At 36.9% G+C, this 72,089-nt stretch overlaps 2 protein-coding genes across 5 annotated transcripts; one reads left to right on the forward strand and one right to left on the reverse strand.

The window, feature by feature from the left end:
- The first annotated feature begins 954 nt into the window (after window positions 1-954).
- On the forward strand, window positions 955-37,366 carry LOC132153007 (Krueppel-like factor 12). 3 transcript variants are annotated; one of them, XM_059562087.1, is made up of 6 exons: window positions 955-1,069; window positions 19,003-19,085; window positions 23,579-24,080; window positions 28,784-28,919; window positions 35,043-35,200; window positions 35,895-37,366. In XM_059562087.1, the coding sequence occupies exons 2-6, from the start codon at window positions 19,020-19,022 to the stop codon at window positions 36,074-36,076; spliced, it is 1,044 nt and encodes a 347-aa protein (XP_059418070.1). In that variant the 5' UTR covers window positions 955-1,069; window positions 19,003-19,019; the 3' UTR covers window positions 36,077-37,366. The 3 variants fall into 3 exon arrangements, with proteins under 3 accessions (XP_059418070.1, XP_059418071.1, XP_059418069.1); XM_059562088.1 differs by lacking the exon at window positions 955-1,069 and adding an exon at window positions 1,088-1,256; XM_059562086.1 differs by lacking the exon at window positions 955-1,069 and adding an exon at window positions 1,105-1,261.
- Window positions 37,367-43,784: 6,418 nt separating this feature from the next.
- Window positions 43,785-47,736, reverse strand: LOC132152471 (Krueppel-like factor 5). Of its 2 annotated transcripts, none has more exons than XM_059561230.1 (4): window positions 47,490-47,736; window positions 45,715-46,511; window positions 45,029-45,088; window positions 43,785-44,444 (listed from the first exon to the last, which is right to left on the reverse strand). In XM_059561230.1, exons 2-4 carry the CDS (start codon window positions 46,502-46,504, stop codon window positions 44,266-44,268), a joined length of 1,029 nt encoding a protein of 342 aa, XP_059417213.1. In that variant the 5' UTR covers window positions 46,505-46,511; window positions 47,490-47,736; the 3' UTR covers window positions 43,785-44,265. The 2 variants fall into 2 exon arrangements, with proteins under 2 accessions (XP_059417213.1, XP_059417212.1); XM_059561229.1 differs by having other exon boundaries at window positions 45,715-46,516.
- Window positions 47,737-72,089: the final 24,353 nt, after the last annotated feature.

The raw sequence follows: 72,089 nt of genomic DNA on the forward strand, positions 1-72,089 counted from the left end.
GCAGAGTATTCAAATCACTATGAACCCAATCAGTTCCTATGGGCATGGAATGCAAAGCCTATCAGAGATGCAAATTAGCTTTGTTTAGTATACATTAATTAGGGTTCCCAGAAGAGCAAATCTGCCTCTTGAAAACCGTAGCTGCTTCTTCAATAAACCATTATTGAGCCTTCGCAACATTGCCTTTTACATGCTTACATGAACAGAAATAAATGGATGCTGTTGAATTTCAGTACAGAGACATATAATCTGAAAGGGAGCAGTGTCTGATGACTAATAGAAATTGAGCCAATTAAAAGCTGTGTGTTGCAGGCATTTATATTTTTATATTTACATTCTCAGCAGACGGTTTCTTACTGAAACTTCTTTTAATGCAGGCACAAAATCTAAATGCTTGATTCTATTTCTTAATATGTTAAATGTCTACAGACAATAACTTTAGGTTTATAAAACCCAATTTTTATATGTTTTCAATTTGTGATAAATACAGTACTGTAGATCAAATATGAATCTAAGACTATAATACAGCATGAACGTTTTAATAATAATAATAATAATAATAATAATAACGATTATGAGGATAATAATCATAATATGTAATCATATTTGTAATATAAATTATTTTTTACTTATAAACATTAATTTAATTAACAAAAATAATTACATGCTTTCCCTTTCTAAACTTTTTTTTAAATATTTATTGTCAAATTCTAAACTTTTGTAAAGTAGGGCACTTTTTGTGAGGAAATGTACCTACTCTCTCTCTCTCTCTCTCTCTCTCTCCCTCTCACTCTCTCTCTCTCTCTCTCTCTCTCCCTCTCTCTCTCTTCCTCTCACTCTCTCTCTCTCTCTCTCTCTCTCTTTCTCTTTCTCTCTTACCCTTTAAACGGGGAGGTACTCTAGCGTTTCTCCTCTGCCTGGGCTCAGAGACATGTCGGAAACCTCCCACGAGGGGCCCCGTGTAATTCGATGCATGCATGCTGTTAAAGCTTAGAGTATATTGTCTTCTCTTGCTCATGAAGCCTCCACCCAACGGCCCACCCTACATTTAACAGATCATGTGACCGTGGTAAGTCATTTGCAAGTACAACAGTTCTCTGTAAGCTCCCATTCATTTCCTGAGAACTGCCCTGAGCAGCTGAGAGGAGCTGAGAGGGGAGGGAGTCACACACAGAGAGAGAGAGAGAGAGAGAGAGAGAGTCAGAAAGAGAGAGGACTGTATAAGGAAGACAGTTTCTGTCGCTCTGCAGCTCCTGGTAAGGTCTGTGTATATTTGATCATATTTTGCTTTTCCTCGCTGTTCTTTTTCCTTTTCTTCTTTGAATGCCTCCGTCTTGCTTGTTTGTCTCTGCTCTGTGCATCTTGTTCAGCTGTCACTGTAGTGTTACGCAAATGACAATTCTGATGCAGTCCAGCCTTCTATAACAAACGTACAATGCAGGTGGCCAAAGACATGATAAAAAAACGTGGTGTCATTTTTTTCCTATGTTGTTCTTTCAGTTTAAAATGTACATTAAGTGCTATACACAATATAAATATTCAATAAAGTGATTTTAAGTGTCTCAACAGAGTTAAATTGTTTTTCAGGTTCACAAAGTGTGTGTAGATTTTTATAGAGGTGTTTTTAGAAAAGATCATTTATTTTTAAAAACAGACAAAGTGTTTTTTCTGGGTTAAATATTGACATGCTGTGAGAGAAGTGTGTGCGAGGGAAGGGAGTCGGAGGTCTCTGAGCGGCCCCTGTTCCACTCTCGAAAAAGTTTGATCCCCCTCGTTCGGCATGCATGCATGAACGCAAGGGAGTTTGAGCGTGTATGTGTGCGTTTGCCGATGGCACGTGCATTTCCGAAGCGATGACAGGCTTCCCGATGAGTGGAGTTACTGTGGTGACAAACTGGGGTAGGAATCAGAGACTCAAGTGGTGGAGGAAGGACAGCGAGGGGGCGGGAGGCAAGTGTTTGTATGTGTGCGCCGGGGTGTTGCAGGGGTGGTGTTGTGGATGTCATCTGCTCCTCAAGGAACAGGCATTGGTATTGATGGCTGGCTGTCAGTAGTGACGGGCTCCTGGCTTGGTGTGCCGTGTCTGTGGGCTGGCCCGTGGCTGTTGTTTTCAATTACGGAAGACCTGGCCAAAACCGACAGCGAAGGCATTTGTTCGCGGAGAGAGTGATGTGGAGGTCGATGTGCATGTGTGTGTGTGTAATTGTGGGTGGAGGTAGGATCCCCTATGAGTGCGTGCGTGTGTGTGTGTGTGAGTGTATGTGTGTGTGTGGGTGTACTTTGATACAGTAACTGTGTCCTGATCTGTGTGACTCTACACAGTGCAAATGTTGGTCACTCAGCCTTAAACAGTTGACAGTGCTGCTCAAGGCAATTCTGCCAGAGAGATGATGTTATTTAATGCTCTTACTGCGGTTAAAAGACCTTAAGTTAAAGTGAGTGTATGTTTGTATTGTCCAAAACACTAGTAGTAAACAATACCATTGCAGCTGATACTGAAGTTCATTTTGGCCACAAATGCTATTTAGTGGTGCTCAGTAAGCGACCATTAACTTTCATTATTCCTCATTTTTATGGTCAGGCATTAAGTGATGCCTCAAATTGGGTGGCTTGTTCAGCAGAGTTGTACTATGTGAACAGATTTACGGTTTTCACCTGGAGGACCATAAAATGGGTGGGAAAAAAGCCCTTAGATTTACACAGAATAAAGGATCTTTGTTTTTGAGGTGGTCTCTTATGTCTTGGGCCAGTAAGTAACCACCTAGCAACCACTTAGAACAACTTATCAACTGCATAGCAACATGCTACAAGCCTCTTAGAACATCCTTAGCAACCGCAACCAAATCCCTGGCAACCACCCTGAACACCCCAGCATTGTGGAGGTGAGTTTTGCACAGACAAGCAGCACCTTACCTTGTCGTAATACAATAAAAAAAGATAAGTTTTTGTTTTAGCGTGTTTTTGATGTTCAAATCTCAGTTTATATTGTTGTTATGTAACTGTTAATGTTCAGGAAATATTTTTCAAATGTATTAATTTAGATCATTTTAGATCCAAATCTATGTTTTCATTTGAGCTATATACACTGTACGATTCAAATCTGAGAATCTTTTTTTTTTTATAAAAAAAAAGGATGCATTAAGTTGATCAAAAGTGACAGGATAGGCATTTATAATGAGACAAAAGTTTTATAATTTAAATAAATGCTGTTCTTTTGAACTTTCTATTCATCAAAGAATCTTAAAAAACAATCATACAAATTTTAAATGTTTTCAACATTGATAATAAAAAGGTATGTTTTTGAGTACCAAAACAGCATATTATAATGATTTCTGAAGGATCATGTCACACTGAAGACTGGAGCAATGGCTGCTGAAAATTCTGCTTTGCCATCACATGGATAAATTACATTTTACAATATATTAAAATATAGTGATTTTAAATTACAGTAATATTTCACAATATTGCTGTTTTCACTGAATTTATGATCAATGAAAATGCAGACTTGGTACGCATAAGAAACTTAATTAAAAAACATTGACATCTTACCAACCCCACACTTTTGAATGTTGGATACTGATATATTCAAGATCATATTGGACATACTCTGATAAAAATAAAAGCTTCAGTTTGATTTCTTGACTTTGTGAATTCTTTTCCCTATCAGAAGAGTATTGAAGGATTTTATCCGTGGCTCAGTGATTGCAATCAGCCAGATAGAGGGCTCAATAATGGGACCCAATAATCATAGGACAGCGTATCTGCCTATCACCTCTGCTTTATGGCTGTGCTGGAGGATTCCATTAAAAGAGTCTCTATAGCCACACAACTGGGCCCGCTGTCCATGTGGATCGGGAAGTAAAGTTTAGACCCCTTCTGCTCAGAGGAGCTTCACACAGGTGGGCTGGGGATAGTGAATTATTGATGGGACTTGCCAGTGACTGGACACCTTGCTGAAGGAATTATCTGGGAAATCCTCGAAAGATACTCACAGAGCTTTAGCCCAGGAAGTGGGATGGATTCCGTCCCAAACTGGCCTCATCTGTCCCAGGCTCAACCCAGGGGACTCAGGAATGCCCCTGTGGTCTACATAGCTGTCGACCCCAGGTGATCAAATGTTCAGCTTTGCCCTCAATCCCGCTTTAGTGACAAACCGCTAAAGATCACAAAACATTCAGAGCGTGGACATGTTGAGTTACTGTTGGGTCAGGGTCTGTCACCGGTCCTGTGTGGCGGCAAAGAGAGTGTATCGTTTTAATGATGCCCTTCACTGCACTGACGGATCCAGGTGTGAGTTCTGTATTGCCAGACTAAACGGAATGATTGATGTGGTGCATAGTATGAAATAGTATGAAAAATAGTTTGTCATTTCTTATTCCTTATCGACACACTCTCTTTTATATATCATGACATATAGATATGTGTTTGCGCTGAGGCTGGCTTCATGCATGTCAGTGTGTGATTCAATAGAATAATGACTCAGAAATGTTTGAAAACTCAGAAAGGAATGTCATAATTGTTTTGTAATACAAAAGGGATTTGGATAATATATTCACATACTTTCCATCTTATGCATGCTGTATAAAAGGGATGATTTTATTTTATTTAAAAAATTTTTTTTACACTTTTAGAAAAGGTACAGTCTGAGAAAATCATGAATATTTATTTTATTGGTTTATTTCTGGAGCATTTTCATATTTATTTATTTCGTTGTTTTTTTATTGAACAATTTCAGGCTTTTTTTCCCTTTAGAAAAGGGATCATTTGAGATTGTGATCATGAATGTATTTATTTATTGATCAATTCTAAGCCATTTTACATTTGATATGTTTCTAAGAAAGGTGACAAACCTGAGATCATAATCATAAAATGTATTTAACAATTTCAGGCCATTTTCCAGTTGCTCTATGTCTCTAATAAAAGGGACCATCTGAGATTAGCATACAAAAACCAAGAGTAGATGAAAGAAGGGATTGTGGGTAACAACGTGGGTCTGATGATCCCTCTCTTCCTTCTTATTTCGACATTTTGCTAAGCTGACAAAATGTTCTAGTGCATGTCCTCTGGTGTTTTCAACCCTTGACCCTGGTGTCCAGCCCTGGTTTGTTTATTGAAGCTGTTCTTGGTGAGGGGGGGAGGGATGATTGTTGAACACTCTGACACAGAAAGCAAGGCATGGAATTCTGCATCTACTTCAAGTACAAAATTGATTAATGACAACTGTCACTATTCAGTATCAGTAACTCTGGATATACCCTACACTCTTTATTTCTGTCATGTACAGTATTCAGAACAGTCTTTATGGTATGAATGTCTGTAGTGATGTATTTACATACGCTTTTAAGTAATTAGACATGGTATGGTTCTGCCTGACAATAAGAGATATCAAAGACGACCAGACCTGTGGCATACACATGTGCTGTTCTCTGCCTGTCGTCATGACAACACCTTTTGTTCACCTAGATGGCGTCCCTTAACCTGAGATGACTTTTGGAAACTTAATGAATTTTTTTTTTATAAGGATAGTCCCTCAAAGCACAACAATTAAAGATTTGCTCTGAATTATTTTCTTATAATTTTGTATTATTTTTTAATTGGTCAGTCAGGGAACTCAGAAACCATGGGTAGGATGCTCTGAGATATGCATGAACTTTGTTAGTAGTTGTAGGTCTGGCGAGCGAGGGGTTGAGAAATTATATAAACAACATATGGAGTCAATTACAATCCAAAGGCAAAGCACAGCATGCATGGCTCAGTTTTGAGAGACTCAAACCTAAGTCCATGTCATATAGTATAACTACCCTCTGGTGACTAGCTCAAACCCTTACCTGGCGCCTAATGCTTGACAACGTGGAAATGTAAACTGAAAAACAGATGCTGCATGTGAAGCAGGAATTTAAACCTAGCTGCTTATTCTATTAAGTGAGACTCTGGGTGTCATACATTTTTATTTATTTTATTTATTTATTTTGTGTGTGTGTGTGTGTGAAAATGTAGAATCTGAGATTATACTGATAATTTATTAATTTAATTAAAGAACAGATTTGGGCCATTTTTTGTTTGATATACACTCTAAACATGGTTTAATCTGAGACTATCACGATCATAAATTGGATTATTATATCATAAACAATTTTAGGCTATTTTCCATTTTATGTTTCTGAGCAAGGTGACTCCCTGAAATTATCACAATCATCAATATTATTTATTAATTTGTCTATTTATTTGTTAGTTATATATTATATTTTAATTTTATTCAATTTATTTTACATTTTTATATAAGCATCCATTTATGCTCAAACTCATACCTGACATCTAAATCTGGATACTAGCAAAAAACTTGGAAAAATAAACTGAAAAGCAGGCGCTGCATATGAAGCATGAACATAAACCCAGCTGCTTATTCTATTAAGTGAGGCTATGGGTGCCAGAATGGGTCAAATTTCAGGTTAAAAATACCCTCACAAGGACTTCCTGTATTATTAATGTTCAAGTGAGTTGAACTCTGAATTTTTGCTCTGTAGTTGTTATTTCACTCAGTGTGGCAAGAGCGAGAGCTGGTTATAGATTTGCAGAGAAAAACAGAACGTGCGAGATGAGTGTGTGCCTCGCTTCGTTTGTGTTGTGATAGTGTCTTTTCTTGTTTGGCATAAATGCCATTGCTCAATCAGAGAGTGTGTGTAGGAGGTTCTACAAGAGGATGTGAGCTGTGTAAATATGCACGTTCTGAAATTGTGAACCTGGGTTTACGCAAGGGAGATTTTTGGGTAGCTCCATTCTGTTCACATCTAACTTACTAAAATTCTGTAGGTGTTTAGTTGCAAACTAGAAGGCAAGTTTGTGTTCGTGCATTCATACCTGGTTTGGTGATCTGAAAGTGTGTGTTTATGTGTGTAGGGGGAGGGGGCTGGTGCGCAAGGCATTGAAAGGCTACAGAGAGGCGTCTTAAAGAAGCTCTTCACCAATAAGGCTGGAGGATGCAGCAGGCCCCCAGAGACATTAGGAGTGGGTTATTGTACTGATCATAATACACTCCACCACCTCCACCCACAGATCTCCAGCCCTACTCCCATCCACCTCCACAAACACACTTAATTAACAGACTCACTACATTGTATAACCTGCACTGCTATGCATACTGTAGTACGACTGCTCTTATTTCCATGTGATGTTCGGTGACCAATAGAATGACTATGAATGAAAAGGCAATGATGGCAGTTGTGTAACTGCAAGTGGCATTTAAGTGTGCCATTGAATTGCTATTATTTATAAAAAATCACAAGTGCCGATTCAAAAGCATGTGGTACAAAAAGACTAATAAAAATTCATTATTAAGATGTTGCTCAATGATACACAGAACCGTTGGGGTGAAGCGGTTATAGCTGTGCTGTATCGTGAATAAAACACAGCTGCTGACCAATCAGAATCGAGGAATGGAACTAACAGTTTTATAAAATGTTACAAAAGATTTATATTTCAAATAAATGCTGATTTTTAACTTTAGAAATGTCCACTAAATATTGAGCAGCATAACTGTTTTCAACATTGATAATGTTAAGAAATTACTTTTTAGGACCATGTGATTTAAAGACCGGAGTAATGGCTGCTGAAAATTAAGCTTTGCCATCCCATGATTAAATTACATTTTACACATTACATATTGAAATAGAAAATAATAATTTTAAAGTGTAATAATTTCTCAATATAATTTTTTTTCCGACTGTGTTTGGTCACATAAACACAGCCTTGATGAGCACATTTAAAAACTCGTACTGACCTCAAGCTTATGAACACTAATGTACATAATATGTATGTGCTTTTTATAAGCATTTGGTTGAGTGAATCACACTTTACTGTTGTAAGTATAAAGGTGAATATTTGCTCTCTGACAGTGCACAGCTCGAGTGTGAAACTGTGTTGTTGTTTGCTCATCTGTGTGTGATGTTTCGTTTGGATGGAACTTCTACCTTTCCAGCAAACAGACCTTCCCTGCGGTCCACAGCTGGTACAAATGCAGATGGCCCTTAAAAGTTAGCTTTGGACAACTGGATTTACTTGAATGCTGGGGACAGCTGTGAATGCCTTCTTAGCAGGATTAGGCTTTGAGAGGTGGGGCATTATTCTTAACTGTCGATCACATCACAAGCAATTGTGATTGGATGACAAACTGGACGTGCATTACTAATTGGAAAAGCTATGTTGTTTCATTGTTGGTTTCTTAATTTATATATGTAAATAATAGTCAGGGGCTTTTCCAAATAAGCCTGCAGTACTAAAGAACTCTTTTGTAAGACTGATAACCTTGGGCTGGGTTCATTAAATGTGGATTAATAACATGTGAATCAATGTGAAATTAGTTTTTTCAATGTGAATGTGATTTTTGTTTTTAGCTTTTTTTTTGTTTTAGTAATTGTATTACTTCAAATTAAATGTATTTCATTTTAATTGATAAAAGGGATAGTCCTTGATTATGACTGGGTGAGCTGCTTTTGAAGCCATTATAAAATACTCTACAAACACACATCTGTGACCTCATTACATCAGTATTACTGCACTGCTGTGACTATAAGTTGCTTGATAACCATTCTAATAAACATTGTGGAAGGATTATTAATGGGTTATCAATAAATTATTACAATTATTATTATTATTCTTCTTTTTTTTATGAAACCTTGCCAGCTACATGTAGTAACCCGTTAGTAGCGACAGGTGAATTAATGACTTCTTGGGTAAAATTGCTTTATTTATTTTTTAGTTTTTCATTTAATATTTATATTTTGTTTTATTTCAGCTTTATTTCAATTACCCAAAATGTTTCTTAATTGTTTTCATTTACAATACCACTACTAAACTAGAAATGTCCCCGGTTTTCATTTGGGAAATATGGTCACCTTACAGTACGCCAACTGCAGACTTGAGACGTGACACACTCTGATAGGGAGAGAAAGAAAAAGAGAGCGAGAGCTGTGAGGCATTGCTGGTCAGAGGCAGTTCATTAGCTTTCTTTTCTGAATTGGAGATGAGGTTGGATTTCCAGTTCTTGTGCAAACCGAAGGCTTTGAGGGAGAAAATATGAAGTAAAAGCAGCATATCAGCACATGCACATTCCCTATTGATCCATTGAGTCCACCTCTCTGCAGCTAATACCCTCTGCGGTGACCACTCCACCCATTCCATACCTCTCGGAGCAATTGAGGTTTTTGTGTCAGGTCTATTTTAAAGCACAGGCCACTGAGACCACAGCACTTTAACTAAAGGGGGAAGGGAAGAGGTGTGCTAGCATTGGCTGGGGTCGCACCTCCCTTTTGTGCAGCCTACCATTACAGATTAGTAGTGTGTAGGCAACAGCAGATTTCTATGTATTTAATTTTAGGGCTGGACATTATAGCTAAGTGATTAAATCTTTTGTTGTTAAATTCTATTATGAATTAAGTAGATTAAAAATAAATATTTTATTCCACACACCGTTTTACTTTTTATTTTACTGAAACCTTAACAACCAACAATTGTTGCAGAATTTTACGTCGCCAGAAAAATCACTGCAATATATTGTGAATATTTAATATATCATCCTGCCTTATTTCAACTTTGTTACTGTTAAACCAATATAACACTTTACTGAAGTGAATATACAGTGTACATATGTGTGAATACAGGGGTGATATGTTGGAAAATCATGAGAAATTTGTCAGAGGTCAGACAGATTTGGCAGAGAAACCAAAGCTCAGGAAACCAGACAGGTTTACGAGAAGCTGCAAAACCACGTGAATGAAAAAAACCCACAATGCCTTTGCTTTAGCGGTAAAGATGCCCCTTTTCCACTCAGTTAAAAGCCTGTCACTGTACATTCTGAAACTTCAAACAAAATAGCTAAGCTTTGACTAAATGTGTTACGGATGTGTTTACTGATTCTAAGCCCTTTAATTCTGCTTTCACAAACTTTGACACAGATTCTTCAGCTGAAAATGCTGATTAGGAGGAGGTGACCAGGAAGATGCACATATTGCAGCTGTGTAGATGATGTATATTTTCTCAAAAACAGTTGTATTAGTATTTTTCTTAGCATTAACATGGATTCAGCTGAACGTTATTTTTGTGGTTTTAAAAAATGATGAGTCGACTCTGTCCCCTCTTTTCTCCTTGATTGCTTTTTACACAACTCACTCCCTCTCACCCCCATAGCTCTGATCAATCAGTAAGTAAACCTGAGTGCTATCATTTATCTTGTAATATTATGTACTATGGGAAAGGACTTTTTTAGATTAGGCTAATAGTTGTGAATCATGTTTGAAAGCCTAATGGCCATTTTAATAACCAGTTTCTTTCCTTTTCTGAATTCTGAACAAACTAAATGGCAGAAATAGCCATGATTTCTCTTGTGCCAACAGTTCCAGAATTTGACAATGTCCAGCTGTTTATATGCAAGTGGTGCAGACTGGGCTGTTTCTCTTGGGCTGAGCTGTCTTATCCTCATTGGAACACTGACACAGGATCTCCCCGTGCAGAAATAGCTGAAGCCCAAGGGCAGTTTGCTAGACTACGGGTGCTTCCGTCAGCCTGTGTTTTGGAAAGTTGGCCTAGTGTTTACAAGAGCCTCAGTGCTCTATTAAAGGTCTCTTACTTCCTATCAGGTGTGTGAGGCCTAGTGATGGGGGTAACGGGGTAAAATTGATGTACAGTTCAGTCTTTTGACAGCTGGCAACCAGCATTTGACTGTGCTAATGGGCTTTTAGGGCTTCTTCTGGGTGAACTGGATAATACTCTGTGCATCTTGATTGCATTGACATGGCTCTAAAACCAGTATTTGAGAGTAGTGCGTTTCCTTGTGACCTCATTTTTTGTTTAGAAGAGTTTATCTGGTCATGTCTGAGTCAGAGTACATTTGTCACACTCAGAAACATAAAGAGAGCTACAAGACAGCAAATCTGCTATGTTGGGGGCCCAAGTGAATGACAGGCATTGTTGTGTGGCTGTTTTTAGCCAGAGGAAAATGGAAAAGTGGGCTCCCTGAGGTGAAACACTACCGTCCGGATGCACAGGGAGGAGAACACACGCTCATGTTATTTATCCACAAACTCGGCTGGTACTGAAGCAGCACATCTCTCTAGAGCTCGAATCAAAGGTCCCAAAAGCGGCCAAAGTCTTAGGGCAGACTTGCCTGCCAAGGAAAATGTGCCTTATAAAATGGAAATTCTGAAGTCATTCACAGTATGCCAGAAAATATTAACCCAGAAATACAGTCCACAATGAAGTATGGGAAGCATTGGGGTTAGAATCCATGAAATCCATCAGAAAGAGATGTGAATGTGGGTGTGATTGTATGCTATGATGTTTTCTGAAATTCATTCGCTGTTCAGTTTGTGTAAGGGAAGAAGTTTTTGTGTTGGCCATCAAGAATTAAGTTCCTCTTCAAATGCAGTACATACTCAGACAATACATGAACTTAGATGTGTGAGATGAACTTGATGTTTCACTTCTGAAAAGTTTTTAAGTGTGCAACAAAAAAGTGAAAGTGTCGGATGGTAGTGCTTTAGTATTACATTATATATTCAGCAAATTTTTATTCTATTTAATTTTATATATATATATATATATATATATATATATATATATATATATATATATATATATATATATATATATATATATATATATATATATGTATATGTATATGTGTGTGTGTGTGTGTGTGTGTTTCCATAATACAAATTGTTCCAAAACTTAATTTTATAAGTTATTGATAGTGAAACATTAAGCTTATGACACAATGACCCCTCCGTCTTGATAGGTTAAATAATTAAGAGTTACTTTGTCCAGCATGACAGTAAATGGAAAGGTGTTATTTAGCCTGCATGTTCTCTGCTGGGGATGACAGAGTGCTGACTCGTCATATTTGCTGTTTATGGGGCCTCTAAAGAGGGAAGTGAGCTTGAGCTGAGTTCTGTCTTGCAGACATTGGCTGGCAGTGGCCAGAGGAAGCCTTATTCTCATTGCATCATGTGGAGTTTCTGTGTGTAAATAAAATTTTTGACTTAAGTGGTTTCAGGATTTTTATGAGGAACATTTATTTTACTTTATTTTATAAAATGCATTAATATAAAGGTAATTGTAATTTGGTATTTTGACTTTGGTCCGTAGCTACCTGTTTTTGCAAACAACAAAAGACTGTTTGTCTAACCAAATTCGTTAAGCCTCCTTACAGACAGTCAGTGTTTTTACAATCTGTTAGTAGCACTAGTGAATCGGAAATTGCAAACTTCAACTTTAATATTTCCAAAGTGTTCGTTTTTTGCAACTCAAATGACAAGGTAATCGATTTATAAGAGCTCAGTGGGGGAGCAACTCTCAAAAGCTCTTCTCCTCAGTGTGGAATCTGATGTTATGTAAAATGCTGTTCTTTTGCTCTGGTTGAGCCATAGAGGCTCACTTGGCATGTTTGAGTTCAGTGTTCTTGTCTGGCTCTTGGCTGGGCTCCAGTGCTTAAATCTCCCTCCCCAACCACCTCCTCCTTCTCCTCTCATCCCCATCCGCATTTCCACCCTTCGGCCCATGGCAGCAGGACCAGCCTCTGTGCCACAGATGCCCACAGTTGCTCAGGGCTCTCGACATGGGAACAAAGCATTGGCAGGACCAAGGCAACCCGTCTGTTAGTGTGCTACTCCTCCAGTGCAAAAATAAAAGAAATTCAGATATGAAACGCCTCCAAGCAGTAGGAAGATAATCCTGCTCCTCTTTCTTTTCTGCTCATGTTCCAAATTTATTTTTTTCTTCTTATTCTGAAATATTTGAATATTTTATTCTAGGTTATATAATATATTGGTATAGTAGCATGTCTTTTATCGGCTGATATTACACTTTTTTGATATTGTTGAATATATATTGGCCTACTATACAGTATATTGACTATTCTGTTGTTCATGGCAGTGTTGTTGTTAACTAAAACTAAAACTATTAATAGTTTTTTGCTAATTGAAATAAAGCTGAAATAAAATTTAAATGTTAGACTTATTTTGCTTATTTTAGATAGTTACCAAGGCAAAAGTTGAAGTACTGAAATTACTGAAATAAAACTGAAAATAGAACATTATATTACTATTTAGAAATATAAAGTTAAAAAACTAATGCAAATGACAAATGAACACTTAAATTAATTTAAAACTTAAATTTAAATGAAAAAGATTAATATCAGACATAAACACAAAATCAATTATCTGTTTGTCTGTATCGGCCAGAATTTTAGATGTCAAACAAGTTTTATACACCTTAAGCCTCAACAGATTTATATAACTCTAGAAATACCTCCAAACCACTTAAATAGAGGCTCCTTCTGTGCACTGCAACACCCCTCACATCAATGCCACACCAGGCTTGGCTAGGCAGAAAGTTACACAATGAGGAATGCAACGGGCTTCAGGGGGGCAAGTTGAATGCTCTTTAAATCACTGTGTAGCAAGGTCAGCGTGGGGTCCAGGAAGGTCAGGCTTTTCCACCCAGACCTGTCACCTCATATTGATCCGGTAATCATTCGTCGGGGTTTGCTTGGTGATTACGCCCCCTGCGCAGTGTCTCTGCCGGCACCCAAGTCTATAGGGGAGTTCTGAAGCTACGGCTGGGCATGGAAGTGCCAGCCAATCCCCTCCCCTGGCTCCCCCATCCTCAGCCGGAATCAGATCCCAGGCGGGCCCCCTCCCTGTTGCCCTGTTTCCAGTTGAATTGCCCTCATTCTTCTCAGGGAGCCTCTCGGGGGGCGGCTCCAGTCGTGCATGGCAATGAGATGCCTGAGCACTCAGCCACTGCACCTCCCATGCTCATAACACTCACACCTGGGATCACCATTTCATTTCAGCATCCCGGTGAAATGGAAAGGTGATCTTAATCTCTCACTCGCTCAGCTGCTCTCTTTCCATTTCTTCAGGTCTTTAAAGCAATAGTTGCCCAAAAATGAAAATTCTGTCATTAATTACTCACCCCTGTGTCATTCTAAACCTATGTTGCTTGCTTTCTTCTGTGGAACACAAAAAACGGATATTTTGAAACATGTTTCAATGGGTTTATTGTAATACACTGATAGTATACTTGATAAGATAAATCACACCGATTTGACGTGGAACATTTGTGCTGTTTGGAGGAAAATGGACCTAGAATTAGTCATCATTACTCTTGCCTCTTGTATCACCTTGGTACTGTTAACTACAGTTGGCGATACACCATCCTCCATCACAACCTCTTGATTAAGTGTTAATCAATTGGAGCTAAAATAGACAAATTGTGCCTAAACGTTAACCTCATGGAGCTGTACTCAATTATGCTAATAATCTGTTCATTTGATGGTTAATGAAACAACTGAGACCTTGCTCATGGTATTGATTTCCCATTTGGAGCTCTCTTAAGGGACAAGGTTAGTCAGGCAAGAGGTTGGCTCATTTATCTGATCTAATGATCAATGTCTCAGAGTAATTTGCTTACACAATACACTTGAGTGTGATGACAGCTCCTTGGACACACAAAAAAATAGTCCGCTCTTGAACAGCAAATGCCCTGGTCAACTGTGAAACCTTGTCAATCCAGAAGGACAATAACCCTCTGAGCTCCAACTTGAGTTGCCATGGCAACATTATCTCAGCCTACCACTACCTGCAGCCATTGGACATCCTGATCACAATATCAATCCAGTGCACACGGATTAGCTTGGAAGCACACTTTTGTCAATGATGAACGTTGGGTTGACATCCACACAGATATTATATTTTGCTTTTAACTTTACATAAATAAGACTCCTTTCTAAGAAAAGCAAGAAAGCTTGTTAAATACAGTGCAACTGCTAATGGTTAACATCCATACAGACATAAATAGTCTCATATGCTCACCAAGGCTGCATTTATTTGATTTAAAATGCAGTAGAAAAGAGTAATATTGTGCAATATTATTACCTTTTAAAACAAAGTTTTTCTATTTTAAAAATAAATGAAATGTATTACTGTAATGGCAAAGCTGAATTTCAGGCAGTCAGCCCATGTTTTGTCACACGATGATTCAGAAATCATTGATATGCTGCTTTGATAATAATACAAAAATGTTTCTTTAGCACCAGTGTTAAAAACCGTTGTGCATTATTTTCAGGATTTTTTGATACAAAGAAAGGTCAAAAGTACAGTGCTTATTTGAAATAGAAATCTTTTGTAACATGATACATTTCTTAACCAGTTAAATGCCTTCTTGCTGAATAACAGTGTTAACTTATTTCTGTTTCAAAATTAAATTCTTCAGTAGTGTATTTAAAATGTTTTTGATATGGTCAGATGTTTAATTGTTATATATTTTTCTAAATGTTGGGAAATAGTTTGATCTGTTTACTGTTTGACACAGGGTTTTGTCATTTTGCATGTTATGTTTCTCAGTAAAACTATACCATTTTATGAACAAATGAATACTTAAATTATTAAACACGACATGACAAACATTAGTCTTTTTTTCTCATAGAACAATGACTACTAAAACAATAACTGTGTGAAAAATGAGCACTGCCTGTAAAAACATGAAAATGTTGGTTCATCCGGTGGACCGTAGTGTTCTCTCATCTTCACCAGAATGGGTTCAGCCCAAGTGCTGAGTCGAGATCTGGGCCTCATTTCCTGCCGCCCATGCCAGGAGTGAAGTGTAATAGAGATGTTTAGAGCGTATCTGCTTGCTTGCATTCCATCATGTGCTGCTGCTAAAATAATAAGTGCATGGGTTACTTCGGGACACATCCCTCTGAGCCACAATTGCATTGTTGTGATTGGCTCTTTCATGAAGTTCCCTTTTTCTAAGAGTCGTAACAACTCCGAAAGCCACACCGACCATGTTTGCAACACTCTGTCACATCTAAGAAAGTCATTTTGACAGGCAGAGATTTATGCTCACTCTTTTCTATCCTCAAGACAAGTCACGGAGTGCTTGAGCGTCTCATCTCCCCATCATGCAGTGCTCCAAGAGCCATATTAACTTGTAATCAGATTCCACTAGTTCATTAAAGCTGTCCTTGTGCATCCCTTGGATGTTGAGGGAGGTGGCCACTTTTTCATGAGTGAGAGAGTCTCGTAGAGCAGTGCCCACTGTAAAGCACAGAGCTGTAACAAGGCTGGGGTCTTTGTTCCGAGACTTTGACGCTGGAGGGGAGTTTGCACAAAGACATAGATTCTGTTAGAAAGTCTTGTCGTTTGTGTGAATATACAAGAAAAGAAATGTCAGGAGACTCTGATGATAGCAGTTTGCGTGCATGTATGTAGATGTGTTTTGTATGAGTGTGTGCACGTGTTTGCTAGCATAGCTCTATACAGACATGCAGCTGGTCGCCTAGGTGATGTTACATGTTCTTTCCTATCTCCTCTCCACCTGTAGCTGGTGTTTGGTGAGTGCATTGGCATCGTTTTCCTGTGGCTGCCATCATCCAAGTGGATGCTGCACACTGGTGGTGGTTTTAGGAGAGACCCCTACATGATTGTAAAGCTCTTTGGGTGTACAACAATACACAATAAAGCGCAATATAAATGTATCATTCATTCAATCATACAGGCCCCCTTTACACCTGGCATTAATGAGTTTCCGGTGAACGGATTATTGAAAAACCTTTCAAAGGTGGTCTAGGATGGATTTTGACGGGATTTAGGACATGCATCCTATTAATTATTCAAATATTTTAGGAATTGGCATATTAATAGCCGGTAAAGTTGTCCACGATGATGTTTTTTTTTTTTTTTTTTTTTTTGCAGCAAGACCTTTTTTTTTTTTATCATTTTAAATAGCCTATGTTATACAGTGTGTGCTGTTTAACTGATCTCTATATGCTTTATATTTTACTCTCTTTTTTTTCTGCATAACAACACCAGACAGAGGGACTTCTGAAAAATAGCCTTTTGGCTAACTTGGGCACTTTGCATTTACTTGAATATTTATTAATGTACAATGTCTCTTTTTAAATAAATAAATAAATGACTGAATCAATCAACTAACCAAGTCTTATTACTTTGGATATAACTTGTTACCTTGAATATAATTCTATGTCACTTTGAGTTGTGAAAGCAATGTTTTTACAAAGTCAAAAAACAAAAAAAAACTCACACTAACAACTGATTTTCTTAGAATTATTCATTTATTTATTTACTTATTTGGCTGGATTAGACTCATTTTATCTTTTCAAAGTGAGCGTTTTTTTCTTCATTTTTCTGAAATAAGAGTTTGCCACCGTTCAAATTTGCGTCATTATGTGATGTCTGTATACATGAAGTCCCGGCTAGTAGGCTATGTAGTATGTGAGGATGCTGCAGGTGACAAATATATAGGCTTTTCTCAGCTGGAATAATTAAACATATATTGATGGCGAATTGTAATACATAAAGGTAAAAACTACAATCATTAGTGACAACTGGAGATTCACCTATAGTCAAAAGCAAAAGACGTTTTAAGCGATCGTTAGATTTAATTACCCTTTGTAGTGCTATTTATTGTAATGCTTTTTTTTTCTCAGTTGGTCAGAACAAAAGTGGCAGACATGTTACTTACTTGTTCAAATGACATGTTCTAGTGAAAATTTGTATTTGGTCATATTTCCAAGATATAGAAAATGTAATTGTGAAATACAGTATCTACACCGGTGCGGTGACTGACAGCCAGACATAATCCACAAACATTAGATACATCCGCGCTGAGGAGTCGTGGCTATGCGCAACTCATGTAAAGGTGATAATTCCACAAATAACTGCAATTGCAGGTTTCAAACAGAGATGGCGTTTTGATGTAAAATAGATTATATAATCTCTAAATTTAAGGCAATAAAATAATTGTTTCACCTTTAGCTTTGTGAAATAAGCAAACATATCTGCGTGAAACAAACAGCACACGGGCTGAATAAGTTATAAATATTGACTCTCTGGCAGCAGGTGGCGCTTATGGAACAGCAGCGATACAGCGTTTCCTTGGATACCGCTGTAAACACAGCAGCATTGCACTTTTTAATACTACATGGAGATAAGATGAAAAGAAAATACCATTTGAACTTTTCTGATGACAATCAGTTCTCCTGACTGTCAGACCCCCACCCCCAATTCAGGATTCAGGATTTTTTTTTTCTCCAATATTTTGCGCATGGTGAAGCGAGTTTGCTCTGCCTGTAGCATCTTCATCGTCTATGGTTCTGTTAACTGTCATTTACAGTTGGTTTATTTGCCCAGTTAAAGAATTTGTTGTGTGTTATTAATAGTTCTAAATGTTCTCCAAACATTAGTCAGAAGTGTAATTAACAGTTAACAAGGATCCCCTCTCAGTTCACAACACTGTTTACCTTGTTTAGCCACTTGTATGCCACGGTATGCAGGTTTTAAAAAAATGTATACCATGTTTGTAATTCATACTGGTTTACTGTTTGAACCAGTATATCACCCAGCACTAGCTATCAGCTTGCTAACTGAAGGCAGATTAAACCACAAAAGGTATATGTTTAATATGACCATTTTAGCTTCATATATAAATATATGTGATATGTAACTTAAAAGCATCAATTAACATTTTGATTGATTTTCTTTTTTTTAAACCAGGCACAGAAACATGTTGCCTCAGCTGATGGAGTGGCTTTGGAATTCAAGGGGGATAGAATTTTCAGTGTTTATTCACATAAAATCATAATTCATTCTGTATTTATCCTGTATTCTCTCAGCATTGACATGATTAAGTGTTATGGCTTTCTTACTATGCTACATTCTGTGTCACTCAATCTTCACAGTCATTTAGATGTAAAATACCAGCCAACATACAGCCCAGATGCGTTTGTTTACCCTCGGCCATAAACCTGGACTGTTTACTAACTGCATTCCTTGATGACATCATTGCCTGTTGCATTGTAGCCTGTGCTATTGTTCGGAGCTTGCTACAGTAGGTCTGATTCAGTCGTGGAAAAGGTGAGAGGAGTCACACGCAGCAGCTTTCTCATGCCTTTCTCTTTTTATCTCTCTCTCTCTCGGCTCTCAGACGCCATCAATAACAGGATGTTAATGCTAGACGGAATGCCTGCAGTCCGAGTCAAAGCAGAACCTCTGGAATCTGAGAGAGGGGTAAGAGAACAGTTGTTTTTCATACAATTTTACACTCCCATACCACCCTCTACTTCATTCACCCCTCACACGCTCACCCCCTCACTGTGATACCCCTAATTACTCCCAGGTGCTTGTGTGTGTGTGTGTGTGTGTGTGTGTGTGTGTGTGTGTGTGTGTGTGTGTGTGGATCAGCCCTGATGTGGAGAGCCACAGCTGGAGCAGGAATGCATCCAGGGCTTATAGTCAGGGCCACTGCAGCCAGGCCAGCCATTTCGCCAGGGTTCAGCACAGATGTCATTAATTCTTCATATGCTGCTTACCTAAGTGCACTTGTACTGTATGATGTCCTGTAGGCATTATCAGAGTATGTACTGTTTATACTATATATTAGGGACCCCAAGGGGCCTGCAAGAGGGTGCTGCACTCTCATAAACAGCCCTAAAATATACATTACATAAAATACATTAGTCTTAAATATCTTTAAAAAATGCTTGCTGAAATACCTCACACTCTCAGAAAATAAGGTAAATGTAATTTTAAAATCTATTACTATGTAGCAATTAGGTACTAATATGTACCTTTAAGGTACTAATGTGCACTCTTTAGGGGTACAAAGGTGTACCTTTTCAAAAGGCAATGCCCCAGTGACGGCTTTTGTACCAATTTTTTCAGATCATGTAGGACAACTGCAGATCATTTCAGAAATAATTTTATGAGAAAAAAATGGCAGAAATATATGTTATGTATTGTATACTTTGGACTGTCAATTAAAATTATACTTTATAATTAATTATTTAAAATTTTGTAACAGATTTACTGACTTTGACATTATTAATTTTTAATTCTATAATTTTGGCATATAAGAAGTTTAAGTTTGGGGTCAGTAATTTTTTTTTATTGTAATTTTTAGGTATTCATAATGGTGAGCGTGAGTTCACCAAGTACAACATGTTCCTGGATCAACATCCTTGTTGATCCTGGAACAACATTCCAATCAACCAGTCAGAATTCAGATATAACTTTTCAGGAAATATCTGTTTTAGGCTTCAAATCAGGGTTAGGTGCTTCTACACTCTTGTTAATCAGCTATAATTTCCCACTGATGTTAGGAATAAATTATGGGTAGGGTTAGGTTTAGGGGTAGGGATTGGGTTAAATCTATATCTTTAATAATAATGTTGATCCAGGATCAACAAAAGATATTGATCCAGGAACATGTCGTACTTGGCAAAATAATGGCGACCATTTAAAATATATTTATAATTTAATTACAATTACTTAATTTGATTTATTTATTATTTACCTTTATTCATCAAGGATGCATTCAATTGATCAAAAGTGACAGTAAATAATTTTTTTTACAAAGTAATGGCTGATGAAAATTCAGCTTTCCCATCACAGGAATAAGTTACATTTCAAAATATATTCAAATAGAAAAGCGTTATTTAGAATTATAATAATATTTCACAATATTGCAGTTTTACTGTATTTTATCAAATAAATGGAGCCTTTGTGTGCATAAGAGACTTCTTTAAAAAAAAACATAAAAATTGACCAAACTTATGAACAGTAGTGCATCTTAAAAATAAATAAATAAAAAATGTATAGATTTAGTTTTTATTTGTTAGTGTTAAAAGCTAGGGCTGTCAATATAATAAAAATAATCACGATTAATCTAAACAACATTTATATTTTAGAAAACGGGATTGTCAGACCATGGTCCTTGGCATCAAAAAGTAAAAAAAAAAAACACCCCTGAACTATATAACTAACCTGTCAGCGTTATCATTAAGCTTTTAACTCAGCAATGCATGGCTTGGCATGTAAAGTTGGTTCTGTGTCGAGTACATGAATATATTGGTCAAACCCAATTGATAAGTAATAGAGTAATTCAGTCATTCATTGTGATGCACCATTCAATGAACTGCTCCAAATTATTTGATCAATTAAAAAAACCACAAACGCGGATATGGATAGATGCACTATTTCCTTGGAGAGAGAACCTGTGAATAGTTGCGTCTGAGAGCCAACAACATACCCTTGTTGTGTTCTACTTCTCAAGCCAGAAAAGCAACACCTTGCTTCCTTGCTGCAAAAGGCTGGTAGACATATTTATCCATATGTGTCAAAATCCTGCCAAGCGCCAGGAAGTGTCCAACCTACACGATGACTCTTTGAAGTGCATCTCATCGCTCAAACATGGTGGTTGTTCTGGTGGGCACTTGCCAAGACCTTGCTGAGAATTGTTTGCACCAGTTAATATGCCCTCACCAGCTAGACCGATATCTCACGTAGGATCCCTGAATAAAGTGAAAGTCATCAGTAAAGAGTCAAGGTGGAAAGTACAGAGGAGAGAGCTATTAAGGTTTGAAAACCTTCTTACAGAAAGTGTCATTCAAACAAGAACAGGAATCTGCTTGCAAAACAACTATCACCTCATAGCCTTTGATTTACACTTTATCCCGTATGAAAGAAGGTCATGTGTGCTACAGTAAACCATAGTTCACAGTTTCACTTTGATACAGTTTACAGTTTCATCTGATTTTCTTTCCTTTACACATTTCATCATGAAACACTGTATGTGTTCAGCCTAATGGATCAGCCAGCGATACCGTCTGATTAATTATGAGCACCTCACGAGTGCAGTTCTTGATTATCTGCATTTTTATCTTCAAGTGCTTCGAACCTGCCTTAGAGCAATATAAAAACAGTGACTCAAAATTCAGAGCTCTACAAGGCCAAACTAACTACAGTGAAAAGAGATGAGATCTATTTGAGAAGGAGGTTTGTCAGAGGGGATGCAAAGACCTGAGGCTACAGTAGCCGCAGGCACAGATCCGCCACAATGTCCTATATACACACACAAACAAACAAAAAATATTATGCCGTGTAAAGCCTCTTAAGCATACCCTGAAGGGTACATCACAGAATTCAATAGAACTAGAGCGAGAGTTCACTACAGACACTCTAAAGAGTGATTTATTAAAAAAAAAAAAATCGGCAGGAATCATGGAGATTGCATTACTGCTCCAAGGTGTTTTTCTAAAGGAACTGACCAGAAACATGTTGTCCCTTTTGCTAGGAACACAAAGGATCTCTTAGGTACTACTGAGGCAGGTTTTTCAATTAGATAGCGAGTCTGACGATGCTGATTGGTCATTAGCGACACCTCCCTTCCTCTTTCATACAACCCTCATTAGTAGGTTGCTGATTGCATGCTATGCTAATAGAAATTCACTCACTGGGTTTGATTACCACCCTGTCTGTGCAGCTGTGCAGTATTTTTCAAGACTGAAATACAAAAATTCCCTTAAAATCTGACCGTGGTCTGCATTTATAACAGAAAAAAAATTACATTGTACAAATTACATGCTCTACATTTCCTATGAAATAAAGAATAGAAGTAGAAAAATCAGCATTCCACCTAAGGGTTATTATTTGATTTGCGACTGAATCAACAGATATATTACATTTTCTCAAAATGTTCATGTCTGTTATGATTTTTAATTGTTAACCCGTGTTTTCTGTATTTGTTTAATAACATCTTGCCATTTTGTTTGTTTTAGAATATTTGTATTAATTTATTAATTTATTTAAAATTCTTTTGATTGTTAAAATGCTTAAAATGCAGTGAAGTTAGGGCAAAGGGTTAATTGGGTTTGGTGTAAAAATGATTGTTGAAGAAGCATGTTTTTCAAATGCAAAATGTAAATATTTTAACTGGCCCACAATAGAGAAATGATTTGATGAATGGGTTAAATGTCACACTTTGCAGAAAGGGGTCTCTGTTCTAAAAATACTGCTCCTTTCCCTGCCCAATCAAATCAGTATTGTAAGCCTGACCTTGAGGTCATGTTGTCCTGACCTGTGAGCTGTGGCAATGCACTCTGAACCCTGAATGACCCAACCTGGGTTTTTATGGGTCATGTCAGCATATTTAATTGCTTGACATTTGTTTATTTTTGGATTCAAATGCAGTTATATTGTACAGCATACTGCTGATTCACAAGTCGGTAAGTGACTCCACGTGTCCAGAGTAAAAATAGTATGAGCTCGGTGTGGATTTGTTACAGGCCCACTCAGTCTGCATAAAGAAAATGGAGTCTATAAACAAAGTCGAGATGTAATTCTGCAGCGAACCGTTTATCACATCTGCCGTTGCAATTCGAGAACTCTTCCCCTCAGTTTAATGAGCTGCTCTGTCATGATTAGCCGCCTGCTCAGGAGCGATTATTTCACCGTATGCGCTTGCTGCAGAGAAGAATGCTAGCACTTTATTTACGCTGTGTCCTTGTGCAGACACCCATGTGAAGTTGACAGAGATGTTTCCACAATGATGTTCTTTTAGATGTGAAAGCTACATTTTGTCCATGTTCCAGACTAAGACAACAGTTGCGAAGACGTGATGATATATTTGCGAACAAATGACTAGTTTGAATCTTTTTTTTTTTTTTTTTTGAGTTTCCGTCAGAAATTTCATTAACAAAATATTATGTGTTTGTTTCTTACAGTCACCCAAAGTGCACGGCTATCCTGATATGGAGGCTGTGCCACTCCTGCTCAGCAAAGTGAAGGCCGAACCTCCAGAAGACCTGCTCTCGTCCGAGCAGTTTCAGACCCAGACAGAGCCCGTGGACCTGTCCATCAACAAGACACGGACATCATCTCCTTCATCCAACAGCTCACCCATTACCTCAGCCTTCTCTCCATCTTCCTCTTCATCATTGTCATCCTCACCTTCCGTCATCACCTCAGTCTCCTCGGGAATGCCCTCCATTTTGACACCCGGGCCCTTGGTGGGCTCTGCTCATGGAGTTAGAGGCCAGCAATTTTTGCACATCATCCACCCCGTCCCCCCTTCCAGCCCTAGTAAACTTCCCAGCCAGGTGCACCGTATCCCTGTGGTGGTGCAGTCACTGCCCCTCATGTACACCACAGCCGTACGTTCCCCTTCAACCCTCAACTCCACCATCATGTTACCTCTGCTGGACGAGGCCAAGTACCATGGCAAAGGTGAGGACCACTTTCTGGATTGTTCAATAATTCCTGTTGGTTCATTTATACTTGCTGTGCACTGCATTTTTTTATGACTCAGTATTTTTATCTAGTTTCCCAGTACAAATACCTAAACATTCTTAAAACAATATATATTTACTTGAGAAGCAAAATGAACATGAAGTCAAAGATGACAGATGAACTCTGACATTAAGTCAAAAAAAAAAAAACAATTCATTGAGTTTATGTTTACATTAAGTGAAATAAAATACACTTACTCAAAGGGAAACCTAGATTGTTCTTACCCCATTGATATACATATGTTTTCTTATTTAAAGCAAAAACTCTTTATTGATACATTTTCTGAAAATGCATCTTTATTTAAAAATGTTAAGATATTTATATTGAAAAACAAGACAAAGGGTGCTTATTTTTTGCAGTATAAAAAGGTCGGAGATTTGCAAGTTGACAGTTTGAGAATGACTTGATCACCAGGGTGCCCCTGAGTGAAGCACTTAGCATCAGCCTGCCCCAAGGGGAATGTTGAAATCTTATGAAATTGTGATCACAGGGGAAAATAAAGAAACTGGAATTGGGAAAAACGAAAGCTGATTAAAAACATCTGTTTCCTTCACATTTGTTTTAGGGAAAGACTAGCTTCAGACAACTGCATCTCTCACAGAAAAACACCATAGTACTCATAATGATATGCAGATATGGGGTTGTTTGTCTTCAGCTGCATGTGTACTTCCTGCTGTTAGGGAGTATGTGCTGCATGGGTGACAGGCCTTACACACTGTCTGCTTTTGAAGTGGTGGGCATAAAAAGTGCTCATAATTTAAAGACAAATTAAATTAACTAGCGAGAATGTGAAAAGTTATTGTCATTTTCCAAAGGGCTAAACGTGCCCAAAGTTGACAAAACAACCATATATGAGTTTTATACGTTTATACTGAAAAAAAAAAAAATATTGTAAAAAAAATTGTCTGGTGGGCAAGAAATGAAACTTGCCATTGCCAACCTAAAATTACTGTAAAGCCCATATTTGTACACATAAGATCAATATATGTTGCTTTTCTAACAAACAGAACATTGTTTACTGAGATTGCAGAGTTTCTGCAAAGATAGGGTCTGCAGACAGGTCTCGGCCCCTCGCCGCATGCCCTAATCAGAAGCACGTATCTTGCATGGTGCCTTCCCAAACTCTGGAGACCTCACCGATGGTACTTTGGGTCTGCTGTTTAGGGTTGGTCTTCCTGAAGGGCGAGTTTTAATACTCTGGCGCTAAGCCATGATGCTCTGGGTGCTGCTGTCAAATGGTGTTCGGCCCGAGCGGAGGGCACAAGGCAGCTGTTTGTTGCTCAACCTCTTGTTTATCTGGGAAGGGTGTCTGTCCCAAATGGTTGGACAGGGCTGGGCATCCTGCTAGAAGAAGGATTTAAATACTGGGTGTCTTGCTCAGCTTCAAGGGAAGAAAGAGAGGAAAAACAAGGTTTGCATAATGGGGTGGGGCGGATATTGAAAATGTGTGGCACTGCGAGCAGTCAGGCACATAGCAACATGGACTCCACCCAGAGTTCTCTGGAGCAGCACAGAGGAAATGGGGTCAGACCTGGGAGGGGTCAACATGGTAGCAGACGATGATATGCTTACATGATAGTTAGTCAGTCACTATCATGTAAGCATATCATCGTCTGCTACCATGTAACATTATGTCTGCCACCAGTAACATTACAACTATTTAGAGACATGAGTATGAACCTTATGTTCTGAAGTGTACCGATCGGCAATGCTTACAAGTAAACGTTCATGAATAAATGTTTTCGTCATGGCCAGTGACAGCTGGAAACACAATGGACAGCGCACACTTTCACTTGCACACGCATACTCATGTACAGGTTGCCAGGGGGAGGGGGGAGGGGGTGTGCCCTTCTCCACAGCTCTGTCTCCGGCTGAGTTACCATGGAAACAGGCTGTGGCTGGAAACAACAGAAGAAAGAAATCATGGGGTTTGCTTCACCACCTTCATGAACTCTGCTTTTGTCATTGCCTTTATATGGATATTTTTTAAGTAATATCCGGGCAAGCAATGTACTGTAGGTAAAGTGAATGGATTATGGTGGAAACAGTCCACAGAGACAGAGCATATTATTCACAGTAGCTGTCTACAGCATCCATACTATAGAGTATATTCAAAATGAATGTGCTCTTTTAAACAGATTTAGTTTAACATATTTTATTTAAAGTTTATAGCACATTAAAAAGTGCTGCACAGTTCAGTAAAGAAAGTCATTCAAATAGATATAAAAAATATAATGTAAAACACTAAAATTATACAATTTTAATAATAATATGCAAATTATAAGTTAGAAAAAGCATTTATTGCACTAAAAATAATCAGGGGGATTAACAGAATACAAGTATGATTTTAAATCTGTTTCAACATAGCTTCTGCTATAACTGATTTATGTCTAGCCTGAGTAGACAGAATGGAGGAGGAGAGAGAAGAGCTCCGGGCTCTTGTAATGTGTCCAATTAATCTTTCATTGAAATCCTCCATCAGTTTTGCTGAGCGTTTGTGGCACTCTAAAGTGGATGTTTAAACTACCCTTGGAAAGGCATAGAATAAGTTTTGTGCTGAATTTGATAATGACTAACAGTAAAAAGCAATAGGTATGAAGTTAGGACAGTGCATGTGACATTTAACTTTTTCGTGACTAGTGGTTTCTCCTCAAAAATGGTGTGCTGGTCTGTTCTTATAGCATTGCTATAATACATATAACAAATATACATTTATACATACACTGCCTTTCAAATGTTTGGGGTTGGTACGTTTTTTTTATGATTTTTTTTTTCAATGCTCACCATTGCTAAATTTCTTTATTATTATTAAAACAGTAATAACATTCATTTTATGAAATGTTATTACAATTTAATATATATATATATATATATATATATATATATATATATATATATATATATATATATATATATATATATATATTTTTTTTTTAAAGATATTTTAAAATGTCATTTGTTCTTTGATGGGGAAAAAAAAGCAGAATTTTCATAAGCAGTATTATTCCAGTCTTCGATATCACATGATACTTCAGAGATTATATTGTATATATGAACATGAATTATATCAGCGTGTAGTCTGGTTTGCTGAGGTCCATTGTTTGTAGGAGCAGCTCACAAAAACTTGCTCTGATGGTATGAAATTTGTGGAATTTTGGTATGAGTCATGATTTACTGTGTATTTTTTCTTATGTCGTTTTTTTCAGTAATCAATCGCACTATAAAACCACTGACAATCGACAGAGACCTAATTGTAAGTTTTACTCAAAAATGCACCTGAGACCTGACATCGTAGGTGTTCTTATCATTCATACAGAAATTCATAAATTGGCAGCATATCTATGTCCAACACCCGAGAAACAAAGGGCAAGTGGCAGCATAGCTCTGTTGCCTTTAGACGCTCTCTGGGCATCTGATCGCCTGTGCTGGTGTCATACCCGCAGGACACACTGCCCAAGGCTGATTGGGAGACAGCACGGACACCTCTGATCCGGGATCAGGTCCGACAGACTGCTGAGAGAGCAGCGAATTAGAAGCACAGCCCTGCAGCCTGAGCTAACCCACATACAGTAATATTAACAAAGCATGGTGCTCTCGTTCTGTGGGGAATGAGTTCAAGTAATCAGAGATGGGTGTTTTGGGACGGCCAGTCTTAAGCACTGACATATACCGGTGTGTCTAAACCTGTATTTGATGACAAACTCACAAACAAGCAGACACCTGAAATGTATCATGCTGTATAAAAATAACTGCTGTATTAATATTACATTGTTACCATGTGCAACATTATAAAGCAACAAGATTTTTTCATTTACATTTCTGGCCTTTTGGGTGAAATATCATTGGTCCAAAATGCCTCTCCGCAACTCTAAGCACATTAAAACATCAAATGGCTGGGATTCAGTCTCTTCACACCACTGCTGTTACCAGTGTGTTAACTTAAACGAAAACTATTACAAATCATTTACGCTAACTTAAAGAAAACAGAACTATGATGAAAAATAAATATTAGATGAAAAATATGTAAAACTTACAAAATAAAATAAAATTGATAATTAATAGTATTTACTGCCTTAATAGTATATGCTAAATCACTGTAGCTAGAAATCCTTATGTATTGTGTCTGGTTAATTCCAATAAGTTTTAATATTATAATATTAATATTGTATTTGTTGAATATTAAATTTGTTCCATTTAGGTCCTGTAGTCATTTATTTAATAAACCGCAGTGTCATTTTCACCATCTTAAAATAGTGTACTGTGTTTATCAGAATTCGGTGTTGAAAATTACATTTTATTATTATTAATTTTGGGGCATATGAAAAGTAACAGATATAAATAATCAAGGCATGATAAAGTTTCTAAGACAATTAATGTGGCCTTAATATAAACAGAAAAGGACTGAAATCTGTTCCTTTGAATGAAAATCAACACTTCAAAAAAAAAAAAAAAAAGAAAAAAAAAAGAAATCAACAAGGTGCCAAAAGTTGAAGAAACAGCCTGAAATGTTGTGCTAATTTGTGCTCAGTGTCATGCAGCATATTGTAAGCTTCTGAATAGGCCTGAGAATAGCCTCGGGCGCTACTCGTATTACAGACATATAACTAACCTCCTCCTCTGTTGTCCTCCCCCTGCGGCAGCACAAACAGACCACAATGGCCTGTCGCCAAGACAAATCAAAAGTGACAGTGATGATGACGACCTGCCAAACGTAACCTTGGACAGTGTTAATGAAACAGGATCCACGGCGCTGTCTATAGCACGAGCAGTCCAGGAGTGAGTATTCTCTAAAGACACACTTTCGCAAACACACCAGGAAGTCAAGCTTCAACATATGCACACTGACTGTCTTCAACTAACAGTGTATTGTACATAGTGCTAAAGATGTAGATTCATTTTGTATGTTTGGAGATTCTGCTTTGTAGTTTGATTGAAAACTCCTTTTTGAATCCAAAGCCCACCTTTGTCCAAGATAATATTCAAAGGCTTTCCTATTTATGCTGATATGCACCTTCTGTTTTCATAAAAATAAACTCAAATATATGAATTAATTTTAATGTTGTGCAATTTGCAAACAGCATTCAAAAGTTGTGTAGCTGTAGAACTACAGCTCTTGACCTGTGGTTACAATCATAGTTTCTTATTAGTATCACATATGGACTTAAATGGATCATACACTTTTAAACAAGTTAAGCAAGCTAACGTAGTGCAATCTATATCTTTCATTCCATATATATATACAAATTTCATTCTATTACTTTTTCCCCTGGTTTCACAGACAAGGTTTAAGCCTAGTCCTAGACTAAAATGTAAGTCTGAGAGGTTTTAACTAAAAGAAACTTGCACTCACTGATCTTAAAATAAATCAGTGCATTTGTTTTGTCTCAAGATGCACACCAGTAATGTTTTTTTCTAAGCACATTTATAAAAATTGCTTAAATGTCTTAATTGAACTATGATCTAATCCTGGCTAAGTCTAAGCCCAGTCTGTGAAACCGGGCCTTAGTTTGTTAAGAGAATTAAAGTGCCATTTTTGAAAAGTGCACAGATGCATGTGGGAACTTTGGAGTGAGATAAGAAAACCTGCAAAATTCTGCAAATTAAAGGAGAAGAAGAATAGGGAAGTAGTCCTCAGATGCTGTGTTTATTTACAGCAATGATCTGACATTCATTTGATCTCAAACTGATTAAGTTATCACTCCACCACCTGCTTGACATAATAAATGACAGTTCTAACCAACGTGGTTCAAACAATGAATGTGCGAAAACATTCCTGTGGTTTCTGGAAACAGTCGTGACTAGCTAGTTCCTTTCTCCAACAATGCATCGTTACGTTGATGTTCAAAAAACAAATTACACACTGACCTTCTTCTGTGGAACACATTGAAAGATATTTTGAAAAATGTATATACTGTTTTGTCCGTGAAATGAAAGTCAATAGGTTCCAATCAGAGTTTTTTGGACCCCATTGACTATCATTGTATGGAAAAAAAACAGTTGAAACACTCTTCAGAGTATCTTCTGATGTTTTCCACAGAATAAAAGAAGTCATGCAGGTTTGGATTGACAAGGATGTGTATAAATGATCACAGAATGATAACATTTCAGTGAACTATCCCTTCAATGGATTAAAGAGTTGAAAATAAATACCTATCACAACACTTTTGCAAACAGTGAAGCGATTCTTTGAAGGCCATTCTTTGTTAAACCAGCTCTTTAGTTACATTAGCTGTCACCTCCCATTCTTAGCGGCACAACTCCTTGTGTCTTCACTCAGATGAGGTATAGTCATCCCATTAAAGACAGTGACATGATCAAAACCAGAAGCCTCTCGAGCCCTTTAGGCTGTAAAAAGCAGCCTAGGACTTCTCCCAAAGAGTTTTCCATGAGCCGGCCCCCCTACCAGCACCCTGCCGTCCGAGCCTGTTATTTAGGCAAATGGTTTGGAAAGTATTCCAGGATTCCTCCATATATCAAAGCTTCACACTGACACCGTGTAAATGTTTCCCTTTGCTCCGAGTGTGCTGTGGACGAACACTACTAGGACTTTTCCCCCCAGTGCAGCAGAATACCAAAACACAGTTTAACCAAATTTACAGGAATGGTGTTACTGGGAGAGCTGCTGCTTTTGGCTGTTTACAGAGAGAGAGAGAGAAAGGAGAAAGAGGGCATGTGTGCAGCTGTGTTCATTCTAGCATGCGAAATAAGATAATATTGTGGGCAGCGTCACCACAAGAATAACATTGATAGCACGGCAGACTCAATGGACGAGAACAAATGAGCATTTATCACATCAAAGAAGTGTTTGATGAAGAATATCGTCATTTAATTGGGTCAGTGTTTTTGCACAATAATCGAACCAGAAAATTACAAAGGCAAGGCAATAAAATGCAGTCTACAATGAGACTGGAGCATCTAACAGTAGGAATGTTCCTTTGTCTTGTGAGGCGAATTTGTGGACGCAGAGTTTTGCTGGCACCGCGAGGCCCCACGGAACTAAAATAACCCCCTCGGCTCACAGACTTGTCAGAGGCCAGTCACATCCGACCCAAAATGACTCAGTCTCCACTATAAGGCCGTCTTCACCACCAGACGAGCCAATTTAGGAGAGTGAACTGCCAAATCTGCACTTCATTTAAATATCCACGCAGCTAAAGAAGCCCTGTATCACACAACACAGCACTGAGTGAGAGGCCAGATGCCGTTATGTGCTGATATCTGCCTTTAAGTTGCTGATATCAGTTTCAGATAAACAGACGAGAAGTCATTGCCCAACTTTTGCATCTCTTAGAGCTTCTTAAGTGACAAATGCATCTATTTCTGTGTTGGGTGTTTGTGTGTGTTGCATTATCCATGAATTCCTGTTGGAATATTATTATTATTATTATTGTTGACTGATATTAGACACACATTTCTACAGATATTAAGATTTTAAATAACTTTTGCCGTCATCTAGCACTGATTTAAAAGAATAGCTCTATAGTAAAACAAAGAATTTAAACCTTTGACAGCACTGAGCTCCAATCTCAACCATAATATAAAATAAGCCCCTTTTCATTCAGACTTTTTCTTTTCGATTGAATAATCCTATATTGCATACCTTATATTATAACGTAGTAATTTATAAAATCACTGCAGCATTACAATTTATTTCTTTATTTGACAATGACCAAAATGTGAATTATTTGTGGAATTTGTTATTTATATTTAATATTGTTAAAATATTAATATTTTTAATATGTATAATACATTTTATAGAATATATTGTTAATATTTTAAATATTTTACAAATGGATTTAGCTGGTATTTATATCAAATGTGGGCCAATTTTAATACAGAAATCCATGTGTATGTTTTAAAAAAATAATTCCCCTCCAAAATCCAAATTATAGCCATTGAAATCAATCAATCAATCAATAAAAGTATTTATATATATATATATATATATATATATATATATATATATATATATATATATATATATATATATATATATATAAATACAAATACAATTTTTGGAAATAAACATTTCCTTTATTAAGCAAGGATGCATTAAATCGATTAAAAATCACAGTGCTTTTTATTAATCAAATAAACCTGGAAAAATTATCACAGTTTCCAAAACATATTAAGCACTGATGGCATATTAGAATCAGTTCTAAAGGTTTATGTGACTAAAGACTGGAATAATTAATGCTAAAAATTTTGCTTTGCATGATAGAAATAAATTACATTTTAAAATACATTCAAATACTGAAGTTAGTATCTTACAATATTATTGTTTTTACTATATTTTGTATCAGATAAATGCAGCCTTGGCAGCATATGAGACTACTTTAAGAAACATTGATATATATTAGTTTCTCTCACCTGTTTGTATTGTTTCCATAGTATTTCTTTAGCCTACATTACTATAGCCACACACACACATACTGTATAGCCTATGTGACCCTGGACCACAAAACCAGTCTTAAGTTGCTGGGGTATATTTGTGGCAATAGCCAAAAAATACATTGTATGGGACAAAATTATTGTTTTTTTTCTTTTATGCCAAAAATGTCCTGCTGTAACTATATTAAAACTTAATTTTTGATTAGTAATATGCATTGCTAAGAATTCATTTGGACAAGATTTAAGGTGATTTTCTTCAGATTTTAGACACCCCCAGATTCCAGATTTTCAAAAAGTTGTATCTAGGCCAAATATGTCCTATCCTAATAAAACATACATCAATGGAAAGCTTATTTATTCAGATTTCAGATGATATATAAATCTAAATTTTGAAAAATTGACACTTATGACTGGTTTTGTGGTCCAGGGTCATATATATACAGTAAATATACAGTAGATATAGATATATAGATATATTGACTGAATTGAAAGATAAATTGGTTGATATGTATTGGACATGCATCTAGACATGATGATTTGAGGTGAATCCCTCATTACATCAAGGAGAATAACCATCTGAACCTGTCAGGTGGATCTGTATTTTCAAGTCATTTTCTGCGAGTCAGACTTCTGTATCACTATTTATGTCAGTGGCGTCCCCTCTGAAATATATCTGACTGTAAACATCCTGAGAGTTCTCCGCTGAAGTCTTTCCACTGTAAATCCTGTCACTCCCTTGAACTCTGCTTCTAACATCAACCCCCCTCCATTTTTATCTGCCACCAACTTTCATTCTCACAGAAACTCTCTCTGTGACTCTCTCACTCTCTTGTAATTTCTCTGAGAGAAATAAAGCAAAAAACAAAAACAAAAAAAACAACCTGTTTGGCTCATTGCCTCTTTCTCAGCTTCTCTGTCTCCTCTTCTCAATTTCACTTCTCCCCTCCTGGGTCTCTTTCTCTCTCTCTCTCTTTCACCCTCTGCGTGTGTTTGCTCGAGGCTGTGAGAGAGAGAGTTCAGCCTCATTTCTGACACATTGGCTTATTTCCGCTAGGCCTTCACTTGCCAGCAAATCAACACCAACAGGTGACCCAGGAGCAGGGGGCGAAACAGGAAGTGGGCTGCGTGTGGTGGAGACAGTTCACTGGAGGGGTTGTCTGGCTCCGCCCCCTCGGCCTTTATTGCCAGGCCCAGCCTATGCCAATCAGCAAAGCAGGGACATAGAGCTCTTATTACCTTAGAAGGGAAGGCGAGCGAGGACAATGTAATGTAATTAGACTCTCCTCTCTTTCTACTTATGGGAGAAATGGAATAAAATGACTCACGCAGTTCAGTGAGCTCATTGGTCTATATGTACAGATCCTCTCAATGAGAGCCAGCTTTACAGTCTGAAAGCTAGCCCATTATTCATTTTCTCACAGCAATCACAACAGGCAGCATGTTAGTACTGTACAGTTTTATTCATTTGATCGTAAAATATTGTGTAACATTGACTGGAATAAGTATGTTAAGACATTCCCTTGGATGTTGCTAAAAGCAAACTAACAAGCAACAAATGTCACATCTCTGTAAGAATTATGACTTGTCTTGTAAGAAAAAAAAAAAGTTGGCCTCTTGAGTATTTGCGTTGTACCATCAAACTGCATCAGGTCTACAGCACCATCTAGTGATATATTATAGTAGAACATTAGCAATGTGGGCAAGAAATCAAGGAACTCTATTTATTTTTTTAGTTAACAATATATAACAATATAACAATATATATATATAAATTTTTTTTTTCATATATTTGACGGATGGCAGATTGTGAAAATGTGTGTGCTGATAGTTAAATCTCTTTTTGAATTGTTAAACTTTCCTAGTCTATTTGTAGTCAATACTGTAGTCAGTAAGATTGATTCAGCGAGAATGCATTGAATGCATTAAATTGATAAGAAATGACAGTATAATTTCCATTCAAATAAATTTTCTCTTTTGATCTTTCTATTCATCAAATAATTCTGATTTATATATATATCAAACAAACAAATATTAGACAAGAATATTAAGCAGCACACCTGCTTTCAACATTTATAATGATAAGAAATGTTATGTTAGCAGCAAATCAGCATATTAGAATGATTTCTTAAGGGTCTTGTGACACTGAAGCCTATAATGATGCTAAAAAATCAGCTTTGCCATCGCTGGAATAAAATAGTTGTAAAAATATATAAAAATAGAAAACCGTTATTTTACATTATAATAATAATTCACAATATGACTTTACTTTTGATCAGAAATATGCAGTCTTGTTCATTATAAGATACTTATTTAACATAAAAATCTTAACCCGCTTTATGAGGAAAACTTGTTGTTTTATTTTATGTTACCACATGATGGCAGCAGTTAGTTAATATACATGGAGCTGTCTCAGTTAATTTCTTAGGTTGCTGAATAAGGTCAGCTGGCAATATTTTAATGCCTTTAAGATTAAAATATCCCCCCTCTCTCTCTCTCTCTCTCTCTCAGTTCCATGTCACCATTCAGTATTGAGAGCATTCGACGGCCACAGCCACCTGAATCTCCAGACTCCAAGAAACGACGCATCCATAGGTGTGACTTTGCAGGCTGTAATAAAGTTTATACCAAGAGCTCCCATTTAAAGGCACACAGGAGGACACACACAGGTTTGTCAGCACACAAATGCAATCTGTACACCTAGTTTCACTATCAATTTATTTGAATTTGGAGTATTGTTTCTGGTTAAAGAAATAGTTCACCCCAAAATAACATTTGCTGAAAATGTGGTCACTATCAGGCCATCCAAGATGTAGATGAATTTGCTTCTTTTTCACAACAGATTAAAAAAAAATGTTGCTCAGCAGTGGATCCTCTAGTGAATGGGTTCTGTCAGAATGAAAATCCATGACTCCAATCCATCAATTAATGTCTAGTAATAAACAATATCCATCATCAAGAGCTTTTTACTTCAAACTATTTCTTCATACGTTATATCAAATCATATCATAATATTGCTTTCTCCATTCAAAAAATCATCACTTCACAAGATGTTAATTGATGAACTGGAGTTGTATTGTGGATTGTTGTGATGTTTTTATCAACCGTTTGATACTCTCATTCTGACGGCACCCATTCACTACAGAGGATCCATTGGTGAGCAAGTGATGAAATACAAAATTTATCCAAATCTACATCCTGAATGGCCTGAAGGTGCATACATTTTAAGCAAATTTTCATTTTTGGGTGAACTGTTCCTTTAGTCTCGATTGTTTCACATTTGACAATTTCCTTAATATTTGTAAAATTACAGTGGTGTTTATTTTTGCCTAAGTAAGGTTATTATTTCATTATCTCTACTAGGTGAGAAGCCATACAAGTGTACCTGGGATGGCTGCACATGGAAGTTCGCCCGCTCGGATGAGCTGACACGGCATTACCGTAAGCACACAGGGGTCAAACCCTTTAAGTGTGGGGACTGCGACCGAAGCTTTTCCCGCTCAGACCATCTGGCCCTGCACCGTCGCAGACACATGCTGGTCTGAACCCATCCACTTATTCACACACGGGAGAGCTGGATCTCCCCCAGTAGTGTTCAGCTGGGCTGGACACAGACACGGCCATCCCTGCCCCTGAGAAAGAACGAAAGAGAGGATAAAGCAAGCAGTGGAGGAGCATGATGCTTTCCCCACATCTACAGAGCTAAACAGGGTCCATTCCGGGAGGGACATGGCTCATCTACAAGCCTGAAACATTTGGAGTCCAGGATGTTGATTGTCTCATGTCTGTTCAAAGGATTATTTCACTCAGACAAATGGTTTGTTTTCTGATTTTCCCTTTCCGAATCATCCGTGTGGTGTGTTTAAACATGGCTGCTTGTCACTCATCTACAGTGTGAAGCAACGCAGAGTGGAATGGCTCTACGTGTTTTTCAGACAGATGTGAAGGGGAGCTTGACCGTGAATGGTATGCTTGCACAGTTTTTTACATTTACACCAAGAGCCAGACTATTTCAGAAGGATTAAGCAGATCTTCTAATGCGAAGACTTTGGGCCAGTGATTCCAGAGGTTTCAGAAGTTGCCATTTACAGGTTAACACACCAGCGAATGAGATTACACAACAAACAATCTATCATAATGTTCATTTTGGGTCATTAAATCTTCTATTCCTCCTAGCTGATGCTTTTAATGAATGAATTTGATAGGAAAAATGTAGGTGCAGTCTATTCTCCACATTTGTCTGAATTTTATCACATTGACTCAATAATTAGGAAAATATGTGTAAATCTGGATAATGAGGGTCTCGAGGCAGAAGAGCAATATACTCATTCTGAGCACCACAGGGGAGAGCTGGCCTGGTCCTCCTCACCCTTTTACACAGTCCAAACTTTTGTTTTCTATAATTCTGATACCTCTTCTATTTATAGTGGATTTCTAGTTGCCACATTCTGGAGGTGTAGTCTCTCACAACTTTCTAGGATATGCTCTGTTTTCTTTTCCTTTTGTGAGATTGCTTTTGAACTATGAAGCCTGATGTCATTTCTGGTCAGTACAACAGCACTGTTCATTGGCTTTGTCCTAAACTTTGTATTTATGAAGCATCTTTGCAAACATCAGTGTATCCATTTGCTAATTATTTTGATGACACTTAATTTAATTAATGCATTTGGTAACATTGGTAACTAACAATGTACATTACCATTCATAAGTTTGGGGTCAGTAGGAATTTTAATGTTTTTGAAAAGTATCTTATGTTCACCAAGGCTGCATTTATTTGATTAAAAAAATAGAGTAAAAAATACATTTTATAATTGATATTAAAATGTAAAACAACTTAAAAAGCTAATTTAAATAATCATATATTTATAATATAATATTCATATTTCAATATTGCAATATACAATTATATTTCAAGCAGCCATTAATATCACATGATCCTTCAGAAATCATTCTAATATGCTGATTTTTTTGTGCTTAATAATTTTGTGAAAACCCTGATACAGTTTGTTTCATGATTCTTTAATTAATAGAGAGTTAATTATTTGAAACCGAAATCTTTTGTGACTTTCTAAAAGTCTTTACTGTTGGATTTGATCAGTGTTATGGCATCCTTGCTGTAGAAATGTATTCATTATTTTCGTAAAAAAAAAAAAAAATCCTAATGACCACAAACTTTTGAATGTACAACAATTCAAAGCATCTTTAAATCTAGGTAAATTATAAATATGCTATTGTTCTATTCATGATATCTTGTACTATTTATGTTTGCTCATAATACAGTAATGGTAGTTGACACTTGAAATATTTAAAGGTAGGCAATTGGTGTATGCAGAAATTAACATTAACCCAGATAAATAAGTGCTGTTAAACTATTGTTCATAGTTAGGTCATGATACCTAATGCATTCATAATGTTAATGAATTCAAACTTATATTGAAGTGTTACCAATGTACCAATTTTTCAATCATCCTAGCATGACAGCAATATGTACCCTTGGAATTATAAGGTTCTATCCGACATTTTTGTCAAAATTGAGTTATTCCCATATCGTTATTCTATGACAACTTATTTACATTATGTGATAGATTTCTTTTATGTTGTATACATTATGGGATTTTTATAAAAAATAAAAACAATAAGGTTCTATCTACACAGTCGAATGGAATGCAAAAACTTTGAAGCTCAGTATCTCAAAACTACTCGGAATGCAGATAGAACCTTATAATTATAAGGGGACGAATTGACAATCCCTAAAGTCACCAGGAGAGGGCAGCCAGTGAGCTGAATTACAAAGGGATCCATGTTTTTCTTCTCTCTATCTCTCTTTACATTTTCTTCATGCATTCTAATGTTGGAAAGTGATTCAAATATTTACTGAGCCATATCTGTTGATATTAGAATCTGAATCAGTCATTTCTACCTATTATCTCCATTCTAAGCATTCTTAGAGGGTTTTAACAAATCTATTTATAGACACACACACTACACTAAGATACTGAAAAAAGCAATATGCTGCACTTGTGTGAATACAACTATTTCTTTTACATAATGTACCCTGATCAATTCACTGTGCGTTCCATGCTGTGCCGTTCACGTTAAGGTATAGGTTTTCACTGAGATATCAAATTTTCTTTTTTTTAAAGGAGAGCTGTCAAAGTTTTCTGTCCCTGTGATCCATGTGCACTTTCAAGTGGCCACAGAAAGTATTGTGACTGCTTTTCAGATGATTAGAACTTACATTCACTTTTAAGTCTGCCTGTGCATGCAGGGTGATCAAACATGCTGACTTACAATCAATCACAGTTGCTGGGGCATGTGAGGGTTTTCATCACCAACAAAAGGAAACTGAAGTCAAATGCTGTGAAAGGAAACATGTCAATAGAAACATTCTTTTCTTCGTAACCATTTGTCCATTAGAGATGACCAATCCATTTCTTTGTTTGTTTGTTCATTCTGAAGTATTAAGTATCATGTTTTATGTTCCTCACTATGTATTTGTGTACACGCGTGTGTATTCTGTTGTGTATGGGCTTGAACATAACATGAGCACCTTGTTTTTATGAAGTATGGAAGTAATTATTTTCAGACAGACATGACATTAATCACCAGTGTGTCTTGTCATCATATTCTGTCTTTTGAAATGTGTCTGTAATGCGAGGCACTTCATCTTCATATGACTATTTTCTGTACAAAAACAAAAAAACTTTTAAAGATGTTGTAATATATGTGAAAGTGAAAAGATATTGCTTCGTTTTACAGGCTCTAAATACCTATTAAAATAGGGCTTTAAAATAAAAAAATAATAATAGGCTACAAGGGATTATCTTTATATGTAATATGCAGATTTTTCAGAGACATACATTTAGCTGATATAATAAAAAAGTGTTGTTCAGCTGTTCAGTGTGTGAGAACAATGAAGGCTTGACATTTTAAAGGGATACTTCAGCCAATAATGAAAAATCTGTCATCATTTACTCACCTTCATGTCATTCTAAACCTTTATCACTTTCTTCTGTGAAACACAAAAGAAGATATTTTGAAGTTTGGACTTTTGGACAGAAGCGTTCTTCAAAAAAAAAAAGTTATTTTGTGTTCTACAGAAGAAAGTCAAACAGATTTGGAAGATCATGAAGATGAATAAAAGATGTCATAATTTTTCATTTCATCCCTGTAAATGCACATGTAGGACCAGTTTGAGTGCAACCGGTGGCAGTTGCATGCAGTTTTTATGAACAATCAAATCAAAAGTTCAGCACATTACAGTATTCAGGCAGTGCTGCCTCATTTTTAGTAAGTTCAATGTTTTTATACTGACTCTAAAAATGTGAATAAATCAAAAACAACCCAACGAAACAAGTGTTCGCAACAGTATTCAAGAGTCATGATATCATTATACTGGTAATATTTCATTTATTTTTTCAATCTGAAAAATAAAGGGTTGTTTTACTCAATTCTGCATTACTTTCCCTCCCCTTTGGCATTCTTATGTTTTTTTGTGGCATAATTTTGTTAAGGCAAACAGGGTCAAAGTTATGCAATAATGACGAGTGCCTAGTATTATTAAGATTTTCATGGTTTCCCTGGTTTAATCGCCCAGACATGACACAAAAATCTGTTCTTTTGAAATGCACTGAGCCTTATGAACCATTTTAAAGCTGTAAATATCCCGGTTGGTGTTTTTCGGACATTCTTTATGTGTCTCCTATGGAAGCTGCATAAGATTTACATGGTATTCTCACCCATGGAAGGACACAATTGTTTAATTAACAGGACTCTGGTTTACCTCTAACTTTATAAAGTTGTGTGAACTTCTCATGCGTCCCCAGTTATGGAAATCGAGCCGTCACAGGAAATATTCTGAATGTTAAGATACTGGTGGTACGGCATAATTCCTCCGTGAATAGCAAGCATTTCCCCTTTTGAGTCTCTGTAAAATATTGCCTTTGTTTATGTATTTACTTTACTTTCTTTGAAATCAAGTATTTACTCAATGGCCTTTCTCTTGTTTTGCTGATATTCTGTAATTATCTTTCTTGTATTTATGTATAGTGTGTGTATTGTAAATATGTTGAGATTTTCTTCTTCTTGGTTTTACTGTAAAGTTGTGATATTTTAGCCCACTTCCCTTCACCACTGAATCCTGTTGGACGATGTCACTTCCCAAACGTTTCAAAGGTTGAAAGTGTTTCAGCTTTATTTTACTTCTTCAGAAGTTGTCTAAATATTCTGTGCTTTTTGCTATTCTCTGTATTTTCTTTCTTTCGTTGCTTTTTTTTTTCTCCAGAAGATTGAGCTGTGAATTGAAATTGAGGTTACACATTATACTTGTTTGATAATCTAATCGGAGGCATGGAAGTTAATAAACTTGCATTTTGTATGGAACATATTGGCATATTACATGATTATCATTTTTGAACCATGGATTCCAATGATCATTTTTTATGGGTTTTTATACTATTTTGGATTTGAGTAACATAACATTACGGCAGTTCCTATAACAAGCTAATTACTACTATACCATATTAAATATTAATGGTATTAATAATAAATAAAATCCTTAGGCAATTAATAGCAAATTAGCAATACAGGTTGTGCAACAACTTAACATCATTATAGTTCTATAGAAATTATTTATATTTTTTTAAAGAAATGATTCTCTTTTGCATTCAGCTAGGGCAAATTAAATTGATCAAAAGTGACAAGATTGTGAAAAAGATTTCAAATAAATGCTGTTGTTTTGAACTTTGTATTCATCAAAGAATCCTGAAAAAATATATATTATTAATTATAATTACTGTATGTTAAGCAGCACAAAATAAATGCAGCCTTGGTAAGCATAATTTTAAAATCTCTCAGATGGAACAACATATAAATAGAATAACTCATTTTTGTTGTTGTTAATGTGTGAAATATTTCCATCGACTTTGCTTTCATACCAGTGTGATTTTGTGGGAATAACTCAATAGTTATCTCTTAAGGGTATGAGCAACATCACAGTGATCCTATAAGTGCTTTCAGTAAATGCCATTCACTAAAGAGGATCGCAGCTGAGCTACTGTTTGATCCATACTCTCATCTGCAAAGATCATCTAAATGTCAGGTCAAATAGTGAATAACTATTGTTCCCTGACACAAGGCATTTCAAAGGAACATGAAGGCATTGATTTCACGATAACAATCTTCCTTAGAGACAAAGCAGCTGGGCTTGTTAAACAAGTATTATATTACAAAGAATCTTAAAGTTACTAGCTAGCAATCACTAATAATCAAATAATATCACTCTGTTTGTCCAGCGAGTCTTGAGGCACAATGTGACTGTGCTGACTTCTCATGCAGCTAGCATGCTAACTCTGCTAAAAACAAGTCAGACAGATAAAACTCACACCATAAGCTGGACAATACATCCTCAAAAGTGGCAATTGTCTTGTATTTTATTTAAAAATTGAACCTTTATTTGATAAATACTAAAAAATCCTACACCTTTGCATCTTAGTATTTGTTAGCATATGCTTCTTAAGTTGCAGTACATTATCTGCGATATCTCCATTTATAACCCTGGAGTTTAACAATATAACATTATACAGTCTATTCACTTTCTGTTTTAGGCGTATTAGTTCCTGTGTGGGCCTATCTGTTATTTATTTCTGGACAATAGCGTATACTAATAATTTACTAAACTAAAAAGTCAGTTGTTCAGAATCGGTTGCTTATGTAAGAACTGATTCAGAAAATAATATACACCCTAGTGATGAAAAGAATGCATTGTGTAAATGTCAAATTATTTTCCTGACTGAGGCCTTTCGCCTGTTTCTCAGTGATTTGTATACAGGCAAGATAATTATAGTATCAATTTAATTGGGTGTTATCACTCAACACTATCAACTTTTAACTCGGTTATTTCAAATCTGGCAGCCTGTATTAGCCCCTTTAACCACACCTTCATTTATTCACCTAATCACATGTGAGCCATGATGTCTGGATATTCCAGTTTAACCCAACAGACTAAGACTTTAAAGATCTGCTTCCATATTATGTGTAATAACAGTAATGATGTATGTATTTAACATTAACTGTACTCATCTAAGTGCTGCAAATTAGAGTGATTAAAGGGTGTGTTTAACCCTTCCATCTTAAGCAATTTGAACTTTAAATCACAGCAATTAAAGTTTTTCTCTTTCTGTTTTGGCCATCAAGTGAAGAACTTCTAATTAGAAATCTTGAACATTGAAAACTGTGGATCCTTGTATTACATTAACTCAGTTAAAAACAAACTCCATATGTACCCAATCTATTTTACTACCATCTCAGGAACAACATCAGCTTGTCATCTGTAACAATTCCCTTCTGTTATGCATTTGCAATCTCTGAAAAATAAGGCGTTAATCATTTTTTATCACTGTAATGGAAAATAAGGTTTTATGGAGCCACACATACAGATGTAACACACACCATAAGCCAAGCCATCTAATGTAAACATTCAGCTGCCACATTGTTCCACATAATGCGGCCATTAGAGAATTATTAGCTTGAACAAAGATTTCTAAAACCACTTCCCAGTAACCCGGTGCATATTTCATGTGGGCGCTGAGTTACATTTTATAAAATAGAAAAGAAAAAAAAAATCTGTGCGGAATAAATACACTTCATTTGTACATTTAAAGCTATTATTTATCCCCCCAAAAAATGCATAGTAAGGAAAATAAACAACTAATCGATATCCGACCTCGTCTTGCCAGGAAAAATACAGCATTTGTACCCACTTATTGCATTTCAGTAAAACACAGGAATTAACATAAAGGAGTTCAATCAATCAAATTAGATGTCTTTCAAACATTTTGCCTATATAAAGTGAATCCTCTTCGAAACGTATCATATTTTGGACTTCATCCAACTCTTTGGTGTTCTTAAGATATATTTAATTTTCTAATTACCTGGTGGCTCCCCCGCACAAGTTTCTGAAGTTTCTTATCAAGTGCTGCTTGAGATGTTAATTCACTATGAGTCTACGTTTGTGGCTCACATTCTCATGACTGTTCTTCAGTTTGGTTCTACAACTAAGACTACAGCTCATTTCATGATTTACCTTGTGATACAAGTACGAATAGTCATTTACGAGAATATTCTGGGTTCAATAAAAGTTCAACTCAGTTGACAGAACTTGTGGCTCAATGCTGATTACCACAAAAATGTATTTCAACTTTCAAAATCTGGTTTACAATGAACATTTACAGTAGAAGTGAGCGGGGCCAATATTGTAAATCTTCAATGTTTCAATACTATAGCCACATAATGTAAACAATAAGTTTTTAACATGATCAACATTATGCCACAAATGATGTCAACTAATTATAAATTGTATTAAACCTGAAATATTGCTTTAAAGAAGATTAAAATTGCCCAGAAGTCATTGAACATTGTACGTGGCACCTCAATTCTACAAGGTAAAAAAGGCACATTGAAAGTAGTCATAAAAGATGATCTCTATATGTAGACAAACAAAGAAACAAACAAACAAGTCAAAAGAATGTCCCATCTGGCAAATGAGCCGAGTTCTCATCAATTAGCTGGTTTTGTGACCACAGGAGCCATACCGACGACAGGGTTTGGTCCTGTTGTACCTGATGAACTGCCAAAACCCAAGATTAACCAACACACCCAAATCCTAATTAGTATCATCAACAGAGGTCCTGATAGCCCTCCTGCGGCACCGTCAGAAAAACGAGAGCAGGCAGCTCTAGTTCTGGTGTCTTTTCATGTGGAGGGCCAGGTGGTCCGATCGGGAGAAGCAACGGTTACATACGGCGCACTGGAAAGGTTTGGCCCCTGTGTGCTTCCTGAAGTGGCGCGTTAGCTCGTCAGAGCGGGCGAAACGCCAGTCGCACCCCTCCCATGAGCACTTGTATGGCTTTTCGCCTGCAATAAAACATAGGCCAATACAGGTTGAGGGGTGAGCACCACCACAATTTGATGAGATAAAGCACTGTGTACTGCGTAATAATGGCAAGATAAAGTCTTTCTATAGAGTCACACTCATAGGCTGCACACAATAATATACAGTCTGACCAATACAGTCTGGCTCACAAACAAATTACTAATCTGGCACTTTTTAGTGAATCAAATAAACTGACAACAACAACTGTAGTACGTTTTATGACCAAATGACCCTTATGAGCTAGCCCTTTTAATGAATAATTCAAAATGACTCAGTCAAGTAACCATTTGAATAAGTCTTATGGATCCTACAGTGAATAGCATATCTGTGACTGACGGAATTGGTCACATTAAAAAATACATAAATAAATAAAAATGTATAATATTTTATATTAGAATGTTTTACAAATAAATACATTTCACAGATCACATCAGTTGGTAGAGATAAGTTTTGACTGTGTTGTATATTTGTTAAATAAATAGCAGTTGATTTTTGTTGAAATATACACAGACGATTGCGTGAACAGCTCTGTCGTTTGTGTGATATTGCTTATTAAATGTCTTACCTGTGTGAGTACGTAAATGAGCCTTCAAATGTGAGGACTTGGTGTAGACCTTCTTACATCCTGATGCACAAGAATACAATAAATGTTAATACATATCATAACTTTTCAAATTAAAGCTTATATCCATTATATAAACATTAAAGGGATAGTTTGCCAAAAAAGAAGAATATTTTGTGAATGAATTTCTTCAACCTTAACTTTCTGTTTTCTGAGGAACACAAACGCAGTTATTTTTTTTAAAAAAAAGTGTTTTTGTTCATAAAAAGGTTCTTCAAAATATATTACTTTGTGTTCCACAGAAAAAAAAGTAAGTCATGTAGGTTAGGAATGACGCAAGGGTGGGAAAATTTCGTTTTTGGGGTGAACTATCCCTTTGAACTAATTCTGGCCCACTCTGACATGTCCAGCAGCCTCATACAGTATACAATGTCAAAAGGTTATACCATTGTGTCTTAAGCCTCTTAGTCAAACCTAGAGACCGGTAATTGCCGAAGTGTAGTCATGTCAGTCCACAATATCTACTCAACAAAATTAAATTATCTTAATAGCAATTTAAGCCTGCGCTGCGTCATATAGTCTACATGGAAAAAGCTGCAGCTTCCTTTTTAAGGCCTTGAATATTATGTCAAATAAAGTGTATGCTATAATCATATACTGAAGTGTCTAGATGCTAAATTCAATCTCACCTGGTACATCACAGTGATGTATTCTCCTTTTGTCTAGATCGGGATTGTTTCTGCGGTTGTATTGGGCAGGAACTGTTTGTGTTTGGACAGAAAGTGCTGGTCCAGGGGTAAGACCTGCCATTTTAGATGCCATGCTGGCAGCATATGACGGAGGTGGTGATAAGTTCTGTATGAGTTCTTTCCTCCTGTCAGGGCTGCCCGGTTCTGAGTTTGGAGGGGAGGGTGGTAGATAGGCCACCCTCTTCTGAGGATGCTGACCAAACTGGGAAGGTAGCAAATATCCATTACTGCTCATATTACAATGCGGTCGTTCTGAAATATGGCTGGGTTGTGGGTGAATACTGTTATACGCTGGCATTGGAGAGTATGTGGCATTGTAGGAATCGGTGTGGACACCAGGCACACTGGCCTCGAGCTCCGAATTCAACAGTTGAAAAAGTGGAACGTCTGGGAATTCGAGGGATGGCGTCTCCTGCTTGATGTAAACATTGCTACCCGTTTCCACAGCTGGGCTGTAGAGGTTTGTGTACTCCGGGTGCGTTGTGGTGCGCGCAACCGAGCCGTGGCAACTGGAGTAGTTAAAAGATGAGTGCAGAGGTTCCGTCTTTATCTGTGGTGCCGCAGACCTCACAGGTCTACACATGCCGGTCCTTAGGTAGGTGACGTCCGGTAAAAAAACATTCATGTTTATGCTGTAAGGTGTGCCTTGGTCCATCGTCATGGAATTTTCTTGACTAAACTTCTTATGGTCTGACAACATGTTAAACTGAGGTGGCAGGTATCCATCCATGTCTCTTCTGATCTAAGGAACAAAAAAAAAAAAAAGAGTTTTTATTCACCACAAAAATATACAATACATGAACAGAAACAAGTTTGTTCAACTATACCCAAAAATTTATCCATGAAAATGTAGCAAAAGTCTATGTTAAGCTGGTTAGCATGTCCCTGTTAGCCAGATGCTTTAACTGAGATCTCGCTGTATTCGAACAAAATCTTAAATATTTCATTATGTTACAGTTTTACCAGTGTCTGATTCTTTTTTCGGCTTTTAAAAGCACAAATTGTGTTCACGTCACAGTTCAGAATGTTTGCTCAGTGATGGTTTTGGGACTGTGTGAGTTTTTATGGTCCCATCAGCATGACACTACAGTCAATAGTCACATGTTATTTACCACTCAGCTGATTGGCTCAAAACATTGCATTTTTCCTGCCGAGCAACTGCCATTGACATGGAAACGCTACTGGATAGCTTTCTTCACCAATTACATACCCCTTTGGCATTAATGCTCTGAGCTTGATAGTAAGCAATGCAAGTTCAAAGCAATGCATCTTCAAACTGACTGACTTTTTTGTAGATCCACACTTAAACTCAAAAATAAAATAAAAATTTCAGCCATTTTCAAGTCAACGTGTGTGCATCTCTATATAAAAAGGCTTGTTGCTACCTTACACCAAAGAAGGAACCACCATACAAGCGCGCTCTCTCTCTCTCTCTGCCATCCATAAACTAGGAAATACTCCATCTGAATTTAGAGCCTACAGCTGCTCTGCTGTTATGGAGTTTTCAGATTAAGGTCATTGCAGAGTTCAGCACAATTCATCTAGCATGCTTCATATATATCGTACTGGAGAAACACCATTAGAAAACATTACTGTAAAATGTGCAGCGATTATGTTATGTTTCAGATCAAAATCATAAATAACACAGGCATTTCGGAAAGCTTGCCACCCAGCACTGTTTACCAATGTAACATGCAATTACAGATTCACTCTACCAGAATGTGATGCTTTGATGGAGTGTCATTAAATCCACTGTAATCGTCTTCTCTCAATGCCTCGCTCAGTTCTTAGAGGTGTTTTATTCTAGCCGTGGATCCTGCTCAACAAAGCGTTTCCCATAACCGCGTGTCCTCTGCTGAAATAAGCTGGAGATCACGTCATTTAATACACCGCGAATGAGAACGACAGGACAGCCAGCCAGAGATGACATGCGCTTAACGCGTTTGACAAGACAAATTACGCAACTACCTCGTTTCAATGCCTCAAAACGGGGCGGGGCTCTCTCTTCATACATTTAATAATTGACCCAAACAAGTTTTTAGAATCTGTAATAGTCTTGTGAAGAAAATAAAAACAAATGAGTTTGTATGTATGTATTATTATGTATTAATAAAACTGGCCGCTGTAATTGCCAGAACTTTATCATACAGATACAGATATTTAGGTATTGTATATTTTTATTGGCGTATTTGTCATTAAATCATATAATTTTTACTTACCAACCTATTTTAACTAGTAAAAATGTTTGTTACTGTGAAATGTACTTATAAAAACAGATGGAACCCAAAGTTCATCAAAATTGGCCTGTCCAGCAAATGTGAAAAGTACAACTGTATTGTTCCCACATACAAATACAAAACACAATAATAACATAACTGACAATTAATGCAGTAATGCAGTAAACATCAACTAAAACATACAATAAAACACTCCAATTCAGACAAATGTAAGGATCTCCACAGGGATTTTTCCCCCATAAAAGGTGGGTGGGATAAGGTGAAAAAAGTATAATATATAAATGTTTATATATATATATATATATTTATCCAAAGCAACTTACAAATGAGAACAATAGAAGCAGTCAGGTCAACAAGAGAACAACAACAGTATACAAGTGCCATGACAAGTCTCAGTTAGTCTAATATAGAACGCATAGCCAGGTTTTTTTTTTTTTTTAATAAATGAAAAGACAAGAAAAGGAAAAGTGCTAGTATTAGTTGGTTAAGTGCTGTCGAAAAAGATGAGTCTTTAGATGTTTCTTGAAAATGAGTAAAGATTCAGCTGTACGAATTGAGATTGGGAGGTCATTCCACCAGCTCGGCACAGTCCAGGAAAAGGTGAGATTGATTTTGAACTTCTTTGGGATGGCTCCACAAGGCGTCGTTCACTTGCAGAGCGCAAACTTCTGGAGGGCACATAAGATTTAACCAGTGAGTTTAGGTATGTTGGTGCCGTGCCAGTGGTCGTCTTGTAGGCTAGCATCAGTACCTTGAATTTGATGCGAGCGGCTACTGGTAGCCAGTGTAACCTGATGAGGAGAGGAGTAACGTGAGCTTTTTTTTGGCTCATTGAAGACAACCCTTGCTGCTGCATCCTGGATCAATTGCAGAGGCTTGACAGTACATGCAGGAAGGCCCGCTAGGAAAGCATTACAATAGTCCAGTCTGGAGAGAACAAGAGCTTGGACAAGAAGTTTTGTGGCTTGCTCTGACAGGAAGGGTCTAATCTTCCTAATGTTGTATAAGGCAAACCTGCAGGATTGGGTCGTTGTAGCAATGTGGTCTGTGAAGCTTAACTGATAATCCATCACAACTCCTAGGTTTCTGGCTGTCCTCGAAGGAGTAATGGTTGACAAACCCAGCTGTATAGAGAAGTTGTGATGAAGCAATGGGTTAGCTGGAATCACCAGGAGTTCTGTCTTCGTAAGGTTAAGCTGAAGGTGATGGTCATTCATCCAGCTAGAAATGTCACTCAGACAGGCTGAAATGCGAGCAGCTATCGTCGGGTCATCTGGTTGGAATGAGAAATAGAGTTGGGTGTCATCAGCATCGCAGTGGTGAGAAAAGCCATACTTCTGAATGACAGATCCTAATGACGTCATGTAGATGGAGAAGAGAAGTGGTCCAAGTTCTGAGCCTTGAGGAACCCCAGTAGTAAGGTGTTGTGACTTTGAAACATCACCCCTCCAAGACACACTGATATATATATGATATATAATATATAAATTATATATATATATATATATATATATATATATATATATATATATATATATATATATATATAATTTTTTTTTTTTTTTTAATGAAAACGGCAGACCATTTCAATAGATAAGACCCTTATTCCTCTGCTGGGATTGTGTAGAGCCCTTTAAAACTGCAATAAAAATGCAACCTTCAGCCCATTGGCCACCACTGATTCTAGTTATGTTTTGAATGCGATTCAAAGGCGAGTATTTTCTGTTGCTCACTAGAGAATTTAAGGATCATAGCAGCCAGGGAGCATCTGTTGATGTTGGCACACGGACATCCATATATGAATGCAAGTAATTCATGTTGCATGTCATTAAAAACTCAGGATATGCTGACAACTGGATGCCAGAATTCGGAAAATGCAAAGCATGTGAGTGAGCATCTACTGTACATGAACTAATAAGGTGAAACTCACATGATTAAAAATTGTTCTCCACGGACGAAATGTGAATTTTTATTTTTTTATAATTTACTGGTTCAAATCATAGTAAAAAATGTAAATGCAAATGTATTCTGTTTTAACAAAGCATTCATGGCATATACAGAGTGAGGTCTTTGGTGTATGCATTAAGTGCATACACCAAATTTGCATTAAGTGCTCAATTTATTTCAAGATTAGTAAATATCGATGCACAAGAAAATGATCCTGATATATTATCCTAAAATTCAAGTCCAATACATTTATTATTAAGATTGTCTCAAAAGGATTGTATTGATCACCAATTGTGTTCATATTCTGTGATATTTTAAAAAGAAGGTTATAATGTCAAGTGTAAAGTTGGAGTTTTAAAGGGTGTGGTGTGTCAAGAATCCCACATTGTCAGTGGGATTATGGGTGGTTTACTGAAAGAGCTATTTTAAGATAATATTTAATGCTTGATGGCACTGAAAATAACTTCTTAATCCATGTGAGTATTTGTATTTATATAACATGTAAACTAGCACATAAAAAAAACTGACAGAGAGAGATATGTGTGAATAACCTTTGGTTATGTAGATATGTGAGAGAGAGAAAAAAAGTTTGGAAAACATTGGAATACTGATGTTTATTCCGATGACGATGATCAAAGTCATCAGTCTTTTTCAGTCATCAGAGGTTCAGCGTGTACTCCAAGTGCAATTTACGGCAAAAGCTGGATGCCTGTTAATAACTAAATTGACTGTGAGTCAATCTTAGGCTTTTGATGAGGATATTTATATGATTATGTATAAACACTTGTCAACCCAATTTGTCTGATAGGAGATATCAATCATTGGTTACTCTCTTTCTCTGGGGCCAGACTCACATGTAAGACTTACTTTTCAATTTGGCTGAGCAATAATTGGGAAGCAAAACTGAGAAACTCTCACATTAGCTGGCTAGCATCATCATCTGTTGCCTGGTTATAGCCTCCTGAGAACCAGAAAAAAAGAAAAGCTTTGTGAATTTAGTATTTTTCCATGTTATTACATTGTTTACAGGACATCCAGAATTAAAACTGTGACATGTGAGGTCTCAAGATATATTCACTAAAATACAATGTCCACTACAGAGACACACTTGACACACCAATGAATTCTGTCAACAAAATTATATTATGGAGTGATAACTATATAGAAATACTAACTGTTTAGATTGTGTTGGTGAAAAAAAAAAGAATTTATTTAGAACTGCATATTTCAGATTAGGAAACAGGAGCAAGTAGGCATTTCTGTTTAACACCATAAGCCATAACCAAAGTTCAGCCTATTTTCTGTATAATATTGTGGCTGCCATCATTTTGTGGATCTTTGATCTTTCAAATTCACTGAGCCTAGCTGTAGAAAAAAATAATAATAATTCATTATGAAGCTGCTTAGGCAAAATTATGATAATTTGAAAGTAATAGGAAAAGCAATCATGTGGAAATTATTTTTAAGTTTCCCAGTCAGACTATTCATAAAACCAAAATAAGTTTTTTTGAACTGTTAAGATGGTTGAAATAAGGTCTGTGATTAACACAAGCTGAATATATTTTCATGCTGTATTTTTAAGTATTACTAATAAAATGCATTAGTAATACAACCTTTAATATGAAATATCATCATGCTGAATGTGTAAACCTCTTTACCACTTTTTACAGATAGTGTTTATAATCACATTCTTGCAAACTATTTTAACTCAAACAGATAGTGTTTATAATCACATTCTTGCAAACTATTTTAACTCAAACTTTCAAGACCGAAGATGTTGTGGTGGTGATGTAGGAGTCGGTGGTTTAGTTTGTTTATAAGCCTACGTTTAGCCTTTTTGTTTGTGGCAATTGTATTCAGGCTTCAAAATTCATAAAAGTTGTGATTACTGGTGAAGATTGATGAACAAAACATGCAAGCTTTTGCTGTTCACAGGTCTTCTTCTCTGCAATAATCGAAAAGCCAATGTAAAATGTGTGTGTGTGTGTCTGTGTGTGTGTGTGTGTGTTTTTCTTTTCTCGAGGGTACAAAGGTGATACTGACCTGTGGTTTGGCCTACAAAAATATGTCATTAGTGTAGTACTCTGTAAGCAACTGGATTTTGCTAAGGGGTCAAGGTTTGGCTGAACCAGTTAGCCTTAGCTGGTGGAACTACACATGAGCCACGAACTGAGCATCCATAAGCAAACATGGCATGAAATAATTTAAATACAAAGAATAAATAATATGTTGCCAAATTGCCATAAAACAGTTCTTTTTCGTATCAACATTTGAAACATGCCCAAAGGACTTCTAAATTAAATAATCCCATCCCAAAGAGACCAGCTCTTCAGCTTTCCTCAATGAGATAACGTGAGGTGGTCTACAGTGAAACGCTTTCTCAGTGTTAATGATGTTTGCATTTTGACTCTTCTGTAATTAATTTTGTACTTGATTAATATACTCACAATATATTCACACAACATCTTCTGTCATGACTTTGTCCGCCACTGTTTTTCCTGATGACATTTGATCCAGGCCATAGGTCTTGTCAGAGTAGGTCAAACTTACTGAAGTGTCAGCCCGCTGCCTCTAGATGGCATTGTTTAGTCGTCAGACAGCCAGTCATCCAGGATCTAACTCTGAATATAAAGATAATTTTTTTTTTGTTATTAATAGGATATTCTATTTTGCTTTAAGATGTATTATTAATATTAATATTAATATTAATATTAATATTATATAAGTAGTAGTAGTAGTAGTAGTAGTAACAATAATTGTTGTAGTAGCATTAAACTAGTAATACATTTTATAGTGTTAGTTAATTTATTTCATACAGTGAACCCAAGTGTGAGCCAATCTAACTGCTTCTTTGAGCATAATGTAAGTTGTTGTAATAATTTAGTGATTTAAATACATTTATAAAGCTGCAATGTGCTGTCAGAATGCTATCAAATTTAATTTGCAAATGAGAGAACCAGATCTCTCTGTAGCCCATTAAGGTATGAAAAAGTTTTGATCCAATTATGTTTTCCCCCGTGCGTCACAATAATCCGTGATTGTTTTACATCAAATGACAATACACACTGCATTGGTTTGTCTTTGTCTGTGCATTTTATTGGACACAGTTTCATTTCCTTCTGATCTTTGCAATCGTTTCCACAGCATAATTTTTGCTTGTTTGCAAGTAAGAACACAAGTCTAATGTTGCTCAATTCAATATAATTTGTTAATTAAATGGATTAATTTCATTACAGTAGCTCCAAAAACATTCATCAGTTTAATTGTTCCTCTAGCTCCAATTTAATTCATGTTTAAGTGAAAACAAGTCTGTTTCAAATGTACATAATACTTCCCTACATGCCCCCCCCCCCGCCCCTCGCCGCCTATTCATTTTCTCTCTGATCCTCATCACACAAAAGCCTGTCAGTGTTTGTTTGATTTTCAATGATACAGCATCGCTGAAACCAAACATTTATGACAACAATTTAATTTAACCTCTCAACAGGCTTTTACAAGATGACCAGAGGGATAGTATCAGTGAAGGCACTCAGTGTTCAGTTATTAATCTCCTGCCGCCGTTGTCCCTTTCATAAAAGGTAAGTATTATCCAAACTCCAAGCATTCCACTGCCATTCAAGCTGTCTCGAATTTCATCACAATGCAGACCAGATCGAGTTCAATTCGTCCATGCAGGCCAAAATAATAAAAGATAATTTTGGCTAATCTTCCCAAGGAATGTGGAGCGTTTGATGTGGACAGTGGTGGATCTTCAGTTGAAATAATTGCACATTGATTCGGTCAGGACGGTTGGCTCAGGTCCGCTCATCAGTATCTTACAGGTGTTCTCCCTGCTAGACAACCAGTCCCTTGTTAAGGAAAGAGAGAGAGAGAAAGGAGACAGCAGAAACGGCTGAAATAATGAACAAAATGATGTCTGGGAACACTCAAGTGTATCCAAATTCAAAGTAGCAAGATTAAAAGATTAAAGTTAAAAAGTGCCCAGTCTGGTAGTAATATTCTGGTCTCATGAAAATTGCATATTTTTTATTTGCAAACTGCAAGGTATACAGTACCAACTATAAGATATATGAACTTAAAAAAAAAAAGAAAAAAAAAAAAGTTTTTAATTAGTTTTGTGCCTGGAATTAAATGAAATGTGCAATTGGACTAATAATTCCCATTTTTATTTCCGTGACAAAACCAATAAAATAATTTTTTTCTGCCATAGTATAATGTTTAATAATCTGAAATGAGACATATTACATTATATGCACAGTATGCAATTGCTAAAAATAAAAATGAAATTAAACATAAGAAAATCATTGTCTGTAATATTGTTTTTTGCTCAGTTAAGAATTCTGTTTTCTCATTAGAACAAATTTGGAGAAATTTAGCATTACGTCACTTGCTTCCCAATCCTCTGCAGTGAATGGGTGCCGTCAAAATCAGAGTTCATACAGCTGATAAAAACTTTCCACAAGTATTCCACAAATGGTTAACATCTCTAGAAGCGAAAAGCTCTATATTTGTAAACAAATCCATCAGGAATGGCCTGAGGGTGAATCAGTTTTCAGCTAAGTTTTATTTTGGAATAAACTATTCCTTTGAAGTCATCTACTGTCTTCACAGAATTCTACTTTACACATTGATACCCACTCAAGAAAGTCTCTTCAGGAAATGGAGATGATTAAAAATTTCTGTGTTGAAACAGTAAGCTAAATTTGTGAGCTTATTTTTTAAAAACAATGTATTTACGTCTTTGAGAGGTTTGTATATTTGAAGCAATTAAAGAACGGCACTGCAATGCTTTAGTCAAACATACAAAGCTTATCTACTCCAGCATAGCGAGTTTCCACAGCTACATGGGTAAATATTTGTAAGCCTCATGGAGGACGTTTTGTAACCAGAAAAGCGTTAAATCAATAGAACATCCGTCCAATTGCTGCTGCATCGAATGAGTAATATTATAATGCTGTAATTTTCACTGAAGGCTCAGATCATTATGCCTCTATTCACCTGTGAGAAAAGTTGCCATTTTTGAGGGCAGCAGGAAAAAATCCCCTACATAACAGATGTTATGTGCTGAAATAGCTTACACTGCCTCCAAAAAGTATTTACTAGACACTTAAGCCACACTTAAATTACCAAATCATATTTCATTCAGCCAAATGGCATCTGCAAACCAACGATTTTCATTTTTTCATTCCCTGTCACGCTGTCTTGTCTCTGTTTCCCTGGGTGTCCACTAGTGGGCTCACTTCCCCTTAGGCACTTCACCGTAGGCACTACAATTCCCACTAGACTTGTCCCTTCATCACAGTAATTACACTCCTGCTAATTGCACCAGGTGCCTTCACTTAAATGTCATTAGCCTCCCTATATTTACCAATCCTTTCCTGTTGTCTGGGTGGAGTCCTTTCCTTTCGTGATCCTGTCTTCTCATCCTCCGAGTTTCCTCGTATTCCGAGTTCCCATTCCGTTTCCTTTCCTGTTCTTTTTTTGTTTGTTTTTGGACTACATTCTGGTTTTGACCCTGGCTTGTTTTTGACCACGATTTGTATTATCCCAATAAACATATCTGCAATTGGATCTCTCTCTCTCCTTGTGTCTATCTATCTATCTATCTATCTATCTATCTATCTATCTATCTATCTATCTATCTATCTATCTATCTATCTATCTATCTATCTATTATGGTGTAGAGATATACAGTAATGCATCGTTAATTATTATTTGTACAATTTTAGCTTGAAAATTGGGTTGACTTTCTTAATCTAACACATGTATCTTGGTTTGACATTAATAAAGTGATGTTATTCAAAGTCTCCAAAAACATTTTAGGGCTGCTATAAAATTGTAAGATTCTGTTGCTATTCTATTACTATTTATTAACTATTTCTATTTAATATTTATGAATATCTGATAAACGATCTAAAACCGCCACTTCCACTGTTTTCACTGTTTATTTAGAGGCAATATAAGGGAAACAACTGTATATGATACATGAGTATTAGCTGCCACATTCCAAGCCATTAGCTGATCTGTCCACACCTCCTCCTGTTTAGTCATTGGCCAGATTCCTTCAGAGCAGACCACTAATCACATGACAAAGCTGTCTCTATTAGCCTCTGTCTACTCCTCCCTTCTCTTCACTCGTCTCCTCCCTTCTCTTCACTCGTCTCTGTTCAACTTCATGTATGAACAGATTTGCCTATTATTATTCTTTTTATTGTTGTGCTAATGAATTATTTGACCAACAGTGTTATTTACTGTCATGTGAAAGCACTGGTTAAGTCATGAAACTGATGTGGAATACTATGATAAAGCTAAGCCTCTTCTGGCTCAAATCAATAAAATCTGAACAAAGGGGCACCTTCACCATTGAAGCCATCAGTGCCTGGTGAAAAACAGACCTGCCAATCAATGGACTGCTCAAAAGGCATCTGGTTAAACATGTTGTGCATTCCTAGTGAAAAAGGGGGAAATTAATTAGGTTCTATTAGAAGCGTTGATACAAAGACCTCTTTAAATAGACTCTACTGTGAAATTTGATTGTTCTGAATTGAGTGTAATCATATCAAACCAAGTTGCATTTGAAAACAAATGATAGAGTTTTCCACTCAGAACTACCCTTTTCTGAGCTATTTTTTGGAATTATTTTGAATGTAAGTGGGACATTCATATGTGCATATTGTATATGTTTATTTTATGTAGTTATTTAATATAATATATGAATATCCTGTATCTATGCCAGATAAGGTTTTATTTATTTATGGAAATATAAGTAGGCCTATGTGAGTTATAACCATTTTCTTTTTAAGCATCTTGTATGCATTACGGCATTTAAACATGCTGGCTGGTATTCCATTTAAATAACACAAGCAGTAATCTATCAAATAGCTATCCAATGAGAAATGATCACAGTGGGTCATGCATTAGGCTGCATTATTTGAATGGCTCTTCCATCACAGGTCAGAAGAACAAATGGTCCAGAGTACAAAACTCGCCATGTTTCTTGATCGCTATTCATTTGTTGAGTTTTACCTGGGGGCATCTTACCTTTCCCTTCATAATTAAGAACACCTTAGTATTAAATAGTACAGAGGTTTCTTCAAAGGTATTAATTAGGACTTTATTTATGCAGATGCCTGAAAAAATTAGCATAAAATCTATTCCACAGATGGGTTTATGGGAGTAATGAATGTGCAATGCTGGTATAACATCTGGTATATCATAACAATGCTTGTCCTTTGGAAAAAAAATGAAGACACATTTGTGGGAATGTTGTCTTCTACTTTGTTAAAAAAAAAAAAGTTTAAAGACATATCAGCAGGGACAGTCATGTTAAATTTGCTGATTTGTCCATCTTTTCTCTCTCTCTATCTTTCTTTTTTTGGACACGCATGCTTTAAAATCTCTGCTTGATATATATGACCATCTTTAATATCTTTATTCTTCTCCTTTTTTGGTAATATTTTATATTAAGGATCAATATGATTGTTTATTCAAATGATTAATGAATTTATTTAATGATAAGACAAGACACTACAGGGTAAACACTGAACAGGGTAAACATTTTATAATAGATATTACCATATTTTCTCCAGTTCCCCAAAAAATTTGAGAAGAAAGGAATAAAACGGGAAAGTTTTGTGTATGTAAATGGTACTAAAGCAATTAAAATCTTAAGGGCAAGTAGATTAAGATTAATAAAGTATAACCACTTAAATGTGTACTTTAGTTGTTTTCATTATACTAATCGAAAAGAAGACAAGTTATATAGAAAAATAGCCCAAAATCTCAAAATTGACAAGTGCCTGAAAATACAATAGTTTTGCTTTTAATGTCTTCCTTTAATATCTATATAAATTCCATTTGTATAAATTAAGATGAGTGTATTATAAATGAACAATAATATATTTACAAATCGAGTTACAAAAATGTTGTTCATTAAACCTTTTAGTTTAGTGTAGCTTTTATCTTTCTTTAGTTTTTTGCATTTGTGAAAGAAATCCACACGGCAAGCAAACTCCCTTCTTTTGGCCGATGCGCCACTTGGCACACAGACCCAAAATGTGGATAGTTTATGGGCATTCAGCAAGATTTGAAAAGGGGGGCGCTTTGCTCTCATCCTCCACCGGCTACAAGGTCACTGGAGTATTGATAAATCACACAGCTGTGATTCCCCCCTGACAGCTCAAACTAACATCAACCTGGATGGGAGAGAACAAAAGACCATCAAGTGGCCCTTTTCTTGACACTTTTATTCAATCACGGCCAGATTGCTTACGACAGCAGTAGCAGCTGTTTTGTCTTCATCTTTCCCCATTTGATAAAGTGTGTCAAGTCATATTTTTGTAAGTATTTCACGTCACCCCTGCTGCGTGAAAGTGGCTCCCGTTTGGCATATGTATTCCACATGAGGGGATCATCAAATGGGTCAGGGTTTAATGACAACCCTCCCAAGGTCATCAGCCATCTAAAAGGGAAGCTGCCACAAAGCTACAAGCTGAGGGTCAAAGATAAGAGCACGCTGGGAGATATCGCAGATAAAAACCAGAAAATTAAACAATGAGGGAACGCTTTGATTGTGTTGCTCGGTGCAATTGTTATTTTGGGTGCACCAATTCACAGAGTGTCGGTGTTAACCTTGTCCTCTCAGGATAAAGGTTACTGATAGGAATAACATTGTTTGTTTTAGAGCTCCCAGGAATGGGATTTCCATTCCCCTGTTTAGGTCCAGTTATAGATTGCATTTGCAGCAGTTGTTTTGTAAGGGTGATGTGTGATCACAATTACAGATGATTGAATGCTCTCTGATGGGGTGAGTGAGAGGTGAAAGGCGGTTTGAAATGACAGAGGGTCAAAGTCTTGTGAGATTAGAGCATGTGAGAGTATAATTTCAGAGAGACTCTGCAGTCCTGGTGGATGAAGTATTTATATGGGATATTTCTTACCAGTGGGTGGTGCTGAAAGCTATATTGTTTTAGGGAACACTCATGGTTTATTCAGGGACTTGTGTTTGAAGAGACAAATGAAAATGGTCAAATGATTCTTTCTGAATCGCTTTCAATGTTTGGTTAATGTTTCCAAAGACAAACACTTGCTCATGTTAACTACTTTATGGCTGCCCAAACTTAAAGTAGCCTTGAAGTGGCGCTTAGTATTTTTGTTGCTAGCAGTTTTTTGTGTTTCTGAACTTGAAAACAAACAACACTTTTTAAGCCTTTTGGCAACATGAAACAATATCTTTGAACACTAGTGATTCATTAAGTTTAAATGGTCAAACATGCAATCTGGAAAACACACACCATTTATCAGGTGGGGACAACTTACTCTTGAGTTGGACAGGATCCCAGTTTTAAACTCGACGTAGAATCGCTCAGCTCGCCGAAAAAACAGATGCACTGTCCATATGCTCACCTCCAGAGAAGTAGGATTCAAGCAGCCGATCTCCTTCAGGTTAAGAGATGAATGGCAATCAGTCATGAATCCCCTGATATCCCCTCTGTTTACACTCTTGGATTGCTCGCCAATACTTTTATTCAGCTTTTTAGCATTTCAAAGTCTTGACTGTTTAGAGCACTTTTGTGCGCACTTTTGTGTGTGTTTTATATGTATAACTATATTATAAATCTCTACTTTGATTTGACTTTTTGAATAACACTAAACAGAGAATTCATGTGCTTGTAGTCTTTGTTATTCAATATGCTACTCTGGAAAGGATATTCATAGCAACAAGCATACTTTGAACGTCTATACTAAAGTATTTATGTTAATATAAGTTACATGTTTTCTTTTGTTTCAATGTATTGTGCAACAGTAGGATTCAGGGAGAAAATCCCAATGATTTTTTTGCTATTTGATTCTTTACAAAACTTTCAGAACAGACTTATTATGAGATCTTTTATGAGGTTTTTAAATGATTGGTTTTAAAAAGATTGCTATTTGAGAAAAAGAAAGAGGAATTAAAATTCCAGATCAAAGGCCACAGGAAAAAAAGGGTTCAAAACTTTAGTCAAACAATAAGAAACAATTAAACTATTCTGTAAATGTGTTGTTGTGTTTTAAGCTTCTTTGGGGATGACAAGGTAAACCACGAACCAGTGGATTAATTTTGTGAAGCCATAAAGTTTATGTTTCCCTCCAACTGAGGATTTATCAGTAAATCATCATATTTTGAACACTTTTAAGGCTGCAGGCTAAGGCCAGTGTTTGTCATTGTAAAGTATATGTCGCTATAGAAATTACACAAAGAATTCTGTTTATTAGTCCTCAAGTATTATTTTATAATGTCAAGCATAATAACATACTGCAGTGAAATATAACAGTGCTCCTGTATAATTACTATTCCGTTAATGTCATTTTACAACCATGACACACTGTGCTATTCATATACATTTACGCCGTCAAGGACAATGCTTGGAAATTGTCTGAATATTCATTAAGGGATACATTTTCACCAGCTCAATGACATCTTGCATTTCACAGAGGATTGTGAGACTATTCAGATAAAAGACTTTTTTTTTCTTTTTCTAATAACAAGTCTGTGCCCAGCATTATCAATTCATAATGGTTTTCTTTACAGCATTCTGCAGCTATACCTTATCAAAGAATAGCAGCCCTTCTGAGCTGGGGACTCATTTTATGTTGAGAAAAGCCTCCTGAGAACTCTCATATTTCTGTGAGTGCCATTGACTGCCTACAACATTTGGAGACGGTTACAATGACAACATGCATCTGTGAAGGAAAGTTTGTAGCCTGCATGAAATTCTCTGGATTTTTCTATACATGGCTTTTGAACTGTGATATGATCTTTTTGTAAGTAATAACTAAAGTTGATCTTATTTTTCATTTATTTTAGGAAGCTTTTTAAGCCTCACATATTGACTTATGCTGAACAGGAGATCGGGTCATGGCACAATCCGACTTTATCAGGTTTTCTTTGGTTCTCGTATTTCTATGGCAAACCACTGAAGCACTGCTCGTATTCAAGATAATAATAATAAATGGCATACTTTTATTTAATACATGATTTGAACAATCAAGATCATTGAAAGAACAATGTTTTACTAGCCATATTGAGCAATGACAGGAAGAGAAAATCTATGATGGATAGATATGAAAGTGCAATAGATATAAAGCTCTATGATATTGACAGCTTGAAATGGGGGTAACTGGAGTCAGATGATCCTGTCAGTTCAGCAGAATTCCAGATAATTCCAAAGGGTTCACCAACTTTCCCGTACAGCTAAAGTGTCTAGCCTTTAGAGTTTCACAAGTATTACCAAAGGTGATTTTGACAACCTCTGTGGTCTTTTTTTTTAGTACATGACAGTTATTCTCATATGACCTGGCCAACATTAAACAGTAACTCATTGCTTTTTTATGGTCAATACACTTCAAAACAAAGCACCATTTTTGTCCTGTAATTTCAGCTTTGGAGGAAATTAATGGCACTGCCGATGACCAACTTTGAGGAGCGCTAAAACAAAAAGCCATAAAATGATCACCAACGCTCCCTGGAATGACAAGTATTATCAACAAAAATTAATCAGCCGCATCTTTTCTTGAACTCAATTAATAAAATGCAACAACAGGGTCTTTTTTTTTCTTTCTCTGGATGAAAATTAATTAGCAGTGGGAAGGTCACTCCAAGACGCTGACATCACTCATCAGAATGGTGTGGCAGCTCTAATTATTTGTCTTCCAGGCTTGGGTGATCAAAAATTATTGCGATACCTGAGCAACATTTAGAAAAAGCCGTGTTTTAAACCCGTTTAATTAGACGCAGCTATTTGATTAATGCCATGTAAGCATTCTAGTTCAGCCGCTTATCAGCGTTCTGACAAGTTTTGTGGTCACTGTTCTGTGAAAGACGTTTCATTGACGCTAACCGACTGTTTAGTATCTAATTCACTCATTTTGTAACAATTAAAAAGCTATTTGCTAGGAGAGTTCTTGTTGATATAAATAAAGATGTTAGGAAGTTTGACAAACCACCCAGTGTCACAGGAGGCACAAGTGAGCACAAATGCTGAACGTCACAGTTTATTCAGCCAGAATTTGTTGTTGTTGTTGAATCCCTTTGACTTAAATATTCACATGAAGTACCTCCTGAGATTTTAAGTTAATATTTCAATTTTTTTTTTTTTGTATACTGTTTTATTTTAATTACATTTATTTACATTTTACATTTTTTATGGTGTCTTTGATTTTAGCTTATTATCAACTTACTAACTCCAATTTGGGGAACCCTGTTTAAAAACCTATTGCTGGTACATTTACAATATTCTATTTAACATTTTATAGCTACCAAACATTTTTATTTTGTTATGCGCAAGTTAATTGTAAATAGTTATTGTATTTTTTTTTTTTCAGAATGACCTGTTGAATCCTGTATGTTAAAGACCAAATGAAAATTAGGTCTGCACTCCCAGCAGTCCCAAGTCCAACTGCACTGTCGGTTCGAGTAGCCCCTACCATAACCACATCAATTCATATTACCTGTAAATTAGTGAAGTTCTACTTTGAGGCGCGCGGTACATTTGATCCAAATAGACTTTAAATGCCATTTCTGTTCCTATTAACCTACGGAGCAGTATGGCAGATATTTCCATGAGGGTGTGTGGATGAAAACAGGGGGCTAATGGCTTAGTTGTGACAGCGCGTCTCATGATGATTTATGATACTGTGTTTAACTTGATTACTCCACTGCTGACTCTGAATACTATTTCAATTAGAACACTGAAGGTCACATCGCAAAATCCCTCCATAATCTATTCCTATTAACACTAATGCAGGGAGTATCCATATCTGTTCACCCTTGTTGATTCAAATCATCCCTGTTCCTAACAATAGCCTTGTTTACCAGTTTACTGGTTTAGACATATCCGAAATGGCAATTTCCAGCTCTTAGCATATCATTAGCACTCTCACTTTTGACACACTACTGGAAGGGACATCTCAATAGAGCCCCTTGATATTTTAATACTTTCCATTAGATTCCCCCCCCCATCAAATTACTTTTTAAATTAATATTTTTTTTTCAGCGTGACTGGCCATTTGTGTCCTATTTTACTTTAATAATACACTTTTATTTTTCAGAATATAAGCGAATTTTCAAAACAAATTTAGATAAAAAAGTGTGGTATTTTTAAGAATGTAATAAAAATCTGACAATTTTGTATCTTGCTTTTTTTTAAAAGTATATTTCATTTTTTTTTTTTTTAATTTAATGTATTTATTTATTTGGAAAAATTGACAACATGTATGCATGTAATATGTGTAAAATGTACTCAACATTTCTGCTTGTACGCCACAGAAAACAGTTTGGGGTTGAATGAATAATGACAAGAATATTATTTTTTTGTGTGTGCTGTTACTTTAAAGGGTAAAACTTGAGACGCTCTAAATATGTATTGTTCCCAAGCAGTTTGTTTGTGAAAAGTTCCCCAGTTTAGAGATCGCTTAGTCGCCCGTCATTTGGAAAAAACACTTTTTAGAAAGTAAGATGAAAGTGCTGACATTGACACGGGATGACAGAGCCCCTTCAAGGAATAGGTGAAGCACTTTGGCAAAGTGACATCAATTTTCAAGATGATTTACTCTAACCATAACGCTCTTCTGGAGACGGGGCAAACTTTCCAAAGTCTGATTTACCCCCACTGCTAGTCGCACAACTCCCGCAACAATGTTTCCAAGGCTACTAGCGAATGACGAGTGGTCATGTCTGTAGAATGGTCCCCATTGCTTTGATTTATGGGCGGGAGATCCAATAAAAATGGCAATCAAATCAGCCCAGCCACTTTACAGGTAGTAGGCTGTCTGATTAAGTTGTCGAAGGCATGGCTAGGGTTCAGAATGATTATTCCAAGGAACCAAAAATGGGTCCATTCCCACTGCCAACAAGGACACCATTCATCTCCCACTGTGTTCTTACCCCTCTGTGATACATATCCAAAATAACTGCACATCTACTGCTCACATCCCCTTACTGAAGGTTATTTGTTGTCTGAAGGACTCCTCTTGTCAAGATATGATGAATACCATGTACACAGACAGGGGAGCATCAAAACCCGGATTAGCCGGAAAACTCACTGATCTGTGAATAACCTAAAAAAGAGGAGCTGAAGATTAGCGACAACGCTTTTAAGAATGATCCATCAAACTCAACTACCAGAGGAGTGCGAATGAATCATCCGCCTTGATTCTTGAACCCACTCTCTGCGATTCCAGCGCCATCATGTAGCGCCGAGAAACCGTGGGAGAATGTTATTAAATAAGCGCTATTAATTCCCACCCAGATAATTTCTTATCTGGCCTTCAGAATGAATTATTCACACAGTGATGTCACAGATTTCTAAATTAATCTCGAGTCTTTTATATTAAACCATGTTGACCCGAAAGCCTAAAGCAATGTCAATGATTTGGCCCATCTGAAAAACAATGGTTAATGGAGAAAGGGAAATCCCTTAAAAGCTTGTGTGACTTATTTTCTCTCATTTGCAATACAATAGAAGTAATGGCTGTGTGTTAACCATCGGGAGAACGAAGGACAGTGGTAAAAATAAAAGGGCATTTCCCAAACCATGGGGGCTATTTTTTTTGCTTCAGAGGTATGCTAACGCTACACGTCCGTATGATTTCCTGTGGTAATGCCCCTGTGGTATTCAGTGATCACATGGCTGAATTAACACCATTGTCTCAAGATTTGCATTGGGGAAATGTGAAGGTTGGAGCACTGCTACATAAGGCCTGCTTTCTTTCTAGGTCCAGTGGGACCCAGGCAACAGGTAAAATAATCAATTTGAAATGTTTCTGCTGCTCTGAAGTAATGACAGCATAGTTTCAGCCTGTTTACTGCCTGTTTAGGAAGTCCATTGCAGGAAGTAAATTGGATCAAAGTCTGGGCAGCTGGTTTAGCAGTTAGTGTGTGAGATAAGTCAAATGAAATCACCCTCATTGTTACATTGGAGTGACTTGTCTTAGTGTCTAACAGGAAAAAGGCAGGAAGAGGAAAATGGAGCTGATAGTTAGAGTAATAATAAAAAAAGGCCACAGGCAGCCCTCCAACTTGGAAACAGAACAATTGAGCAGAGAAGCTTTTGTGATAGCAACACAATCACCCCCAAGAAATAATAGTCCTGTATGCAGAACAGAAACAGGCAAATCTTTTTAGACATAAATCTAACCAGGCACCACAAACATGGCAATTATAACCATGCTTGGCTGTGATGTCTTTTTTATTCCTTGGCAGTAATGTTTTTGTTTCTATAAAAGAATAAGAAAAAATCTGACAATATGATATCTTGTTTTCTTAAAATTGTTGTCATAATTTGGAAAAAAATAAAACATTAAAGTAAATAAATAAAATATATAAGCAAATGGGGTCTGGTAAATGTCTTGAAACATAAGCAGTCCCAAAACATTAAATATACATCTATATTTAAATTTACAACCAGTTCCTTGCTGTTCCTATCCCTTGGAATTCTTAATCATTCTTACGTCAAAACCTTCATCAAAAAAATAAAACAAAAAAAAATAATAAAAATTCTGAAGACACAAGACACTGAAACAATTCTATTGTTTACAACAAATGAAAGTAAGACATAGGTTTGGAGTAACAAGGGGGTGCATAAATAATGACAATTCGTCCCCTTGGAATTATAAGGTTCTATTTGACATTTTTGTCAAGATCGAGTTATTCACATATTCTTATTCAGTGACAAGTTATTTATATTATGTGATAGATTTTTTTTTAATGTTCTGTACATTTTGAGACTTTTTATTTAAATAAACAACAAAGTTGTCTCTATACAGTCAAATGGAATGCAAAAACTTTGAAGCTCAAAATCTCAAAACTACTCTGAATGCAGATAGAACCTTATAATTCCAAGGGGACGAATTGAATTTCTGGGGGTGAACTATTCCTAAATCTTTATTTCAACTTGCCTTCTTTTTACATTTAACTTGTTAAAATCAGCAATAATTAAAAGGATATTTTCTCCCTTTTTTTACAATGAAGTTGCAATGTCTTGAAGCATAATTAAGCCAGGACATTAAATGTGGATCATACTTTACATTTACAGCCAAGTTCTTGCTATTCTACAAGTAGAATAGGAAATTCTTAAAGATTCTTTAAAAACAAAAACGTTATTTTCCACAGAAGAAAGAACGTCATATAGGTTGGGTAAATGACAATTTACATGGTGAACTATCCTTTTAAAAGTACTTGCCAAGTTTTTAACATTTTGTCTTGTTAAAATGAACAGTAGTCAAACTGAATTTTTTTTTTCTATTTCACATAAAAAATGCAAAGTGCAACTGAAGAATAATTTGGCCAAAAACATTTAATCTGCCACTACACTTTACTGTAAAGTAACTTAGTGACTCTGTCTAAATAACATTCATGAAACAGGAAATAACTATTAATTGATTTCTTTTTCCAGAAAGATCAATTTTATTCTTCCTTTGTTTTCCAAGTACAATGCTACAAAGCTTCTTGCAGCTGTATATATCCTGTACAACAAAGAAGAAAAGAGGCTATTAATCAAATGGTGTTGGTGCATGCACATTGTGTTGTCTTGCACAGTAGAGACAACTTAAAGTGCTCTTGTTGTGCTGCCAGTGGCACATACTAACGTAACCTCGGTTCCCTTAGATACGGAACGGGTACTGCATCTTAAGCAATTTGGGCTAAGACGCTATTGGAAAAGTCCTCTTCTCCAATTTCTGAAACCTTTTTCAATCACATAGTGAAACTGCACGACCATTAGTTTGTGGAGTTCGATATAAATGAACCAATGGTGGAGCTGCACGAGCCTATGGTGAGCAAGCCCGCCCAAGCCCGCCAAAAGGGGTCGGGTATCGGACTATATAAGTGGCCGTCTTACCCAGGCAAACTGATTTAATTCGACTGAAGGATTGACATGAGATGTCCTTGCGTATAGCATGGCAGAGTACGCAGTATTCATTCCGTATCTAAGGGAACCGAGGTTACGTTAGAAACTGAGTTCATTCCCTTTCGATACTACACTCATACTACGCTATGGGGACAATACAATCATGCCGTGCTATCAGGAAGGATGACTGGGTATTCACCCAGAGCACTGAGAAGGGCTTGTAACGAATACGTAAATTATCTCAGACCAACCGGGGATGTAGTTACATCAGTCATCTTGCTGGCCTCCTAAAGTTCAGGCACCCAGGGGACTGAGAATGTGTAGGGGACTTAAACTAACAGTCAGGGTCCTAGGCTGGACAGCAAGCAAAAAAAAACACCATGACGGTGGGCTTTTGCTGACAGGACCTGAGTTTGTAGCGCAGGAATATCCAGGTTGTAGAACCTGACAAATGTGCGAAGCCCAGCTGGCTGCTGCACAGATTTCTGCAATAGACACGCCACTAGACCACGCCCACGAAGAGGCCATGCCCCTTGTGTAGTGTGCTCTAACCCCTATCGGAAATTGGAGCCTGGAGGAAGAGTAGGCGAGAGCTATCGCATCCACTATCCATCTGGATAGCCTAGGCTTTGAGACCGAATGACCTTCGGTGCAGCCTCCGAAGCACACAAAGGCGTCCCAAATCCTTTGAACAGTCTGGGGATGGAGCCTCCATTCCTCTGAAGGGAGGTTGCTCCGGGACAACATGCCCACCCCTGTGTTCAGAACGCCCTGCACATGTGCTGCCTTCAACGAGAGCAGGTGGTGCTGGGCCCACTCTAGTACTTTTTTCAATGAATAGGGGTTTTGAGGAGAGCCCACCTTGGCAATTTATGACCAGTTGTCCGACCAGACTAGGATGTGGTTCCCTGCCAGGAGTAGTAAGAAAGCGTACAGAGCTTGACATACAGTCAGCATTTCCAGGCAGTTTATATGGAGCTTGCTTTCTGCACTCTTCTAGACACCAAAGATCGGATGGCCTTCGCACGGGGCTCCCCAGCCCGTCTTAGAAGCATCTGTGAAGATGACTTTCTGCCTGCCAACTATCTCCACCTCTATCCCCTGCTTGTACCAGCCAGGGTTGTCCAAGGGGCCAGGACACGCCTGGCTCACTTTGATCATGTGATGACCTTGCCGCCAGTCCCAGAATATCGAGTGCTGGGATCCTCTGCCCCACTGTTTCTTCCTCATAGGCTCCTGGGAGGAGAGAAATGGGAGGGTGTGAGGGGCCGGGTCACTTTCTGAAAAAAAGAGAGGAGAGAGGGCAGACTCATATCCACGCAATGTGGACAGGTGGTGTCGATGAGCGCCGCTTCAGCGTGGGACTTCCCCAGGCATCGCACGCACTCATCATGCTGTCATCAGTGTGCAGGGGGGCCCTTTGCAACAACACCACGAAATTTGCTCTAGGAAATAAGCTCTTTTAGAAACCTTAACAAAAGCAGGTGGAAGCACTGAAGCACGATCAACACTGCAGGTGGCTTGCGAGTCTTGCGCTGACCGAGTGCTTTTGAAACAGTGTGGAAGCAGAGCTGCTGGGGAGCGGCGAACTGACCCAGTTGCCGGAAGCAGTACACCGATCAGTGGCTGTTCTGGGGTGGCGAGCTGAGGTGAAGAACTGCGAGGGCGGGTAGCTGATTCAAGTGGTGTGCTGCTTGTGAGCGGTGAGCTGCTAGAAAAAGTGAAAGTGACGTGGCATTCAGCCAAGTATGGTGACCCATACTCAGAATTCGTGCTTTGCATTTAACCCATCCGAAGTGCACACATACAGAGCAGTGAACACACACACACACTGTGGACACACACCCGGAGCAGTGGGCAGCCATTTATGCTGCAGTGCCCAGGGAGCAGTTGGGGGTTCGGTGCCTTGCTCAAGGGCACCTAAGTCGTGGTATTGAGGGTGGAGAGAGCACTGTACATGCACTCCACCCACCCACAATTCCTGCTGGCCTGAGACTCGAACTCACAACCCTTCGATTGCGAGTCCAACTCTCTAACCATTAGGCCACGAATTTAGAGTGTGGAGAGCAGGGAGAAGTAGCTGATCTGCTGTGCAAAGCGGCGAGCTGGTCAGCAGTGATCTCGGCTGTTTGCTTTAGGTCTTGGATCCAGTGAAGAGATATCAGTTGTCACTGAAGGAGAATGAATCAGTTTGCCTTGGCCTTGGCTGCTTATATAGCCCTATGCCCCATCCCGCCTCGGGCAGGCTCCCTCACCATAGTCTTTCATGTCTCCAAACCAGCCGGCCAATCAGTGAACAGAGGGTGGGCTGAGAGCCGTGACGTAGACACTAAACTAAGCGTAAGCGCCGAATTTAAGATCGTAGTTTAGGTTAGGGAAATCGTAAACGACAGTGGACATGGAGACACAGGATGCTATTCACTCTGTTGTGGAGAATATTCCCGGCATTTACCAGCTGAAGCCTGAACAAGAAGAGTGTTTGTTTCACGTTTAGAATGAAGGTGATGATGTGGCCCTACTCCCGACAGGTTTTGGGAAAAGTTTAATTTATCAACTGTTACCGATCGTTAGCGAGAAACTGGGGAGGGCAAAAGTCCGGCAAGGCGATAATTGTGATTGTGTCCCCCTTGGTTGCTCTCATGCAGGTTCAGGTTAAAGAGGCAGCGATATTTGCTCGAAGGTTTTGATTTCGCAGCATACCTGTGTTTACAGTGGAAGTTTGAGGTGGCTAAGCCGGCGAATAACACACGTCATAACCAAACGTTAGGTGATTGGCTTACAGATACACCAATGATTTTAAACTACAGACAAGTGCCCCCCCACGAGAAAGTAAACGCTTGTCAATTATGCCCTTCCAGAATTTGTCTACGAAGCAAAGCGAAGTAGCAGAGTTTGGTATTACCGGGTTAGAAGGGAGCCTGGCTGAAACCAATAAGCACTGATGGAAATATTTTAAGATATGACATGGATTTCTCTAAGCCATCTTTTGGAACCATACACCTACATATTTCCATTTTTATTATTTATTTCAGAAATTTAGCTGAACTTGGTCAATAACTTATTTTAATAGCATAAAAATGCATATTGCAACTGTACTTTTGACATTAATAGTCTTCAGACCCATATTCAAGTGATGCTGCTTACTGCAAATTACAGAATGTAGTATTAACTCTGTGTCCCTTTTTATTTCTCCTGTATTTTTATTATACATTTCATTCCCATCACTTATTTTTTACTGCCAAAGTAGCATCACAGGGAATATGGATGTCCTTTCCCCCGTCCGGTACAGTGACAGCGAGCGAAAGTGATACCTCAGGCTTTATCTTGCATCTGCCCTAATCAATATCTTCTTGAAATTTAAGTTGCATAATGCATCGCCTTCACTGGCATGATTTAAAACATCAGCACAAAGTATTCTTAATTTTATTGCCTGCTGTAAATTAAAATTAATGATGCTGACATCCCCAATTAACAATGAAAAATGCAGATTCCTATAATTACTTTAGCCATAATATAAAAGTTTTCCAACAAAGACTCAAGGTGCAGCTGCCCAGCTCCTCGACATTCAGCAGAACACAAAGAGACAGCTTTATTACATCTAATTTCTATAGGAACAACATCAAAAAAAAAAAACTTTTTATTCGCAATAGAAAAAAAGGAAAGCTAACAAAAAAAGCTCATTTGGGATTCTTTCGCCATGCATAATTAAGCAAATTTGATTGGAATTAAGCATGGTTGAGTTTTAATGAATGCAAATCAGGCATCTACATCCCTATAAGATTAATTTCAGCCATTTAAAAAAAAACAAAGCTTATTGGAAAGTGTAAAAGTGTTCAAAGCTGGGTAGCAAAGCATTTTCCTCTGTTCGTCTCATCCTCATAACTTATACTCAGAAGATTTTTCCCCTCTCAACTTTGATCATTAGTGTAGAGTTGCGAGCAAGCCCGCTGCATTCAAATAGTGTAGAAAAGCGCAATACTCTAACCGCAAAGTCACTCCTGCACAACTCCTAAAAACTTTTTCTGTCACACACTCTGATGCTTTCATTAGCTGCCCGTAGGATTGCACAGGCTAAGTCCTTTACTTGAGAGATGAGTACACAGTGAAGGAGATCAAGGCCATGAAAAGTAGTTAAGGAAAGGAATACTATACTGTCAGATCATCATTATTGCAAAATAAAGCCACCCAGGATGATACAGGATCACACTGCTGAGGTTTATTTTGCAGAATAACTCTACATTATCACATTTATTACACAGCTATGTGCCAAATAAATTGCTGAACTTTTAAATATTATTAAGAATATTATTTTATTATGTGAGAAGAACAACAACAAAGATATACACTCATTATATTAATTTAATTAGTATTTAAACATTAATATTAAGTTAATTCATATATTTTTAATTGCATTTATGTATATTTATCATTTATGATATATATAAATGTGTGTGTGTGCCTATATGTATAATAAATTCATATTTTGAAAATAGTTACTCATACAACGAACAAACACACATATGCATATGTAATAATTACATAATTTGATGCATAATAGTATAGTTCTTAATTAATATTTGATATTTTTAAAGTTTTTATTTTTATAATATTTTCCATTTTCATTTTAAAGTTGACATAATTTTGTTGTGTGTTTTTCATTAATTTTTATCACAGTTTTATTTTTAGTCAGTTTAGTACGTTAAATTAAAATGAAAAATGTTGGCAACTAGCTAAAATAAAAATATAAATAAAAAACATTTTAGTCAACGATCATTTAATTTCAAGTAAAACATATAGATATTTTATGGTTTTAATTAATATTGATTTGGCAAATTAACCAGTCAGAATAAAGTATTCCAGACATCAGCTGAACAAAGTGAAAAACAAGCAGAATAAAATTCTGAGTAAAAAAAAAACATTTTCTAGGTAAATTGTCAAATTGAATTCATTCTTACTGTATATGTATAAATGGTTTTGAACGATAAGAATTTGTTTTGTTAAGAAATTTGTTTTGTGTTTCAAGAATAAGGCTGTTTGTTGCTTAATTTTTCAAACAAGACTTGCATAACTCACGAATGCATAACTGAGACACACTGTTGTGGGAATAAGTGGGTGATATTGGCCATTCTTTGAGGACAATGTGTATTGTAGGTTTTGAATTTTGTTTTCTTCTTCAAACCACTCTTCATTTGGACTCTTCTCATATCTCTCTATGTATACTGCTTTTACTTCAGAAATGCACTTA

This window comes from Carassius carassius, chromosome 11 (assembly GCF_963082965.1).
Source record: "Carassius carassius chromosome 11, fCarCar2.1, whole genome shotgun sequence".
NCBI lineage: Eukaryota > Metazoa > Chordata > Actinopteri > Cypriniformes > Cyprinidae > Carassius > Carassius carassius.

What these genes read in the sequence shown, in the direction of transcription:
- LOC132153007 (XM_059562087.1), top strand. Translation starts at nt 19,020, where the DNA reads ATGTTAATGCTAGACGGAATGCCTGCAGTCCGAGTCAAAGCAGAACCT. An exon ending in CTCTGGAATCTGAGAGAGGG is followed by an intron (nt 19,086 to 23,578) that starts GTAAGAGAACAG and finishes TGTTTCTTACAG; the next exon opens with TCACCCAAAGTGCACGGCTA. An exon ending in ACACAGGAGGACACACACAG is followed by an intron (nt 35,201 to 35,894) that starts GTTTGTCAGCAC and finishes TATCTCTACTAG; the next exon opens with GTGAGAAGCCATACAAGTGT.
- LOC132152471 (XM_059561230.1), bottom strand. Translation starts at nt 46,504, where the DNA reads ATGGATGGATACCTGCCACCTCAGTTTAACATGTTGTCAGACCATAAG. An exon ending in ACATCACTGTGATGTACCAG is followed by an intron (nt 45,089 to 45,714) that starts GTGAGATTGAAT and finishes CTTGTGCATCAG; the next exon opens with GATGTAAGAAGGTCTACACC. An exon ending in TCATTTACGTACTCACACAG is followed by an intron (nt 44,445 to 45,028) that starts GTAAGACATTTA and finishes GTTTTATTGCAG; the next exon opens with GCGAAAAGCCATACAAGTGC.